The sequence below is a fragment of the Dipodomys spectabilis genome, unplaced genomic scaffold, assembly GCF_019054845.1.
Source record: "Dipodomys spectabilis isolate Male_0828 unplaced genomic scaffold, ASM1905484v1 ptg000481l, whole genome shotgun sequence".
NCBI classification, from domain to species: domain Eukaryota; kingdom Metazoa; phylum Chordata; class Mammalia; order Rodentia; family Heteromyidae; genus Dipodomys; species Dipodomys spectabilis.
In genome coordinates this window covers 1,501,925-1,574,013 of record NW_024871158.1, presented here as the reverse complement: position 1 = coordinate 1,574,013, position 72,089 = coordinate 1,501,925, and positions in this window count along the sequence as shown.

Below are 72,089 nucleotides of genomic sequence, written 5' to 3'. Positions count from 1 at the left end.
CTTGAACTCAGAACATGAGCATTGTACTTAGTTTCTCTTGTAAAAATATAGCCCTTTCCCACTTGAGCCACAGAGCCAATTCAGGCTTTATTCTGGTAATGTAATCAGGCCCAAGGTTTCATATATACAAATCACTCTACGCCTAAGGCACATTCACAGCCCTTTATTTCAGGTTTGTTAGTATGTTTCTGTCTTTTTGTTTTTGTTGTTGTCGGTTGTAGGAGTTGAAGTCTGGGTCCTGGGTGCTGTCCCTGAGTTCGTTAGCACAAGTCTTGTGTGCTAACACTTTAGCCACAGAGGCATTTCAGGTTATCTGAGCCTCAATATTCCTGTCTGCATAATCATCTCAATTGTGGAACTCTTAAAAGGACCAGATGAAAGAATGCACCCTGTGAAGGACACAGCACATGGCACTCTTTGAAGGACTCAGCACACAGCACCCAATGCGTAAATATGAAGCACTGTGGGGGAAGGGGCTGCTCACTGTGCTGGAAGACAAGAAAGTCAGGCCTGTTCCCAGGGGCTGAACTCAAGTCATATATTTTAAGTACATGATTTATATTTACATACACAATACTGCATATTGTGGTTAGTGTAGTTATTCATTTTGTGTTTTATTTATTTATTATGTATATTAGTGAGTATGATTACTAATATAACACTTTTTACATCCTATTCCATAGGACATAGATTTGCCTGTGTATTAGGCATCATTCCTGAGACCCTGGATTTTCACCAATTAGGAAAACAAGTGGGACAATTGGCTTCTTCCACCAGGATTAAGTTTTTGGCAGTTCTGTGATTTGAACTCTGCACCTAGAAGGCCCACTTCATGAATGGGTCAGTGTTAGCACACCAGTCTGATGCAAGTGAAATTGTTGGGCAAACTTGAGGACCTGAGATCAAGCCCTAGGATTGGCCAATATATAAACACATAGATGTGTAGATGCAGTGTGTGTGTATTTACATATCTATATGCAGCTATACATGTATACAGAGACAGACATTTATGTAGATTCTAGTTCATAACTATATAAATTGATGTCTATATCTAATTTTATATATTCTATTACTACCAATTATTTGGTCTAAAATAATGTCTCCATTAATTAATCACAATAGAAGACTTAAAAGTACTAAATTAATCAGTGACTTGAATTTATTGCATACAATCTTATACTAGAATGACTAGCTAATTAGTAATTCAATTAGTACATTTCAAACATTCTATTAGTGTTCCTATACATAGGAACATAGGCTCTTCAGCAGTGTGTAGGTGCCAGTCCCAGGATCCAACTCAGGGCCTAGGTGTGTGGGTTAGGCTCAGGCTTCACTGACAGCCCACCAGCCTTCAGCCATGCTAGGTCACATTCAATTTTCAAGCAGACCCAGGATGGTCAAGTGCAAAGGAAACAAAGGTAAAACGGTTGTGTAAACTTCCTGTTTTTCACCCTCCTCCATTTGCGTTGGTTTGATTTTTTTTTTTTATTTTTATTTTTTGCCAGTGCTAGGAGTTGAATTTGGTCCTAGGATCCCTGGATCATCTGTGGGTGTAAAAGCTGCACCCCAGCCTAGGGTAATCATGGTTTAAGACACAATAAAATGCTTCCTTGAGCAAAAAGGGCTCAGGGAAAATGTCTAGGCTAACAGTTCAAGCCTCAGGACCTGCCACACAAAAAAGAGCCAGTAACTACATGTGTCTGTGTATGTATGCATGTATTTCTACCGGTGAACATCAAGAGTTGCTATGTTGAAAGGCACCCAGATAGGAAATTTGCTTTGAATAGAATTATTTCATTGCACAGATAATTCATTCAAGACAGTGCTGGATCTGAGGCTCCCCCTCACTGTTCCCAGTGTAGCCTCAGCATTTCTCCACACCCCAGGCTGCTGGAGGAAGTCTGCCTCATTGTTGGAACAGGCAGACAAAAAGCCTCACTCCAGTACAGCCCTGTAACAAACAATTTATGCGGGGCAATTAGTGAGGATAAGTGTGGGCAGACTCTGAAGGCCAGGAGAGAAAGGCGACTTCGTTCCACAAGCTCTTTCCCCAGTGCTCTTTTTTGACAAGAAGCCTTCATTTGTGCTGCCTCTCAGGTCAGGCTAAGTTCCCTGTACTTATCCTGTCTTTGTTAGACTATATCCCAGTGTTGAAACAAACTGCTACCACTAATTCAAGAGTCCTTCTGGCAGACAACTGGGAGCTGAACCTAATGAAATGATTCATTATTGGCAAGGGTACCTCCCTGGGTTTCTGGAAGCTTGCTAAATCTAAGCTTATGTGTAATATCACAGTGTTTCCTGTCATCTAGGGCTGGTGAAGCTCATCAGGTTTTGAAACCTTTGACCTCTCCTAGTTAGGCCCTGGGTGGCTAGGTTTCGTGGTTGAAAACAGGACCAGGGTGCTGACCATGATCTCAGACCAGAAGCTCTTTGCTTTACTTTACTTTACTTCTGGTCTCTCTGTGTGTGTGTGTGTGTGTGTGTGTGTGTGTGTGTGTGTGCGCGCGCGTGTGTGCACAGGACGCATGCATGTGCACATGCACCAGTCCTGGAGCTTGAACTCAGGACCTCAGCACTCTTCCTGAGTTTCACCTATACAAGGATAACACTCTACCACTTGAGTCACAGAACCACTTCAGGCTTTTTTTCTAGTGATGTGATACTGAGGATTCAAACCCAGGGTTTCATATATATAAAGCACTCTTCCCCTAAGACCCATTCCCAGCATTCTACTTCAGGTTTCTTTTCTTGTAAGTTGGAGGAATTGAAGTCTGAGCCTGGGTGCTGCTCTTAGCATTTTAGCTCAAGCTCTACCACTTGAGCTACAGCGCCCCTTCAGGCTTTCTGGTCTTCACTGGAGAAAACCATCTCAAGGAATTTCCTGCCCAGGCTAGCTTTGGACCATGATCCCCAGCTCTCAGGCTCTTGAGTAGCTAGGATAACAGGCCCGAGTCAGTGGCAACCTGCTTCCACTTCAAGTTGCTAAGTGGTGAGTAGGATATAAGAGTCTCATGGGATCTTTTGTGTCTGGGATAGTTTTGAGCCAAGATCGTCAGATCTCAGCTTCCTGAGTAGGCAGGTTGAAAGACCTCAGCTACAGACGCCTAGGGTCCTTGGCTACACCTGATAGGGCACTAGCCATGAGCCTAACAGGGAAGGGTCTGTGCCTAGGCCCTAAGTTCAACATTTACGACAGAGAAAAATAAACCAAAACAATTGTCTGCAGGAGACAACTCATTAGAGTTCAGTACATACATAATTATAGTCTTAACATGGGGACATATCTGAGTCTCAACTTTCTCATCTGCATAATCATCTTAGTTTTGGAGCTCTTACAAGGATCAGCTGAAAGAATGCACCTTGTGAAGGACTCAGCACACAACACCTCATGAAGGACTCATCACATAGCTGTATCCCACAAGCTATCACTAGAATTAGGATGTTTTCATCAGTATCACCATTCTTTCAGAAACACGTCACAAACTGCACAAAGTTCACATCTAATTGTTTAGAGTTAGAGAGATGGGTTTTTTATTAGGGAGGGAGTTAGCCACGGTATTGCTCTGAAAGGTTGGGGCTACTGTCCTAAGATCTTTAGCTCAAGGCTAGAGCTCTACCACTTTGAGCCACAGCTCAGAGTTTTGCAGACTTCCTGCCAGGGCTGGGTTTTAAACCCACCAGTGTCAGATCTCAGCCCCCAAGTATCTTGAATGACAAGGATGAGTGAGTCAGCAGCATCTGGTTCCATGGAGTTGGGTTGCAGCGGTTTACTTCTGGCTAAGTCAGGTTAGATGGCAGCTGTCAGCATCAGACTCCCAGCTTGCTCTGTGATGACGTATTTGCAGTCTTATTCTTATATGGTTGCATTCAAAACATTATTTATTTATTTTTGGTGCCAGTCTTCGGTCTTGAGTAAGAGTCTAGACATAAGCTTTTATGCTCAAAGCTAGTGCTCGATTGTATGAGGGACTGCTCAACTTCCAGATTTTTCTGTGCATGTGGTAGTGAGGAATCGAACCCAGGTTTTTGTACATACTAGGGGAACACTCTACCACTGAGCTCCAGGAGTGACAAGTGTATAAACAGATACATGTGTAGATTGGTAGATAGATAGATAAATAAATGTATATGTATAAAACAAGAGAGATGTCTGTATACTATGAAATTGCATATATATACGATATTATTACCAATTATTAGCAACTAAATTATTCCTTCCTTTATAAGTATCCTGACTGAATAAATAATAAAGTATTAATTGAAAATTAGTCAACGAATTATAATTGTGTACAATTTTATAATATGAAAATCATACACTACTAATTTAATTGTTACTTTTATAACATTCCATTTGTACGGATGTAATATCGGAATGCATTTCTTAGACCATCCCACCATTCATTAGTGGCAGTCCCAGGATTCGACCTCCAGGTTTAAGTTGCCAGTTTTGGCTATGTCTTCCCTAATAGCCCACCAAACATCAGCAATGCAAGTTCATGTGTACTTTCTAGGCCTTGTCACTTAGACCCAGGATGGTCACAATTCAAAGGAAAAAAATAAAGTAAAACCACCTTCTTGAACTTCTCAATTTTATCCTTTTCCTTATTATTTTTACCAGCCCTGAGATTTGAACTCGGGTCCTAGGAAACCAGGGTTGGCTGTGGCAGAGGTGCCAAGACCTAAGTTCAAGCCCCGTGCTTGGCAAATAAGTAAATAAGTAAGTAAGTAAGTAAATAAATAAATAAATAAGGCCCTGACATGCAATTTGCATCATTGTTCTGGCAGGCCTGGTATTGAACTCAGAGTCTGGGTAACTCTATAGCATTGTGGGTGAAGGGGAAGCTCACTGACCTTAAAGACAAGAAATTCAGACCAGTTCCCAGCATCTGAATTAAAGCCTCAGCATAATATTCATATATGAGATCTATTTACATACATGGGTTTAATGCATATATGGTTTATTACCCTTATTTATTTAGTATTATACATATAACACTTCATTTATTACATCGTATCATCTAGATTATATTTACATATGGATTATACATCGTACTGAGACCCAGGACTTTCACAGAAAAGACAAAAATTTGTCAAATTGGCTTCTAACTTCATGAATAAATTTTTGGCCTTGTTAGGATTTTAACTCACAGCCTAGAATGCCCAATTCATAAATGGGGTCTCAGTCTTAGCACACCAGCCTCTAGCAAACTGAGCTGGGAGGAAACTCTGAGGACCTTAGATCAAGCCACCGTAGTGCCCAATATATATATTGATAGATATGTATGTGTATATACAAAAATATATAATATACAGAAAAATAGGGAATGTGAGGATATTCAATTATGTATATTATTACCAATAATTAGTCATTACATTATGCCACTATTTAATGAAGTATCATGGTAGAATACTTATAAAAGCATTAATTAAAAATTAGTCAATATCCTTCCATAGAATGGAAAACATAAATCCAATAATATTTGTGTGGCATTCTAAAATAGAATCATGAATTAACTGCAAATTTAATTATTTCTTTTATAACATTCCATTAGCATTCACAAAAATAGGAATGAGTTTGTCAGGATCTCCCTCCATTTGTGGGTAGCAGTCCTAGCATTTGAACTCCAGGACTGGGTAGTTTACTTCGAATGCAAACCATTAGAATGACACCTTGAAAATTTCAGATTGTCATGATTAAAAAAAGAACAACAAGAAGAAAAGAAACCCAGGTGTCAGTGGCTCCTGCCGGTAATTCTAGCTCCTCAGAAGGCTGAGATGTAGAGAATGCCAATTTAAATTCAGCCAGGGCAGCAAAGTCGGCAACACTCTTATTTCTAAGAGATCACAGGAAAAAAAAAAACACCATGAGTGGGGCTGTAGCTCAAGTTGCAGAGTGCTTCCCCTGAGCAAAAGGAGCTAAGGGACAAGGCCTAGGCTCATAGTTAAACCCCACACCTGCACCCTCCCCCCCAAAAAAGGGAGCAGTAACTGCATGTCTCTGTGTAGGGATGGATGATGTATGGATGATGGGCATTCAGCAGGTTGCCCATGCCCAGCCGCCCCAACCTGGGCCAGCTGGGACAAGCCCTCAGAGAATACTAACTCTGAGCCAGCAGCTTGAATAAAGCATCACTCTGCCATTTAATAACTGAAGCCCTGAAGGCTTTTCTTGGGCTGGTGTGTGCAATGGATGCATTATGTTCTAGCTGAGGTGTCCCCTTGGTACACCTAGCAGCCAGCCACTGCCTCCAGGAGTGGTCGAAGTTTCTGGATCTATATTCTCTATCCCTCTGTAGGATGTGAGCCTAGGCCTCTGGGGCCTGGTGGCTCTCACTCATTCATCATTCCTCATTGCCGAGTCATAGACTGGTCCCAAATCTTGGCAAAGTTATGAAATAGTCAGCAATTTCTATGCCAGAGGGTAAGTCAATAAATCCCACCCTCATAACTCCTGTTACAAGTCAGCTTTGGGCTTCGAATGTGGCTTAGCGGTAGAGTGGTTACCTAGTCCACAAGAAGCCCTGGGTTTAATTCCTCAGTACCACAGAAACAGAAAAAGCCAAAAGTGGCACTGTGACTAGCCTTGAGCAAAAGAAGCTAAGGAACATGCCCAGACCCTGAATTCATGCCCCAACACTGGCAAAAAATAAAAGGGAGCCTGATGAGACATATTCTTCTGGGACTCAGGAGGGTCGAGGTTAGAGGAAAGAGATAGAGGGCAGGTGCTTGTGGCTCACCCCAGTAATCTCAGCTACTCAGGAGGCTGAGTTCTGAGGATCACAATTACAAGCAGGAAAGTCTATATGAAACACTTTTGTCCAATTAAACACCCAAAAAGCCAGAAGTAGAGTTGGGATTCAAGGAGTAGAGTGCTAGCTTTGAGCACAAAAGCTCAGGGATAGTGTCCAGGCCATGAATTCAAACCCCAGTACTGGCACACACACACACACACACACACACACACACACACACACACACACACACACACACACCAAGATAGAGTATTTGCCATTTAGCCTGCACAATTTCCATCTCTAGAGGGAAAAAGGAAGGAAAGACTTGCTCCAGCAGGTGATATAACCAGTGCCAAAATTCCACAGGAGTTCTAAGATGTGAAACAGGATAGAGAGCCTCAGGCAGAAAGTACAACATGGGCAAAGGTCCTGAGGTGTGGTGTAGAGCAGGTGGTGTTCAGACAAATCTGGCAGGACATTTGAGTCTGGGTCAAGGTTTGTATTTGAGTCACTGGTACGGAAGAGCCTGGGGTCCCAGAATGAGGCCCAGGGGGAAGATTAGCTTAAGTTTTTACCATGGACCCCAGCCATTTCTTGTGGCTGAAAGCCTATTTTTCACAGCTCCTGACACTCAGGCATCCTTTGCATTGAGGAGTCAGGGCAAACGCAGGGAAGAACTCTTGCTTAAGAAAAGCTTCTAGCCCAATGCTAACAGTGGCTCAACTCCTGTAAATCCTAGCTTCTCAGGAGACTGGGTTCAGAGATCATGGGTCAAAGCCAGCTGAGAGGAGGAAACTTAGTGAGACTCTTCTTGCCAGTGAACTACCTAAAGCCAGAAATTGCGCTATGGCTCAAGTGGTAAAGTGCCAACCTTGAGGGAAAAAATTAGGAGACCAGAGCCCAGCCCTGAGTTCAAGGCCAGTACTGGCACAGAAAAAATAAAGAAAAGCTTTCAGGAGCTCCTAGTCCACTGGGGTGAAAGGCCAGATCAGCCAGGCACTGGTGGCTCATGCCTGTCCTCCTAGCTCCTCAGGAGGCTGAGATGTGAGGATCGCGGTTCAAAACTAGCCCAGGCAGGAAAGTCCAGGGACTCTGAAACTCCAGAAAACTGGAAGTGGCCCTCTGGCTCAAGTGGTAAGCTGCAGCTAGGTGACAGCACCCCATGACCAACACCTGGCCTGCTTGGATCTCACTTTGTGGCTCTAAGCATAGTATTTTCCAGTGGGCCCCTGAGTTTCTCCCAATGTCTAGGTATCCTACAAGTCTTGAGAGCAGCCCATTTGGAGGCCTTTGCCTACAGATCGAGCCACATTATCAGAGAAGTGTCCAGCCTTGGGGCATGGAGGTCATCGTCTGGCTCATCAGAATGAAATCTGTCATGGGTGCAGTGTGGGTCTGAGCAGTAAATCAATGTCTCAGACCACGGTTCTGGGTCAGGAGGGGCAGAAGGTGGCATGGCAGGTAAAGCCTACTCACGTAGGTATCACAAGAGTGCAAATCTGTCAGGCACACCTCCGGTGGGTGTTGAGTTGGGCGTGAAAGACTTGTGCATTCAGGAATCCACAGGCAGCTGGCTGGTGCTTGTAGCATTCGCTATCCCTGGAGTTCCAGGGCACACCAGTGCTTGAGGTCCAATGAAGGTCTTCAGTCGTGGGCCAACTACAAAAGAGCATCCATAGTGACATTTCCATTGGTCCTGTGGCCCTGTGCACGGATGGAGGGGCAGGTTCCATGGAACTTACTGCCATGGCCCAGACACAGTCAGTGGCTGCTGGGAGCTGATGTGTACTGTAGTTCAAGTGGTAGAGCACCAACCTTGTGCAAACAAGCTAAAGGATATCACATAGGCTCTGAGTTCAGGCCTCGGTAAACACACGAACACACACATACACACACACAAACACACACACAAATACACACACACACACACACACACACTCATGCACAAAAAAGCACACACAATAACATCCTTAGCAGGTCCCAATGGTTCATACCAGCAATCCTAACTACTTAAGATGTTGAGCTCTTAGGATGGCAGCTTGAAGCCAGCCCAGGCAAGAAAGTATGTGAGACTCTTCTCTCCAGTAAACTACTAAAAAAGATGAAAGGTGAGCTGTGGTTCAAGTGGCACAGTGTTAGCTTTGAGCAAAGGAAGCTCAGGGAAAGTGCCTAGGCCCTGAGTTTCAGCTCTAAGATTTTTTGTACAGACACCCTTTGCCTCCACCCCACCCCCAATCAGGCCATAAATCCAGATTTTGGTCACCCTGGATCTCACTTCCACTCCTGCCACTTTCATAGCACTGCCACAAGTGCCCGGTGTTTGGCCAGCACTGGATTAAGGGAACTTTGAACAAGAGGCACATAGCCAGGTCAAGGCTAATGCCCCAGAACATTGAGGTATTGGCCATACCAGTTTCTCATGCCTCAGTTCCCTGGACCTAGAATCTAAAGTCTGTGCCTCTGTATTCTGGGCATCCAGAATTGTCTATAACGACCTGATAGGCCAAGCTGGGGCAGGAAGATAGCCTTGCCTGCGACAAGTTACGTTGACATTTCCTAGACACCAACGAATACTTCCAAGCCACTTTGGCCTCACCTCCCATGTAGCCATGGACCCTCCTTGTATGGGCAACCTTCAGTCAGCTATCAAGCTCAAGTTGGCCAGAGCCACCAGAAAACCTGTTTCCTCCACTCCACTGCCAGCCTGAAGAGAGGGACACGCAGCCAGAGGCCCAGCTGAGGAAAAGAACAGGACATCGCATAACTAAGGACCCCCAGAGGCAAGGGAGACCCTATGCCATCCGGCCCTGCTGGCCCAGAATCCCCTGGAGGTGCCCAAAAATTTGCACAGGCCAGACTTGGGTCCCAAAGTAAAGCTAAAATGCAGGCCTCTGGCAATTTAGGACTCATTGTTGAACTTGATAGGGGGCTAAAGGACAAGGTCGGCATGGAGGAGGGGCACCATCTGAGGCAGAAAGAGTCAAACAGGCACCCAGGAAGTGGACAGAGAAAAAAGAGGGAAAAATACACACACACACACACACACACACACACACACACACACACAAGTAGCCCAAGGCCAAGGCCTCAGAAGTCACTGAGCACCCTGAACATCACACCCCCAAGAAGATGGCACTACTATCCTCAGACCAACTGTAGACAAAACTCATGGCCTCTCACACATCTGGAATGGCTTATAACACAGTTTGGAATTTACTTAATGTACACACCACTATGCAGAAATCTCAGCTACCTTATTTTTGGTTGTCTGTCATGGAGTTTGAACTCTGGGCCTGTGCACAATCCCTCAGCTCTTCAGCTAAAGATGGGAGCTCTACCACTGGAGCCACAGTGCCACTGCTGGCTTTCTGGTGGTTCACTGGAGATAATGTGTCACAGATTTTCCTGCCCAAGCTGGCTTTGAACCGCGTTCATCAGATCTCAGCCTCCTGAGTATCTAGGATGACACAGTGTGAGCCACCAGTGGCGCCTGGCTTCAGCCAACTTCTTAGACCCAGAGGAAACCCAACTCATCAGGCCACAAGCCACATGCAACCCTTCACTTCAGACTTTGACACCAGCATCCAAAACCATTGTTCCATGGATGGAGAGCATATAATTGACACTAACATCCCACCCCTGCTCCAATTCACCCACTCCCTGCCTGCCACAGGCCACGACCTATGGAATTCCTGGTAAGGCACCTCCAACCCTACTGTGGTTTCACACTGGGGCACACCTGGGGAGTTCTTAGAAATGTCTGTACAGTGAGGCCAGCACCTGGTCTCCCAACCACAGCACCCCCACTACTTCAACATCTCTTGCAAGCAAGGAAGGGGTGTCTTTCTTTCTTCCTTCCTTTCGTTGATTTTTGGTTGAGGAGCTTGAACTCAGGGCTTGGGTACTGTCCCTGAATTCTAATTTTCCTTAAGGCCAGTGCTCTACAACTTGAGCCACACTACCACTGCCAGTTGCAGATTGGAGCTGAGGCTCTCGTGGGACTTTCCTGCCTGGTCTGGGAAATGAGAACCTCTGGATCTCAGCCTCCTGAGTGCCCAGGATGACAGGCGTGGGATGACAGGTGTGAGCCACCTGCACATGGCTTAAGATGTGTCGTCCTTCAGAATTTCCAGCTAGTCCTCCTCTAGATGCTATCACCTAGACACCCCTCTACCTCCCTCAGGAACAGCAAAGGGAGGCTCAGAATCTGGGTGGGGCCATGGGCATTAAAGGGCCCCTCCACATCACTAGCCCTCTCTAAACTCCCATTTGCCTCCTATGGATGGCCTGGTCTTCCAGAGCAGATCAGACCCACTAGGAGTTCTGGGGCCTTCCCTGTATCCCCCTGCCTCACCCAACCAGTACCTGAGAATTTCTGGGGCCAGCTGTTCCATGTCCCAGTGGAAGACGTTGGGATGGTTGCTGATAACGGTTCCAGGGATGTCCAGGGCAGAAGGAATGTCCAGCTCCCTTCTGTCAAAGAAGGAAACACAAAGCATGGATGATCTATTAAGAGCTACAGGGCATAGCCATCCACCGGTCACCAAGGTCCCTTGGAGAGCTGTTTTATGTTGACAGCCCTTGGGCTTGGCCTTGGGGCCTGGGTGGTATCCCCGAGTTTCTTTGGCTCCAGGCGAGCACTTCCACCTGCGCCACAGTGCCACATTTGACATTTTCTGTGTATGCAGGACCTAGGAATCGAACCTGGGGTTTCCTCCATGCTAGGCAAGCCATCTACCTCTAAGACACAATCCCAGCCCTGCATAGCTGTTCTTCTGTGACCCATCGGGCCTGTCTCCAGACAGTCTTGCACATCTGTACCGAGTTTCTCACCAACAGCCCTGGCTGGAAATGCACATGCTCTGCTATGTTGTCCGTCATCTGTGGCAACTTTGCTCTCTGTGCTTCCTGTCAGCTCCTCCTTGTTAAGCGAGACCCCCTTCTCAAGGGATGCCTCTAAGAAGCCCATTCTGATCACCTTGGCAGACCTGGAACCTCTCTGCTCTGCAGGCTTCCGGCCTTATCACACCCTGCCTTCCGTCCAGTGTGGGTTAAGAACGCACAAAGTGGAAGGCCTGGCTTCCACCACCGGATTTCTGAAGGCACTGATACACCACCCAGGGACAGGTGTTGTACCACACTCCGAGATAGGGCCCTCGAAGCTCGGGCAGTCTGTGGGCAACAAGACAGGGCCATTTCTTCGTGTGGGGTTGAACTCCGGATCTGGGAGCTGTCTCTGAATTTTCATGGCCAAGGCTGGTGCTCTACCACTTGAGCCACAGCTCCACTTCAGGCTTTTTGGTGGTTCCATGGAGAGTAGAGTCTCACAGGCTTTCCAGTTTATGGCTGGCTTCAAACTGTGATCCTCACATCTCAGCCTCCTGAGTAGCTAGGATGACAGGTGTGAGCCTTAGCCCCAGGTGATGGGCACCAAAGCCTTTTTTTTTTTTTGCTCCCGTTTCAACTAGCAAGCCCAAGTTAAAATAATCAGTTACAGGGGATCAAGATCCTCTCCTAGGTCAGTTAATCCAAGGAGATAAAGTGTCTTTGGAAAAGGCTAGTCTGAGTAGGCCTAGTGGTATGTGTGGGGATGTGGGTGGGGGTGTGTGGAAGTGTGTCGGGGATCCCCATCCCATCTCTCTGGAATCTTATCTTTCCAGCAGGGAGTGCAGCCAGGATAGTCACCCCAAGGAAGGAGAATGGGGGAGGGTACCTAAGGTCACATCCAGGGGGATGATCCGAATTATGTCCTGCAACCGAACCTGGACAGATAAAGGAGAGAAAGAGAAGTTTTGGGGAACATCAAGGGAAGCCCCTTACCTTTGGCTACAAGTACTAGCAAGAAGACTGAATCCGTCTTTCTTAGTCGTCAGATAAAAGGTGTACACTGTTCATTTATTATATTATTATTTTGTGAGTCCTAGGGCTTGGATTCAGGTTATCTCTGAGCTTCTTTTGTTCAAGGCTGAGGCTCTACCATTTGAGCCACAGCACCAAATCTGGCTTTTGTGTGTGTGGGTTTTGAGGGGGAGGTGGTTCATGGGAGATAAGAATCTCACAAACTCACCTGCCTGGGCTGGCTCTGAGTCACGATCATCAGACCTCAACTTCCCAAATAGCCAGGATGATGGGCAGGAGCCACCAGCTCCTGACTGCCACCATCCATTTATAATCCCTTAGTCCCAGGACTGAGCCACCCACACTGCACCCCATTGTTGGGAGTGGGAAGCAGATATGAGTGAGTTTGATAATTTAACAGCCTACCTATCTTTGAGCATTGTTCCGGGTCAGACTGATGGCGGCTTCCTCCTTGTCCACAGCAATGACTTGGCTCTGTCACAAGAACAAACGTCCTCGGGAGGTGTCAGGTGTAGGGCCTTTCCTCTGCACTCTGCCCCACTAACTGAAATGACACACCCTAGCAAAGGATAGTAGACACTGAGTGATTTCATTGTCTTATAGCCAGGGCCTGGCCAGATAGGTGAGGGTGAGGGTCAGAGGCCCGGGATTGTGCAGGGCAGGGGGACAATGCCTCCTCATCCAATTTCCTTCAACCGTATAGCAGAGGGATTTGGGGAAGGACTCATGGAATGGACAATGAATAACCATCATGGTCTAGCCAGGGCACAGAGGGGCTTACCTCATGAAGCTGGTTCAACAGGCTGACCGACACATCTCCTGACCCACAGCCCACATCCAGAATGAGAAGGCCACCTTGGGTTCCAGCCAGATAGGGATGCTGGGCCACCTCTTCCAGCACCCATTCAACCAGTTCCTGTGTGAGAGAGAGACAGAGAGAGAAAAAAGGCCAAAATTACACTTTTGCCGGGTGCCAGTGGCTCAGGCCTATAATCCTAACTACACAGGAGGCTGAGATATGAAGATCATGGTTCATAGCTGGCCCAGGCAAGAATGTCTGTGAGTCTCTTATCCTCAAAGAACTACCAGAAAACCAGAAGTGATGCTGTGGCTCATGTGGCAGAGTGCTAGCCTTGATCTGAGGAGCTTGGGTACAGTGCCCTGGCCCAGAGTTCAAGCCCCACGATGGACAAGCAGTGGACTTCCCACCATAAGAAGTGGACTACATAGCACCCACTGTCCTACGGAGCATGGCAGAGAAGTCAGGCCAAGCTTCCTGTGCACTGGGAGTCATGGGTAGATCACCCGGCTTCTCCATGCCTCATTTTCCCCAGCTACAAAACGAATAGAGTGAAGGATCCCCTTCATCATGGAGATAGGGCAATGTTGAAAGAGAGCCATGTTTGTTTTCATTATCCCACACCTATTGCATGATTAAGAGCAGACCCCCTCTGCCATATCACCTCCTGCTGAGTCTCCCTGAGAGATCATGCCAGGCAAAGCATAAGCTTCATGGAAGCATGCCTGCAGGAAGGGGGTGTTGGTTCAAGGCTTCCTATACACTTGGCTGCACCTTTATTACCTCTACCTTTATTCTTACTATATTCTTCTTGACTGTACATTTGTTGCCTTTATTCTTGTTTTGGCTATTTTTCTATTGATCCGCGAACAGAGCATGTCGATTCTTTCCATTCCAATAGAGATGGCTTCTCTAAATAATAAAGACTAGGACCAAAGATTAGATGTGGACAATTCCCCAATCAATATATCATCTGATGAGACGCTGCCTCCAGAAACTCCTGCAACTTCAAAAGCAGTTTTGCGGCTCACTCATAGTAAATATAGAAATTTAAAATTTCCAGATATGATACAATAGGCAGAATTAATGAATTAAACTAAACCAGAAGGAGTTATCCCAAAAGCACAGAGTTATAGAAAAAGGGACCTCTGATAATAAAAGGAAAATAAAGATTCCCACAACAGTTATGACTAAGTTTGATCCAGCTTATGTTATAGGGAATAGATGGTGGTTTCCCACAAAATATAAAGTTAGTGACATAACATTTCCTGAGCTGACTGATGAACCATTGCCTTATACAGGAGTTTACAAAGATGCAAATAGATGGATTAATGTAAAAGGAAAAAGAGTATCTTGGTACTCATTAGATTTTATGCAAATATTAGGCAGCTCTAGACCATTATGGTGTTTATTATCAAAATAACAAGATGTTTTAAAATAACGATTAGAAATTTTTGTGAACAAATATTGGGATTAAAATCATAGGAAACGGAGAATGCCTGACTCAACCTGGAAGTGGTTTTAAGGATGGTTTCAAAGGGTCTTGAAAATATATGGAAAAAATAAAAAGAGTACAATATAAGTACAGCCCTGTCTTAGGTTTGTTAATTATTAAACATAAAAAGGCTAAATAGATGATGCATTGTATTAAACAATATGCTAGACTTGTCTCGCACCACTTAGCTTAAAGAGTTGATGGGATAGTCATCAATTTTCATGTAGCCCATTAATGCTTTGCTTTTCTTAGAAATTGATTATATGCTGAAATAAAGAATCTATGTCACAATCACCCACTGTATAAAAATGTTAATTCTCCTCAATAAAGATACACTCAGCTGCAATTCTTTTGAGTCTGTGTCCTTTTGTCACTTTGCTGACTCCTTGCCCATCTATCCCAAAATCCCTGTCCCATCGGTCCTAGTACTCTGGCCGAGCTGGTCTGTTGCAAGTGGCGCCCAACGTGGGGCTCGAAAGCACATGCAGCTTGAAGCTGTACAGACAATTCTTGGGAAGGTGAGCTGTCTCTTCTCTTTCTCTCATTATTTTCAGGCAAAGGATAGAACCTCATCAGAGCACTGCAGGCTCCCTGATAAAGGCTGATCAGCATAAGACGATGAGCAGGTATTTAAAATCATTGGGCATTCTCAATCTAGAAATAAGGAATTATTTCTCTCTGTGTTAAACCACATGTTGGAAAGTAAAGGTAATCATGTTTCTAAGAAAACTTTTGTGGAGTTTGTTTTAAGGGTTTCACCCTGGTTTCCTGAGGAGGAAAGCTTATCTCTGCAAAACTTGAAGAAGAGTGGTATGAAATGAGAAGCTTAGCTGGCATTCAGCAAAAACAAGATGAGCCTTATAAAGAATTTGTGGCTAGATTAGAAGAGGCCTTGCAGTGAATGCTTCCCTCCCTGAAGGAATAGAGCTATTGCTCAAACAGTTGGTGTGGGAAAATGCAAATTCACAATGTAAAGAACTCATAAGACCAATTCACTAAATATTATTTGCCATTTTTTTCTATCATGCTTTTTACTTTCCTAGCGAGTCCATTAAACTTCCCCCTTGAATTTGGTTGTCATGAACACCCAACTTCTATGTTAATGAGGACAAACTCTAATGTAAAACTTTGTCTCCAAAAACCAGTCCAAGAAGCTGTGATCACAAATATTTGGCTATACTTTTTTCTTTTTCTTTTACCTGAAATCTTCTGGTGTCTAAATTGCCCACAAAAATAAGTACTACACCACTTTTTGGTTCAATCGCTTCTAACCTCAAATATATATTTTGCTAACAAGATGCTTAGAGGAAACCAAAGTATACTCCACTTTTTTTTCTTTTCTCTTAAGTCTCTCTTTAGATACAATATCAGGAAAAGTGAAGTTATTCTTTGCAAAATTATTTCAATTGAATATTTTTCTCTTGGTCTTGCATTTGCTCAACAAGATGTATGGAGGAGAATAGAGTGAAATCATCTATACCTTGGATGACAGTGTCTGTTACAAAGGACAATGCTGCTATGTCCTACTTCTATGTCCTCCTCTTAGCTCTTTCCTGATTTCCAATTAATCACAGCTTCTTGGCTTCAAGTTTAATGAAGCTAAAGAACTATAAGGCCTCCCCCATTGTTCCATCTTCATGGTTTCTCAATTAAAACTCTTTTAAGTTGCCTCATTCGATGTGGAATTTATTTTCATATCTTCATTCAATCTGTTCTGCATCGTAGTGAGCCAAATAGGCTCTGTAAAATCACTTTAGGTAGCTAAAATATTAAGAGAATCTATATCAAAAAGTTTTGGCCTCTCTCCACTGTTGAAGCCAATATGATTAGCTAGGGCTTCTAAGAACAGTTTTCTTACCTTTTCCATTTCCTCAATTCTTTTCTGTTCCCAAAATTTTTTGGCTTATGTAATAAGAGAAGTGTTCACTATCTCATCTTAATAAGGATATTATTTTTTGTGAGCCATTTAGAAATGTGAAATCATTGGTTTGAATTATCCTATCAGATTTTTTTTCTGTGTTTCAGTGCTTCATGTGCAAAGACATTGTGGAAAAAATTACAAACAGAAAAATGTAAACCCAATACATTCTTTCATTGTGCAGGGCACTTTCTCTCTAAATATTTTGACTCAAAATATCTTTTTCAGAGAATTACAGTTTGTTAATTAAAGGTCAATTCACAAATTTTGATGTCTTTTTTTTTAAAGAACTTTGAATTTAAATTCCACTACAGCCTTGTTTCACAAACTGAAAGTATATTTCCTGGGTAAGGACATTCTCAAGGGAACTTACAGGATTTCCAGCAAGATTTCTGAGGTTTGTTGGTTTGTTTGTTTGTTTGTTTAATAAGCCATCTTCACCCATATTGCTCTCTCTCCACTAAGTCTCCATGGATTTCTTTGCTTGAAAGCCTCTTTTACCAGGCAATTTTAAATTTTCTTAATAGGCTAAGTTGTTAAAAATTTTGAAGAATTAAAATTTACCTGTCATAATTATAAAACTCTTTTGAAATTCCTTTATCAGAATCGCGAATTCACCAATCCTAATTCCACCTTTACCATCAAAAACAGTTAGCGTTGTTTTCATGATATAGTGTCCATGCAACTATTCTTTTCCAGTGGCTTTGTTATGCATATATATTACCATATAAGCTGATGCAGAGCAAAATGAACGCCAAGTTATGGAAACAGAGGCTTTTTTTGTGGTTGCTGTTTTTAATATAGTATGTGATTTCTATTTTCTTTTGGGTTTTCTCCCTCTGGTTTATCCCTTGCTGTATTTGATTTTGGTACCCTGTATTTTGTATATACATTTACCTTAATTAGGTAATGGAAGAGGAAAAACAAAATGGTGAGAAAAAGGACAAAGGGCAAACCAATGCAATAGCAATGCTCACAAGACAATATATGGAAATGTACATAACAACTTGTGAGAGGTATTGAGGAGAAGGAAAACTGTGAGAAAAATGAGGGAGGAGGTAACAAGTATGAAAAGTTATGTATTAACTACTTTACAATTACTGACGGGATCATTGCAAGATAATGTTAAAGCATGCATAGATGCCTCACCAGCAGTCATTCAAGGAATGGCATATGCTGCAGCAATGAAAAGAGAACCATTCAGGGCTTATGTACAAAAATTACATGAGACACGACCTCAGGCCAGAAATGGGGTCTGTTTCTCATGTGGCCAGTCAGGACACATGAGTAAAGATTGTCAACAAAAGCATAATAAACCTAGTAACAATAAAAAGGGTAAAGCGCCTGGACTTTGTCCACAATGAAAGAAAGGCAATCATTGGAAAAATGAGTGTAGATCAAAATATCATAAGGATAGAATTCTCCTAACAGCAGAAGAAAAGGAGACCAAAAAACAAGAAGAGGGGTGCTCCCTCAGCCGCGTAAACGAAAGAGGGGAAACACCTACTGTTACACAATAATCACCTAAGGGGTCAGTTCCATTAAATCCCTTGTCTCCTCCATTAACAGTAGGGGATTTTCCAAGAGCTACTCCAGGAAGTGCAGGGTTAGATCTGGCAGCAAAAAGAGATTACTTTATCATGTATGGTGTTCAGCTTATAGACACTCAATTTTATGGTCCTGTAATTGATGGAACTGTGGGCTTAATAATTGGTAGAAGCTCAAATTATAACAAAACTTTGAGGTATTACCGAGAGTAGTTAATGCAGATTATCAAAGGGAAATTAAAGTAATGGTAAGGTCTTTAAAAGAAAATATGCAAGTACATATGGATCAAAGAATAGCTCAAATCTTAATTTTAAATTAAGTCCATCTTCTAAATCAAATCATAAAACAAGATCGAGGTACAGGAGGTTTCAGTTCCACAGAACTGTGGCCTGGGTACAATCTATTTCTAAGGATCGACCCATGAAAACTATGAAAGTGGATAGAAAGCCTATTAAAGGTCTCTTGGACACAAGGGCAGACCCAACATGTATTGCACGAAAAGACTGGCCCTCATTCTGGCCAATTATGAAGACAGAATCTCCATTAATGGGATTGGGTATGGCTAACAATGTTGCTAAAAGTTCAAAAATTTTAAAGTGGGAGTGTGAAAATAGATTTGGAAACTTTCAACCTGATATTATATCTTCTTTGCCCTTACATTATGGGGCAAAGACATTATGCAAAACAAGGAACTAAAATTAGGTACTTTAGATTTCTTTAGTGTACAAAATTTTTCATAGGGGCCGCTGATGAGAAGTTTGCTGATGCAATATCATAGAAAAATGATCAGCCTGTGTGGGTTGATCAGTGGTCCCTAACTCAAGAGAAGATACAGGATGTAGAACAATTGATAATTGAGCCATTACAGAAAGGACATTTAGAGGAATCCAATAGCCCTTGGAATACTCCAATTTTTGTAATTAAAAAGAAATCTGGGAAATGGAGGTTGTTACAAGACCTCAGAGCCATTAATAACACGATGTATGACATCGGGGCTCTTCAGCCAAGACTTCCATCTCCTGTGGCTGTTCCTAAAGGACGTTATATAATAATCATTCATTTTCAGGATTTTTTAACAATAAAATTGGATCCTAATGATTTTCAAGGATTTGCATTTCGTGTGCCTTCATGTAATTTGAAAAGGCTCTGGCAGAGATATCAGTGGAAGATCTTGCCACAAGGCATGAAAAATTCTCCTACATTGTGTCAAAAATTTGTGGATAAAGCTTTACAAAATCTAGGGAAGAGTTTTCTAATGCTTATATTATTCATTATATGGACAATATTTTAATAGCTGCTGAAAGTAAACATTTAACAGAACAAATTTTAACAATTAATCATTGAACAATTAACCAACTTTGGTTTGCTTATTATTCCAGATAAAATTCAACATAATAAACCTTTAAATTATTTAGGAAAAATAATACATTAAGTCACAAAAATGAGTATTAGGCTAGATAAATTAAAAACATTAAATGATTTTCAAAAATTACTAGGAAACATAAATTGGGTTAGACCCTAATTGAAAATTACCACAGGAGATTTACACTCATTGTTTGAAGCCCTAAATAGGGATTCTAATCCTAAATCTAAGAGACAATTCATTCCAATAATGTTAGAAAAAATTTCATTGCTGGAAGAAAAGTTACAAGAAAAAGTGGTCCAATTGGACTATAATAAAGACTGGGCTTTTATAATATTAAAGACATCTTATATTCATACAAGATGTTTATGACAAGATGGAGTCCTGGAATGGCTTCACTTGCCTCACAGTCAGACAAGAATGATAGCTTCTTATGTATATTTGTGCAGCCATATCATTGTCAAGGCAAGGAGTAGGTCCGAGAGTTATTTGAGAATAATATAATTATACCTTATAATAAACAACAATTAAAAATATTATTACAGAATGATGAGAATTGGAGATTAGCATTATTAAATTATACAGGACAAATAAAATTTCATGTCCCTCAACATCCTTTATTAAAATTTGTGGAAGAGGTAAAAACCATTTTTCCATTAGTGGTAACAACACTTTTAGAAGGAGCTCTAAAAGTTTTTACTGATGGGTCCTCTAATGGAACTTCGGTGATATACATTCCAGACCACTCCCCTATTATTAAAAGGGCATCTGACATTTCAGAGCAACAGGCAGAAATTATTGCTGTAATTTTAGCTTTAACCATATTTTCACAGCAGCATAACATTTACACAGACTCTAAGCATGTGGTTAACTTATTTGCCGCCATAGGGATAGCTCTTTTATCAGGACAATCAAAAATTATAGACTTGTTACAACAGTTACAAAAAAATTAATTCAACTTAGAAAAGAAAAATTATTTATTGAACACATAAGAGACATACAAATTTACCAGGTCCTCTTTCATTTGGAAATATGATGGCTGACTTATTAACTAGAGAAACCATCATGCTTTATTTGTAATTAATCACCTTAATACTAATGAACAAAATCTTACACTTATGCAAAAACTTTGGAGCGAAATTGGAGTTAAAGTTTAGCCAAAAGTTAAAAGGAAAGATTTGCTCACAGCACCTGGAAAGGGCCTGATGTATTAATCACCTCGGGAAGAGGGTATACATGTGTGTTTCCACAGGATGCCGAGTCACCCATCTGGAATCTCAACCGACTCGTGTGTCCCTACAAAAATAAGAGAAACCCAGGAAAAAATAAAAGAAGATGCAAATGAAGAAAGCGATGCAAAAGCTCAAAAATCTTCACCTTTCTCCTCAACAGGCGAAGACAACAAAAGAAGCCCAACCACCAATCTGGGAACAAATTAAGAAGCTCACCAGTTCTGCAGAGGAGATTGTGGAAAGACTATCACTGTTGAAAATATGTTTTTTGCTATGCTTGCCATTATTGCTGTGCAGGCAGTGTCTGTTTCAGAAGAACAATACTGGGCATATGTTCCTACTCCTCCTCTTCTACATCCCATGGGATGGGGGCGGGGAATGAGGATCTAATACAAGTAATGACAAATAATAGTGACCTGTTTGGGGGTTTGGAGGACTATTCTAATTCTCATATGACTTCTCAAACAATTAATTATGAAGGAATGACAGATACCACTCCAATTTGCATAACGCTATCAGGAGAAAATCTCCCCGGGTGTTTGCCTCTAAACTATAGAACTTTTTGACTGATGCCCTTGATCAATCCAATGATAAAAATAGTTCAAAAAAAGATTGATGTGGGAAATGGCATGATGACATTAGGCTTTCATACTTATAATGAATCCTTTTTCATTCCCAAGAGGAATATACATTTAGGTAACTGCCTACAAAAATATCATGACAAAGATCAGTTTGGGGATGCATTAATTACCTCACCAAAATGGTGGGAATTTGAATTTCAAAAGGCCTCTTTTTTACAATCCTATGGGGCACCAGATAGTATTTTTGATTTTTCCATTGCTAACCCCGATTATGATTATGCCACCTACTTAAAACATAATTCATGGAAGTTTAATGGCTATACTCTTGATATGCACGGGGAACCCCTAAAAAGATGGCTCACTGCAGGGTGGGTGGCTTCTATTTTGGTGAGTCACTCTTCCTTTCACAATAAAACGTGCATTCAGCTGGATTGGTTCAGACTTTTTGCAGCAACAAACATGATTTTACTGAAAAAGCCCAAAGAAACTAAGAGTACTGCAATTGGGGTAAAAGCATGTGTGGGTTAGCCTATGGGAATTTTAGCTGGAAAACTAGATAACTTAATCATTATTAATCAAGGAAAATCTTATTATATTAGCTGTAAGGATTGTATTTTTACTAATTGTCTTACTTCTTCTCTGGATAAAACATATTCTGTAATTTTTATTTTAAAAAGACCTTCATATGTAATGTTATGTGGAGATCTATAAAATGACCCTTGGTTTAAAAATTTTGCTTTACAAATGCTGAAAACTCTGGATATTATGTTGCAGCCAAAACGCTTTGTTGCAGCCTTGATTTTAGGAATAAGTGCTTTAATAACAATAATTAACTCTTTAGCGATTTCTACAGCAGCCTTAGTAAAGGAAGTAAACACTGCTCATTTTGTTACTGATTTAAGCAAAAATGTTTCATTAGCCCTAGCAGAACAACAAATTATAGATAAAAAGTTAGATATGAAAATAAATGTTCTGGAGGAAGTGGTTCTGGCTATAGGTCAGGAAGTTCAAAATTTAAAAACACAACTCTCAGTTAAATGTCATGCTAGTTTTAAATATATCTGTGTTACTCCTCTAAAATATAACTTTTCTCTTAATTGGAATGCCACAAAAATCATTTGTTAGGAGTTTGGAGAGATAAAGATATCTCTCATGTTATGGAGGCTTTATAGGGCAAAATTAGAGCAGTTAGTACAGCTCATTTTGATGTAAAAAAATTACAATCTTTAGCAGCATTATTTAAGCATAACTTAGAGGCCCTCAATTCTCTGGATTGGATTCATGTAATAATTATAATTACCATTGTCAGATCAATTCTCCCAATTCTTATTCTTATATTTCCAGTCATTTTCCGGATGATCTTTAGATTTGTCTCTTCTGTGCACCGAGACATTCATGAGCTTCAATTAAAAAGTAAAAAAAGGGAGAAATGCCATGATACCTCCTGCTGAATCTGCATGAAAGATCGTGCCAGACAAAGCATAAGCTTCATGGAAGCATGCCTGCAGGAAGGGAGTGTTGGTTCAAGACTTCCTATACACTTGGCTGCACCTTTATTGCCTCTACCTTTATTCTAACTATATTCTTGGCTGTATATTTGTTGCCGTTATTCTCGTTTTGGCTATTTTTCTATTGATCCACGAACAGAGCATGTGAAGCCACTTCCCCTCGTGCCTGTCCTTGCTCCTCTCTGCTCTCTCTCTCTACCTCTACTCCTCTCGTGGACCGCGTCACACCCTCTGCGCATGCACACCTGCCCCTGCAAGACCCTGGCCACTGATGCCTCCATAGTGAGGCCCCTGGGTGCTGCCTCCTCCCCTCGGCCAAGTCTCCTTTTCATTTGGCTCCGCCCCCTACCCTTGCCCACAAGAGCAGCCCTGACTGGGCCCTAAGGCTTCCAGGCCATGGGAATTATAGCCACCTCAGCTCAGCACTCCCCACAAACCCTATCACTTGCTCAGGGGATCGAATCTCCCCTCAGCCCCACCACTAGAAGAGACTCTCTTCCAAACCTCTCCACTCCACATATCAAGCACGTGCACAGTGACCCAGTGAGAGAGAGAGAGACTGAGAGACTGAGAGACAGAGAGATTGTTGGGGAAAACTACCTCTCAAGGACTCAGAACATAGCACCCTTTGGGATGACTCAGCAAACAGCATACGTCAAAAAACAGCTCAAAGCACCCTGAGTAAAAGACTCAGCACAATGTGCCCTTTGAAGGACTTAGCATATAGTAGCCTTTGGGATGACTCAGCACACAGCACCTTTTGAAGGAGGGAGTCCATAGCACGCAGTGTATAGGACACAATGCATGGCATGCTTTGAAAAACTAAGCACGTAGAATTCTTTCCCAGGACTCAGCACATAGCACCCTGTGTTAAGATTCCATACACACCACCCTTTGAAGGGTTGAGTATGTAGCACCCTTGGTAAAACACTCAGTGCACAGCACCCTTTGAAAAACTCAGCACATAGCACAGTTTTGAAGGACTCAGCACATACAACCTTGTGGAAGAACTCAGCACAAAGTACCATTTGAAAGACAGTACAGAGCACACTGTTTATAGGACTCGGCACACAGCGCTCACCTCATCCCTCTCTTCTCAAAGATGCAGCACATTGCACCCATTGGGATAACTCAGCAAACAGCTCTCTTTGAAGCACTCAGCAAAAGTGTCCTCTGTAAAGGACTGGTCCCACAGCACCCATTGAAAAACTCACCTGTCCCTCCCTTCTCAAGGCTTCAGCACATAGCACCATTTGGGATGAATTAGCACACTGCACTTTTGAAGGATTCAGCATAAAGTACATTGTGTAATGGACTCAGAACCCAGCATACTTTGTAAAACCCAGCACAGCCCACCTTCTCAAGGATTCAGAACATAGCACCCTTTCGGATGACTCAGCACAGAACATGGTTTTTGAAGACTCAGAAAAAACACCCTATGTGGGAAGGACTCAGAAAACAGCACCCTGTGAAGGACTCAGCACATACCTGTATGTCACAAGTTCAGCTGTCATTTGAATTAGAGTGCTTTCTTCAGTATCATCATTCTTCAGAAACACTTCACAAATCCTACTAGTTCTCATTTAGCTAAAATATTTTTTATGGGAGAAGGTCAGCTGGGGGTCTTGAACTCAAAGCTTGGGGCCCCTGTCCCTGAGCTCTTTGTTTCAATGCTAGAGCTCTACCACTTTGATTCACAGCTCCAATTTTTGTTTGTTTTTGGGATTGTTCTTTGACAGGCCTTATGGTGATCAGGAAGGCCAAGTTGGGGTGTCCATGGGCAAAGGCTCTTAGCTGGGCCTGGAGCTGACTTCTCATTTCCTTGTGCCCCTGGGAGCAAGGCCTTCTGGAGCTCTCTTGGCCTAGGGTGGAACAGATCTGCTCTGGAATCAGCACTCAGGGTGAGTGAAAGTCAGGTTGGCCCTGGTCACTTCCCCAAATTGAACTCTAGAGGACAATAGTCCCTCAAGATGGCACAGGGACACATGTTCCACGTCTGGCCACCAGGAGGCAGGAGTTGTCCACCATAGGGATTGTATTCAGTTGTGTTTACTCTTGTTTCCCTGGGGCTCCCATCATGCTTTGAAGCCACCCTGGACAGGAAAGTCCTTGAGACTTACCTACAATTAACCATCCAAAAGCAAGTGGGATTGTGGCTCAAGTGGCAGAGCACTAGCCTTGAGCAAGAAAACTCAGGGATAGAGCCTAGGCCCTGAGTTCACACACACACACACACACACACACACACACACACACACACACACACACACACACACACACACACACACCACATGCATGCAAAATCAAAGAGTTCTACACTGCAATCTTTGGGTATTCTCTACCTTTTCCCCACTGAGTCTGGTGGCTGTTGGCCTAGGTGTTTGATGCATCCAACACCACCCGGCATCTTTAATTTTGGGGAACAGAATGGCTAGAAGGTCAGCCTTCCTCCATCCCAGCTCCTTGATTGGGTCAGGGTCTATCCAGGACCTTTGGGTCTCCTTTTACAGACTTGCCAAGATGCCTTCAAAAGGTATTAAATGCTGGGCACTGGTGGCTCATGCCTGTCATCTTAGCTACTCTGGAAGTTGAGATCTGGAGGATCACGGTTCAAAGCCAGCCTGGGCAGGAAACTGTGTGAGACTCTTATCATCGATGAACCATCAGAAAAAAAGAAGTGGCCCTGTGGCTCAAGTGGCAGAGTGCTAGCCATGAGAGAAAGATCTCAGGGACAGTGACCAGGACCTGAGTTCAAGCCCCAGGACTGGAAGAACAAATCTTTATTGGAAGCTTGTTTTCCCTTTGAAAACAATTTATTCTTTGTGATAAGCATCACATGGGCCTCTTCCCTGGCCACCAATAGGCAATTAGATGTCCCTTGAATATGGGCCATGTCCCAGCAGCCCTTGCCCTACCCAACCCGCAGTTTACCCTTCCCATGACCCAGAAGATGGAGGCCTGAGAGAAGGCCACCTGGCCACCTACTTATAGTGGCTGCTGAGGCTTTGGAGAGTAATTATGTCATATAGTCATCATCTGCATCAGTCTACAGAAGAAAGGGAGGGAGCACTCCTCACCTGAACCCATGAGCTCTGGGTGGCTCTGTATGTGGGGCAGCTGCGGCAGGATGTGCTATGTTGGGAATCCTCTATGGGGTTGGGAACCTCGATCTTTCCTCTGGCAGTTTCCACACTGCGTTGAAGTGGCAATTCTTCTAAACCTTTCTGCTCCTCCCTCATTTCCCTGGAGCCTGGAGGCATCCAAAGCTGCAGCAGTGACAGGAGGCTCAGCCTGTGCTGGCATCGGGAGCCTGTTGTCCATGTCTTCCCCTGTGAGGAGTGACAGCGGCTCCCGCTCCTAGGACAGCTGGTACACACGTTCACGTTTCTTCTGACACAGCTCAGCCAGAATGAACATCTGCTCTTTACATGCCATGAGGGACTCCTCAACAGTGCAATGTGTGCCGACAGCTGCCTGTATCTACGTTGAAGATCACCTGCTGGACTATGGAAATCCATCTCATCAGGCAGGTCATGGACAAAGTAGATTTTCTTCTCGGATGCCCACGTGTCCCGCTTCCCATCCCCACACAGGCTGTGGTGCCAGCTCATGGAATGGAGGGCCTGTGGCTCGAGCTTTCTCTGGCACTGAGCTGCCAGGTGAACCAGGTGCCCACAGCGGGCCTGCCACTCCTGCTGCAGGAGTTTCTCCCTATAGATTTCAGCCACTAAGAGTGCTCACAAATCCACATCCCTCTCGGTTTGGAGAATGTGTCCATCCTCTGCAATGGTCATGTGTGTGGGGGGGGGGGGGAGTCACTTTTTACTTCTCCAGGGTTTTCAACTTACCCTTCCCCAGGGAAAGCCAGGAAGCTCAGCTGGGCCTGCAGCCACTCCTCTTGTGCTCTGGTTGCTTTCAGGCACTTGAGAGGGTCCTGTCACTTTGGGGGCACCACCTGGTCTCCCCAGTTGGTCAGGCCGTGCACTTGCTTCAGCTGCTCCAGGAGTTGGGTCTGCCTCTCTAGGTGCTGCTGCATGGCCTCCTTCTCGGAGCTCAGCCGCTAATTGGAGGTGATGTGCTGCTCACAGGTGGCTCTGAGCTCCTGCAGTTGGGCCAGGGATTGCTCCTGCTGGTTCTGAGATGCTTGGCTTTCTTTCTCTCTCAGCCACTACGTTACATTCCTCTATCTTCTCCTCTGTGTGGACCAGTTGTTCCAGCAGATGTTTCTTCACCTGCTGCTCTGTGTCCAGGATGCTGGCGAGCTCTTCCTTCTCACCGCTCACCCTGTGGAGAGCGTCCCACAGCAGGGCCAGCTGTTCCTCCAGCTGTCCGTCACACATATATGCACATCATGGGGTCACGGGGATCTCCTGCCAATCCTTGGCCTTCTCCTCCAGTCTCCACAATTGCTCCTGCTGCTCCGCTTTCTGGAGATGGAGCCTCTGGTTTTCCTGGACCTGGATGTGAAGTTATTCCTCCAGGTTTTTAAACTCCATCTGCATGCAGTAGGCCTGGGCCTGCAACTGCCACTCGGCCTGAGATGGGCCATGGTTCCTCTAGCCTGTTCTCTAGGCCGAACACCTGCCTCGACCCTCGTTCCTTCTCCTCTGTCAGTTGGTTCACCCGCTGGGTCAGCTGCCGGGCCTCCTCCTTCCACGTGGACCTCTCAATGCTCAGGTCTTCTGTGAAGGTGTCTCTCTCTAGATTCACTGTGCTCACCAGTCAGCTCACATTGTCCAGTAGTCTCTTCAGTACCTCATGCCCCACCAGTGCTTGTTGGAACTTGCAGATTCCTTTCTTCCTATTGTCCAGAGCACTTCCAGCTTCTCCTGTAACTTTGGGTTTACTTGGTCCAGGTCATTGAAGCTTCTGCCCTTTTCCTTGAGCAGAAGGGTCACATCATACAGCTGTTCAAAGAACCTTTCAATCTCATTCTGTGATCAGTGACCACAGAAGTTGACATCTCCAGCTCTGGCATGCACTGCTCTGTGGCCTGCAGGCAGCTGGTGAGAGCTTTGTGCTCCCTTTCTGTGTCATCAGCGGCCTGATGCACACAGGCGGGTGCACATTGTAAATTGCTTTCTGCTAAAACCAACCTCTGTATGGGTGCCTTGTGGATCCCTAGTTCCATTTTAGGTACTGCATGCACCTGAGCTATCTTCTACCTCTCTTTCTCCCGTTGATCCTGCAGGTCTGTCTTTTCCTGCTTCAGTGGTTGGATCTTGGCATAGAGTGCCTGGTTTCTTCTTTTGTTGGGGTCCAGGGTGGGCACCAAGTGTCGGTAGCATCTCTGCAGATCCTTGGTGGTATCAGGACCATTGATACTCTGGAACCTCGTGGCTGTGACTGTGTCTAAAGGCACAGGAGGCCCATGGTGGCTATCACCTTTGGCCAGACCCTCCATTGAATCACACTCCCCGGTGGTGTTTGTTTGGGGATCCTTCCCTTTTTCATGTTCTTTGTTTTCTTGAATGTTGCAGATCTTTCGGGAGGATTCTTCTACCTGTGTTCTGGTGGCAGTTTCATGCCCGCAGCTTTCTCATGGAGTCTTGTTGTTTCAGACATCGGAGAGCTGGGATGGGAAAGATGGGCTAGCCACGTTCCCAAGCTCTGGAAAATCCTCTCTTCTCCCACTCACTGATTAGGATGTCAATTTCATACTCTACTCCAAAGTCACCTGGAGTCTCTTGCTCACAACTTAGCCACCTCTACCTTCCTCAACTGCTGGTATTGGTGTCAACCAACAGAGGGAATCCTGGTGCTTCCAGGGCAGCATGGAATGTGGGTGTGGCCATCATTCTTGTACCCCATTGGTCAGAAAGAACCATGAAAGAATGGGGGTGTGACCAGAATACTGTGATGCAGGCAGAATGGGCGGAGTCAAGATGAGAGCAGCTGCTTTCCCAGGAAATTTGGTCCAATTCCGTTGGGGACAAGATGGTGATCTGATTTAGCTGGATGGCTGCACAGATTGTTCTGTATGTCTGTTTGTTGCCAGTCCTGGACTTATAACTCAAGATCTGGGCACAGTCCATGAGCTGCTTTTGCTCAAGACTAGCCCTCAACCTCTGGAGCCACACGGCTCTACTTCTGGCTTTTTTGACATTGAAGTTGGAAAGGGGTCTGAAGGACTTTCCTGCCTAGGGTGACTTTGACCATGATCCTCCTATCACAGACTTGTATGTATTAAGGAGGACTGCTGTGAGCCACGGGTGCCTGCCTAATCATTGATCTTGCTGTTGTTCTTGGACAGACCTGTGAGTTCTCTATCCTGGGGATTAAATGGTAGAAGCTGGAGCCCACAGTTTGAATCCTGTTCCTGCTACCTCCAAATAGCAGGAGATCCTAAGAAACTCATTCCTATCCATATGAATACCAATGGAATGTGATGTATGTCATGATTGAATGGGCAGTTCTTGAACGATTCTAGAATAAAATTATACACAATTATATCTTAGGACTCTGATCAATTTTAACTAACACTTTATGAAGCATTTAAACAATCATATTCATTAAATGGAGGCATAATGAAATATCTAAGAATTGGGTGTCACATAGTATGAAGGTGCCATTTTTTCTACCAGGACAGGGATTGGAACTTATGGTCTGGGTAACTCTGTTGCACTGTGTGGGAAGGGGAAGCTCACCTCCATGAAGTCAAGAAATTCAAGTCTGTTCCTTAGTCCTGAAATTGATCCCCAGCACTAGAAAACATCTTTTTCATGTATATTTTACATACATGATTGTATTTACGTACATATGTTGACTCTTTATTGCGTTCAGTGTAGTTATTCATTTTAATTTTGTTTTATTCATGTATTGGCCATTTATTTTATTGAGTATTATGGCACATAGAACATTGATTACATTGATTACATAGGATATAGGTCTGCATATGTATTCCACTTCATACCTGACACCCAGGACTTTTACAGAAAAAGAAAAAGTGTCACCATCAGCTTCTTACTCCATGATTCATTGTTTGGGAGTGCTGGCGTCTGAACTCAAAGCCTACAAGGCCAAATTCATGAATGAGTGAGTGTCAGCATGCCATCCTGGGGCAAATTGAGCTGACAGGCAGTTCCCAGGATCTTAGATCCAATCCCTAGGGTTGACAAAATAGGAACAGATTGACATGTAGATGGTATTATGCTAATAAATATATATCTTTATAGATTGCCAGAGATGTCTACACATTATTCAGTTATATAGACTACATTTCTACCAATTCTTGGGTATTTATTATGCCTCCATGTAATTAATGTTATTGTTTTAATCCTTAATAAATAAATAAGTAAATAAAATAAATCCTTTATCCCTGTAAGAAATAGTATTCTTTTCATGCTTTATATTAAATAAAATCAGTCTATTGAAATTATGATGTCTAATTTTATACGGGTAGCATTCATGATTAGCTCATTCATCTGTGACATTGATAACATTCCATCGTTATTCCTACGGATGGGAATGAGTCTCTTAAGATCGTCCACTATCTGGAAGTGGCATGACTGGGATTCGAACTCTAGACCTATGTTCCTGTGTGGGACTATGGCTTCCCCAATAGCCCGCCAGCCTTCAGCAATACAAGATGAAGTACCCTTTGGAACCCTGTCATTCAGACCCAGATGGTCATGGTGCAAAGGAAGAAAATGTAAAAATGCAATCATGCAACCTTTTTTTTTTTGGTCGGTCATAGGGCTTGAACTCTGGGCCTGGGTACTGTCCCTGTGCTCTTCAGCTCAAGACGAACACTCTACCGCTTGAGTCACAGCGCTACTTCCGAGTTTCTAGTGGTTTATTGGAGATAAGATTCTCATGGACTTTCCCGCCTGGGCTGGCTTTGAACTGTGATCCTCAGATCTCAGCCTCCTGTGTAGCTTGGATTACAGTTGTGAGCCACTGGCGCCAAGCTCTGCCACTTTTTTTTCTGTGCATATTTTTTCCACTTGCAAGGCTTGGAGATCTAGCATCCCAGGATCAGCTGTAGCTCCAGTGGCTGCACCCCAACCTAGGATGATGGAAGCTGAGAGAGAGTTGCCATGACCTGAGTTCAAGACCTTGCTTCGCAAAAAAAAAAAAAAAAAAAAAAAAATAGCTCCCTGGCTTGTAATTCACACTGTTTTTTTCCTACCAGGCTTTGGATTAGAACTCAGGGTCTGGGTAACTCTGTAGCACTGTGGAGGAAGGGGAAGCTCAACATGCTTGAAGACAAGAAAGTCAAGCCTGGTCCCTAGGCCTGAATTCAAGCCCCAGCCCTGGAAAACATACTATTTATATACATTGTAAACATAGAATGTGTATATACCTATAGATGTTCAGTCCATGTCCTGTTTTTGTGGTTATTGATTGTATTTTTGTTTTATTCAATTATTTACAGCTTATTGACTGTGATGATATGCATTCCATTTATACTGACATCCCATCACATAGTATCTAAATTTGTAGACGTGTTCTCCATCATGTCTGACACCTAGGACTCTCAGAGAAAAGGAAAACAGGTGTCACACTTGGCTTTTTGTTCCACAATCCAATTGTTTGCAGTTCTGGGATCTGAACTCAGGGCCTAGCAGATCCAATTCAACATGGCAACCTCTAGCCAAGCAAGCTGCCAGGCAGTTCCCAGACCCTGAGATTGAGCCACAGGGGTGGACAAAATAGCCATACATGGATAGGCAGGTGGCAGTATACCAATAAATATATATTTGTATAGAATTCCAGAGACATCTACTTAGGATTCAATGACATCAACTACATTCCTACCAACTCTTAGGTATTTATTATGCTGCCATTGAAGGAATAGTATTGTTTTCATGCTTAATAAACCATTCATTAAGATCAATCAGCATCCTAGGATCATTGCGTCCCATTTTAGATTAGACGGATGCCCGCAGAAACTTATTCAATCATGAGTTTCCAAACATCCCATCGTTATTCCCGTGCATAAGAACAAGTCTCTTGGGAAGTCTCCCTACTGGTAGGTGTCAGAACCAGGATCCAATAGCAGGGCCTTTGATGACATATGGGCCTGTCACTTCTGCAATAGCCCGCTAGCCTTGGCCAATGCAAAGTGAAGTAAACTTGTAGCCTTGTCATTCAGACCCAGGTGGGTCATCATGCAAAGGAATAAAATGTAAAAAATCCATCCTGTGGCTGTTTTCCACAACCCTGCAAGGCTTCAGGGCCTAGGATCACAGGATTGGCTATGCGCCCATGGCAGCCCACCAGCCTAAAGTGATCGAAGCTGAGGCAGAGTTGCCATGAACTGCGTTCAAATCGCTTGGTTGGCAAATAAAATAAAATAAAATAAACCACTCTAGCTCAGAATTCGCACCATTTTTTCTGCCACAGCTGGGATTCCAACTCAGATCTGGGTAACCCTACAGCATGGTGGTTGAAGGGGAACCTCACCATCCTTGAAGACTACAAGATCAGGTCTGCTCCCAGGGCCTGAATTGAAGCCCCCGCACTGGCAAAAAATCATATGCCCACCTATTTCAAACATAGGATCTCTATTTACATACATGTGGAATGCATGATACGTTCAATGTATTATTCTTTTTATTGTGTGTCTTAGTCAGGGATGCATTTTGTATTTTATTGATTATGATGACAGGTATAACTGTGCTGGCAGGGATGAGAACTAATTCCCATGTCTATAGCATTGCTTAAGCCTTCTCCATCCTAGCTGAGACCCAGAACTTTCACAGGGCAGGAAAACAAGTGGAAGGATTGGATTCTCACATCTGCATTCCTCTTTTGGCAGTGTTGGGGTTGGAACTTAGAGCTTAGCAAACCCAATAGGAGAAAGGGTCAAGTTGAGGGCAACATGCTGAGAGCTAATAAGGAACTAAGCTGTTCCCAGGACCTGAGATCGAGCCCCGGGAGTGGGAGGGGGAGAGCACAATACTCATCCATTCCTAAGCTGAAGGTAGTATGCATATTTGTATACAGTAGGAGAGATGGCGACCTGTGATGGAATCCAATATACCACATGACTACCGATTCTTGGATCTTTCCCGATGCCTCCATTTCATGACTGTGATGATTATGTTCACGCATCATCAACTCTTCACTAAAAATAATTGATACACAATGAGTCTTGCCTATCATTTTCTACGTGCATCCTGAAGAAATTACACATTCAAAGATGAGATTAATCGAATTCCATGACCTTTCCAAGTGCCAGAAACGAGTATCTCAGGATCTCCCTCCATTCCCTCAATGGAGGGGGGCTGACCTGGATTCGACCTTGAGGTCTCCGATACCCCGTTGCCCTTGGGCTTCCCCAAGAGCCAGCAGACCTTCAGTCACTCCAGGTCACCTTCACTCTGCAGGCCACCGTGTTCGGACCCAGCATGGTCACCAGGCAAAGGAAAATGAACATAAAAGCGCCAGGTGGAACTTCCTGCCACATTTTTTTTCCCTTCGCGGTTTTTTTTTCCTGCAAGCCCTGGGGTCCTAGGATCCAATGATGGGTTGTAGGTCCAGAGGCTGCAGCCTAGGATGATCGGAACTGAAGCAGAGTTGCCATGAATTGAGTTCAAGCTCTGAGTCTGTTAAAAAAAATTATGAAGGAAGCATCCTAGCTTCGAATTCGCCCCATTTAACTGCCAGAGCTGGGATTTGAACTCAGGTCTGGGTAACTCTGTTGCACTGTGGGGGAAGGGGAAGATCACCATCCTTGAAGACTACAAGTTCAGGCCTGCTCCCAGTGCCTCAATTGAAGTGCAACACTGGCAAAAATAATATGCCCACCTATTTTACACATAGGATTTCTATTTACATACATGTGTGGAATGCATCATGCTTTCAGTGTAGTTATTTATTTTATTGTGTGTCTTAGTCAGAGATGCATTTTGTATTTTATTGAGTATGATGACAGATATAAATGTGCTGACATGCATGAAAACCTATTCCCATGTCTACAGAGTTGCCTATGCCTTGTCTATCCTAGATGAGACCCAGGACTTTCACAGGACTGGAAAGCAGGTGAACTGATGTATTGCTCACATCAGGATTCATGTTTCGGCAGTGTTGTGATTTGAACTCAGAACCTAGCAGGCCCAATTGGCAAAAGGGTCAAGGTGAGCACACTGGCCTGTGAGCAACTGAGGAGCTAGACCATTTCCAGGACCTGACATTGAGCACCAGGGAGGGCCAGGATAGGCATAAATTCATAATTTAAACATCGGAATTTTATTGATATACATGTGTGGACAGCATCTTGCTTTCGGTGAACTTCTCCTTAATTTGTGTCTAATTCATGGAGGTATTGTGTATTTTACTGAGTATGTTGACAGCTACAACTGTGCTGACATAGATGTCAACCTGTTCCCAAGGCTATAGAGTTGCCTATATAGCATGCCCCATTCCTATCTGAGAAGCAGGACTTTCACAACACAGGAAAAGAGGAGGATTACTTGGCTTCTCACATCAGTAATCATCTTTTGACAGTGCTGGGATTTGAACTCAAGGCCTAGCAAACCCAAGTGGTAAATGGGTCATGGTGAGTACAACAGCCTGTTAGCAAATAGAGGGTTAGGTCCATTCCGGGACCTGAGATCGAGCCCTGGTGGGCGCCATTATTGATATAAATTCATACTTTACAGAGATGACCTCTATTTACTTACATGTGTGGAATGCATCAGGCATTCTGTGTAGTTATTCTTTTTATTTTGTGTGTTAATCAGAGATCCATTTTGTATTTTACTGCATATGATGACAGATATAACTGTGCTGACATGGATGGAAACCTATTCCAATGAGTATAGAGTTGCCTATATAGCATACTGTGTCCTAGCTGAGACCCAGGACTTCACAGCACAGGAAAACAGGTGCAACAATGGGCTTCTGAAGCATTCAAGTTTTGGCAGAGTTGGGATTTGAACTCAAAGCCTAGCTGGCCCAATTGGTGAAAGGGTCAAGAGGAGGACACTGTCCTGTGAACAACTGAGGATTTAGCCCGTTCCCAGGACCTGACATCGAGCTCCAGGGAGGGCCAAGATCGGCATAAATTCATAATTGAAACAGGATCTGTATTGACATATTTGTGTAGACAGCATCTTGCGTTCGGTGCACTTCTCCTTAACTTGTGTCTAATTCATTGTGTATTTTAGTGAGTATGGTGACAGATATAACTGTGCTGACATGGATGGCAACCGGTTCCCATGGTTATAGATTTGCCTATGCATTCATTCTCCATCCTAGCTGAGACCCAGGACTTCCACATGAGAGGAAAACAGGTGCAACGTCTGGTTTCTGACCTCACGATGAAACTTTTGTCAGTGCTGGGATTTGAACTCAAATCTGGGCAACTCCATTGCACTGTGTGGGAAGGGGAAGCTCATCATCCTTGAAGACTAGAATGTCAGACCTGGTCCAGGGCCTGATTTGAAGTCCCAGCACTGGACAAAATAACAAGCCCACCTCTTTTAAACATAGGATCACTACTTCCATACTGGGGTGATATGCATCTTGCATTCAATGTAGTTTTTTTTATTTGGAGTCTTATTCATGGATGTATTGTGTATTTATTGAGTATGGTAACAGGTATATCTGTGCTGCCCTGGATGACAACTGATTCCCATGAGTAGAGAGATGCCTATAAAGCATTCTCCATCCTAGCTGAGAACCAAGATTTTCACAGCACAGGAAAACAGGTGCAACGATGGGCTTCTCACATCAGGATGAATCTTTTGGTAGGTCTGGGATTTGAACTCAAGGCCTAGGAGGCCCAAGTGGTGGATGGGTCATGATGAGCACACCAGCCTGTGAGCCACTAAGTTGATATGCGATTCCTGGACCAGAGATTGAGCCCCAGTGGGGGCCTTAATAGTCATCAATTCATAATTAAAACGGTGAATCTCTATTTGCACACATCGGTGGGCAGCAACTTGTTTTCGGTGTAGTCATTGTCTTTACATGGTGTCTTATTCACGATGTATTCTGTATTTTCCTGAGTATAGGATGACAGATATAACTGTGGTGACCTGGATGACCACCTATTCCCATGAGTATAGAATTGCCTATGCATTCTCCATCTTAGCTGAGACCCAGAATTTGCACAGCACAGAAGAACAGGTGTAACGACTGGTTTCTCATATCAGGGTGAATTTTTGTCAGTGTCCATGTGAGCACACCAGCCTTTGAGCCAGTATGAATCTGGGCCCTTACCAAGAACTGAGATCTAGCCCTAGGGAGGCCACAATAATCCTCAATGCATCATTGAAACATGGGTTGTCTATTCATATGCATGTGTGGACTGCCTCCTGCAATGACTGTAGTTATCCTCTCTATTTTGTGTGCTATTCGTGGATGGATTGAGTATGTTCTTGAGTATATGATGACAGGTATAACTGGAATAACATGGATGACAACCTATTCCTATGGCCACAGCGTGGCCCATGCAGTCTCCATCCTAGCTGAGACCAAAGACTCCCACAAGAAAGGAAAATAGGTGTAAACACTGGCTTGTGACATTAGGATGTATCTTTTGGCACTGCTAGGATCAGAAATTAGGGCCTAGCTGGCCCAATAGGCGAATGGGTCCACGTGAGCACACTAGCCTGTGAGCCACTAAGGAGCTAGGATGGTCCTAGGATGTGAGATCGAGCCCCAGGGCGGGGGTTCTGGGGAGCTCAATATTCATCCATTTATAAGCTCAAGATATTATGCAAATAAGTACATATTTGTACAGAGTAGAAGAGATGGCAAAATGTGATGAAATCCAATCTACACTGTGACTACCAATTGTTGGATCTTCCACTATGCCTCCATTTCATGACTGTGATGATTATGGTCATGCTTCATCAACTCTTCATGAAAAATAATTGATACCCGATGAGTCTTGCCTATCATTTTCAACTCGCATCCTGCAGGAACTACTCATTCAACCACATTCCATGACTCTTCCTAGGTCCAGAAACTAGTATTTCAGGATCTCCCACCATCCCCTCAATGTAGGGGGGCTTTCCAGGATTCGAAATTGGGGCCTCCGTTGCCTGATCAGCCTGGGGCTCCTCCAATATCCAGCAGGCCTTCAGCCATGCCAAGTCACCTTCAATCTGCAGGCCACCAGGTTCAGACCCAGCAAGGTCACCATGCAAAGGAAAATAAACAAAAAAGCATCAGGTGGAACTTCCTGCCACTTTTTTCTTCTCATGGCTGTTTTGTTTGTTTGTTTGTTTGTTTTTCCTGCAAGCCCTGGGGTCCTAGGATCTGAGGATGGGCTGTGGGTCCCGAGGCTGCAGTCTAGGATGATCACAGCTGAGACAGAATTGCCACAAGTTGAGTTCAAGCCCTGGGTATGGAAAAAAAATAAAAAATTAAAAAATTATGAATGAAGCACTCTCGCTCAGAATTCGTGCCATTTTACTGCCAGATCTGGGATTTGAATTCAGGTCTGCGTAACTCTGTTGCACTGTGGGGGCAGCTCACCATCCTTGAAGACTACAAGGTCAGGCCTGCTCCCAGTGCCAGAATTTGAAGCCCCAACACTGGCAAAAATCATATGCCCACCTATTTTATACATAGGATCTCTATTTACATACATGTGTGGAATGTATCATGATTTCAGTGTAGTTATTCATTTTATTCTGAGTCTTAGTCAGGAAAGCATTTTGTATTTTATTGAGTATGAGAACAGGTATAACTTTGCTAACATGGATGACAACCTATTTCCATGTCCTATGCCTTGTCCATCCTAGATGAGACCCAGGACTTTCACAGAACAGGAAAGCAGGTGGACTGATGTACTGCTCACATCAGGATTCATGTTTTGGCAGTGCTGTGATTTGAACTCAGAACCTAGCAGGCCCAATTGGTGTAAGGGTCAAGGTGAGGACACTGAGGAGATAGACCATTCCTAGAACCTGACATTGAGCACCAGGATAGTCATAAAATCATAATTTATACATAGGACCTCTATTGATATACATGTGTGGACAGCATCTTGCATTCGGTGCACTTCTCCTTAACTTGTGTCTAATTCATGGAGGTATTGTGTATTTTACTGAGTATGCTGACAGCTACAACTGTGCTGACATGGATGTCAACCTGTTCGGATGGCTATAGAATTGCCTATATAGCATGCTCCATCCTAGTTGAGTCCCAGGACTTTCACAGAACAGGAAAAGAGGAGGATCGATTGGATTCGGACATCAGTATTCATCTTTTGCAGTGCTGGTGTTTTAACTCAATATCTAACAGGCCCAAATGGTGAATGGGACATGGTGAGTACACCGCCCGTGAGCCACTTGGGGGTTAGGTTGTTCCTGGGATCTGAGATCGAGCCCTGGTGGGGGCCATTATTGATATAAATTCATAATTTACACAGATGATCTCAATTTACATACATGTGTGGCATGCATCATGGGTTCAGTGTAGTTATTTTATTGTGTGGCATAGTCAACGATGCATTTTGTATTTTATTGGGTATGATTACAGATATAACTATTCTGACATGGCTGGCAACCATAAGTATAGAGTTCCCTATATAGCATATTCCATCCTAGGTGAGACACAGGACTTTCACAGCACAGGAAATCAGGTGCAACAATGGGATTCTCACATCAGGATGAATCTTTTGGTAGGTCTGGGATTTGAACTCAAGGCCTAGCAGGCCCAAGTGGTGGATGGGTCATGGTGAGCACACCAGCCTCTGAGCCACTAAGTTGATATGCTGTTCCTGGGACCTGAGATTGAGCCCCAGTGGGTCCTTAATAGTCATCAATTCATAATTAAAACAGAGGATCTCTATTTCCATACATGGGTGGGCAGCATCGTGTAGTCACTGTCTTTACATGGAGTCTTATTCATGATGTATTCTGTATTTTCCTGAGTATAGAATGACAGATATAACTGTGGTGACCTGGATGACAACCTATTCCCATGAGTATAGAGTTGCCTATGCATTCTCCATCCTACCTGAGACCCAGAACTTGAACAGCACAGAAGAACAGGTGCAATGACTGGTTTCTCACATCAGGGTGAATTTTTGGCAGTGCTGGGATTTGAACTTGGGGCCTAGGAGGCCAAACTGCCCAATGGGTCCATGTGAGCACACCAGCCTGTGAACCACTAAGGAGCTGGGCCTTTCCCAGGAACTGAGATCTAGCCCTAGGGAGGCCACAATAATCCTCAATGCATCACTGAAACATGGGATGTCTATTCACATCCATGTGTGGACTTCCTCCTGCATTGAGATTAGTTATCCTCTCTATTTTGTGTGCTATTCATGGATGTATTGTGTATGTTCTTGAGTATATGATGATAGGTATAACTGGGCTGACATGGATGACAATCTATTCCTATGGCCACAGGGTGGCCCATGCATTTTCCATCTTACAGGAGACCCAGGACTCGCACAGGAAAGGAAAGCAGGTGCAATGACTGGCTTCAGACATCAGGATGAATCTTTTGGCACTGCTGGTATCTGAACTTGGCGCCTAGCAGGCCCAATAGGCAAATGGGTCCACGTGAGCACACCAGCCTGTGAGCTTCTAAGTATCTAAGCAATTCCCAGGACCTGAGATCGAGGACCGGAGTGAGGGGGAGCACAATCTTCGTCCATTTTTATGCTGAAGGTAGTATACAAATAAGTACATATTTGTATAGAGTAGGAGAGATGGCGACCTGTGATGGAATCCAATTTACCCTGTGACTACCAATTCTCAGATCTTCCCCAATGCCTTCATCTCATGACTGTGATGATTATTGTCACGCTTCATCAACTTCATAAAAAATAATGGATACCCCATGAGTTTTGCCTATCATTTCCTACTCGCATCCTGCAGGAACTACTCATTCAAGGATGAGATGATCACATTCCACACTTCCTAGGTCTGGAAACGAGTTTTTCAGGATCTTCCACCATTCCCACAATGTAGGGGGCCTGACCAGGATTCCAACCCGTGGCCTCCGTTGAATGGTTGGCTGTGACTTCCCCAATAGCCAGCAGGCCTTCAGCCATGCCAGGTCTCTTTCACTCTGTAGGCCGCCGGGTTCAGACCAACATGGTCACTATGTAAAGGAAAATAAACGTAAAAGCAAGAGGTGGAAATTCCTGCTGCTTTGTTCCCCATCTGGCCTTTTTTTTTTTTCATGCATGCTCCGGGGTCCTAGGATCTGAGGATGGGCTGTGGGTCTAGAGGCCGCAGCCTAAGATGATTGCAGCAAAAACAGTGTTGCCTCGACTTGAGTTCAAGGCCCGGGTTTGGCAATAAATAAATAAATAAATAAATAAATAAATATGAATGAAGCACCCTCTCTCAGAATTCACGCCATTTTACTGACAGAGCTGGGATTTGAATTCAGGTCTGGTTAACTCTGTTGCACTGTGGGGGAAGGGGAAGATCACCATCCTTGAAGACTACAAGGTCAGGCCTGCCCCAACACTGGCAAAAATCATATGCCCACCTATTTTACACATGGGATCTCTATTTACATACATGTGTGGAATGCCTCATGCTTTCAGTGTGTGTCTTAGTCAAGGATGCATTTTGTATTTTATTGAGTATTATGACAGATATAACTATACTGACATGGATGGCACCCGATTCCCATGTCCCATGTCCATGTTGCCTGTGCTTTCTCCATCCTAGCTGAGACCTAGGACTTTCACAGGACAGGAAAGCAGGTGGATCGATGGGCTTCTCATATCACCATTCATGTTTTGGTACTGTTGTGATTTGAACTCAGAACCCACAGGCCAATTGGCGAAAGGGTCAAGGAGAGGACACCGGCCTGTGAGCAACTGAGGACCTAACATCGAGCCCCAGGGAGGGCCAGGATAGGCATAGATTCATCCTTGAAACATAGGATCTATATTGACATATATGTGTGGACAGCATCTTGCATTCAGTGCACTCCTTCTCCTTATTTTGTGTCTAATTCATGGAGGTATTGTGTATTTTACTGAGTATGGTGACAGATATAACTGTGCTGACATGGATGATGACCTATTCCCATGGTTATAGGGTTGCCTATGCATTCATTCTCCATCCTAGCTGAGACCCAGGACTTCCACATGAGAGGAAAATAGGTGCAACGACTGACTTCTGACGTCAGGATGAAACTTTTTTCAGTGCTGTCATTTGAACTCAGGTCTGGTTAACTCCATTGCACTGTGTGGGAAGGGGAAGCTCACCATCCTTGAAGACTAGAATGTCAGGCCTGGTCCAGGGCCTGATTTGAAGCCCCAGCACTGGACAAAATAACAAGCACATCTCTTTTAAACATAAGATCTCTATTTGCATACAGTTGTGTTTGCATCTTCCATTCAATGTAGTTTTTTTTTTTATTATTTTGAGTCTTATTCATGGATGTATTGTGTATTTTATTGAGTATGGTGACAGGTATATTTGTGCTGCCATGGATGACAACCTATGCCCATGGCTATAGAATTGCCTATATAGCATTCTCCATCCTCACCTAGGTGCAGGACTTTCACAGGACAAGAAAACTGGTACATTGATGGGCTTCTCACATCAGGATGAATCTTTTGGCAGTATTGAGATTTGAACTCAGGGCCTAGCAGGCAAAATTGATGAATGGGTCAAGGTGAGCACATCAGCCTGTGAGCCACTAAGGTGCTAGGCCATTCCCCTAACTTGAGCTTGAGCCGCCGAATGGGGTGGTGTACTATATCCATCCATTCATATGCTGAAACTTGTGTGCTAATAAATACCTATTTGTACAGAGTAGGAGATGTGGCGAACTGTGTTAGAATCCTATCTACCATGTGAGTACCGATTCTTGGATCTTTCCCAAGGCCTCGATTTCCTAAATGTAAGTATTATTGTCACACTTCATGAAGTCTTAATTAAAAATAATCATTGTGCCAAAGGTCTTGCCTATCATTTCCTATGCGAATCATGCATTAACTTCTCAACTCTTCCCTAGACCTGAATTCAAGCACCAGCCTGAAAAACGTAACATTTATAGATATTTTAAATATATGATTTATACTTACATCTATATATTCAGTCTATATGGTGTTTGTTGGAGTGATTCATATTTCATTATTGATAGATTGATTTAGCATTTATTTTATGGACTGTGAGTGCACCTATAACATTTATTACATTTATTCCAATCTATTCCATAGCATGTAGCTTTGCAGATATATTATATACATCATACCTGACACCCAGTACTTGCACAGAAAAGGAAAACAGTTGTCACACATGGAATCTTACACCAGGAAGAAACTTTTGGCAATGATAGGACCTAGACTAAGGGCCAAGGAGGCCCAATTCATGAATGGATGAGTGTCATCATGGCAGCCGCTAGCCCATTCAACTGCCAAGTGGTTCCCAGTATCTGGGATCAAGCCCCAAGTTTGGCCAAATACCAATAACTATCTATGCAGATGATGGTATATAAATAAATATAAATTTAGATATTTAGATACTGTCAGAAATGTGTATCTGGTATTCAATGTTATATACCACATTCCTACGGATTCTCAGTTCTTTAGTGAGGATTCCATTTAATCAATAGTATCCTTTTAATGCAAAATAAACTATGAATTTTAATCAATCTGTGTCCTGTGATTATTGGGTCTAATTTTATGCTAGACTGATTCATGAGCTACTCATCCAACCATGACATTGACCACATTCCTCTGGTGTTCCGAGGGACAGGCAATAATTTTGTAGGCTCTCCAGCCCTTTGTAAGTGGCATAACTGGGATTCAAACTCAGGGCCTAGGGGTCCAGCGTGGCCTATGGCTTTGCTGACAGCCCAACAGCCTTCAGCAATGCCAGGTGAACTACAGGTTGCAGCCATGCACTTGGTCATGGGAATGGACACCATGAAAGGAAAGGAAACCCGAGAAACTACTGACCATCCGCAGTTCACAGCTTTTTTTCGATGCCATTTTCATTTGATTTCTTGTCAGCCCCCGAGGCCTAGGATCCCAGGATGGGCTGTGGGTCCAAGGTTGCACCATCCCAGCCTAGGGTGATGTTAGCTGAAGCAGAGTTTCCACGAACTGAGTTCAAGCCCTGTGATTGGCAAGTAAATAAATAAATGAATGAATGAATGAATAATTAGAACCTAAAAATATTGAAAGGACTAATGAAGCTCCCTGGCTTGGAATTTGTGCCCTTTTTTTTTTTTTTTGCTAGGCCTAAGGTTTGAACTCGGAGTCTGAGTAAATCTGGTGTACTGTGGGGAAAGGGGAAGTTTACCCTCCTGGAAGATAAGAAATTCAGGACAATTTCCTAGGCCTGAATTCTAGCCCCAATCCTGGAGAACATAACATTTATAGTAATTTTTAGTATATGATTTATACTAACATCCATATGTTCAGTCCATATCATGTTTGTTGGAGTGTTTAATTATATTTTAGTATTTATTTATGTATTTACCAATTATTTTATTGATCCTGAGTACACCTATAATATTCATTACATTTATTCCAATCTATTCCATAGCACGTAGCTTTGCAGACATACTATATACATCATACCTGACACCCAGCATTTGCATAGAAAAGGAAAATAGGTGTCACATTTGGAATCTTACTGCAAGATGAAATTTTTGGCAATGCTGGGACCTGAACTGAGGGCCAAGGAGGCTCAATTCATGAATGGGTGAGTGTCAGCACAGCAGCCTCTAAGCCTCTAGCCCATTAAGCTGCCAAGTGGATCCCAGGACCTGGGATGGAGCCACAGGTTTGGCCAAAACAGCAATACCTTTCTATGCAGACAGTGGTATACAGATAAATATATATTTAGGTATTTAAATACTGCCAGTGATGTCTATCTGGTATTAAATGACATATATTGTGTTCCTACGGATTCTCAGGTCTTTAGTGAGGACTCCATTTAATGAATAGTATTCTTTTAATGCATAATAAACTATGAATTAAAATCATTTGTGTCCTGTGATTATTAAGTCTAATTTTATGCTAGACTGATTGATGAACTACTCATCCAATGATAACATTGATCACATTCCTCTGGTGTTCCTAGGGACAGACAATAGTTTCTTAGGCTCTCCAGCCCTTTATACTGGCATGACCGGGATACAAACTTAGGGCCTAGGTGTCCAGGTTGGCCTATGACTTCGCTACCAGCCTGCCAGCCTTCAGCAATGCTAGGTGACCTACAGGTTGCAGCCTTGTCATTTGGATCCAGGATGGTCACCATGTAAGTAAGGAAAACCAAGAAACCGCTATCCATCCACAGTTTGTGATGTTTTTTCAGTGCCGTTTTCATTTTGTTTTCCTGTCAGCTCCGGAGGCCTGGGATCCCAGGATGGGCTATGGGTCCAGAGACTGCACCATCCCAGCCTAGGGTGATATTAACTGAGGCAGAGTTGCCACGACCTGAGTTCAATCCCCGTGCATGGCAATAAGGAAATAAATAATAAATAAAAATAATTTTGAAATATTAAAAATAGTCGGGCACCAAAGGCTCATGCCTGTTTTCTTAGCTATTTAGGACGCAGAGATCTGAAAATTACGGTTCAAAGCCAGCCCGAGCAGGAAAGTCTTTGAGACTCTTATCTCCACTAAACCACTAGAAAACCAGAAGTAGCGAAGTAGTGCTGTGTTTCAAGTGGTAGGGTGCTCGCCTTGAGCTGAAGAGCCCAAGGACAGCTCCCAAGGCCAGAGTTCAAATCCCACGACCAATATATATATATATATATATATATATATATATATATATATATATATTACTAATGAAGCTCTGTGGCTTGGAATTTGTGCCTCTTTTTTTTTTTTTTTCTTTGTTTTTCTGCCAGGCCTGGGAATTGGATTCGGAGACTGGGTAACTCCAATGCACTGTTGTGGACAGAGAAACTTACCCGCTTTGAAGACAAGCAATTCAGGCCTGCTCCCTAGGCCTGAATTCAGTCTCCATCCCTGTTAATATAATATTCATCCACATTTGAAATAATGATTAATATCTACATACTTCTGTTTATTGCATATTACTTTGAGCGTATTTATTTTATTTTTTGTATTCTTCATTCATTCATTATATTATTGACTATTATTATACTTATGTATTAAATTGATTATATCTTCTGAGAACTATACAGATTTGCATATGCATTATATATCTTACTTCAGACCCAGGACATTCACAGAAATACTATAGTAGATCATCCCATGCGTAGAAAAACAGAATGAATGCACCAGCCAAAATCTAATTTATCCCTAGGAACCCCAGTGGCTCACATCTGTAATCCCAGCTAATCAGAGGTGAGAAGTGGAAGATTAAGTTTCAAAGCCAATCCAAGCAGAAAACCCTGAGAGATTTCATCTCCAATTAACTGGCCAAAATTCAGGCTACAGGGATGGCTGAATTGGTAGAAAATCAGCTATGAAAAACCAAGCCAAGATAGAGCAAGCTGAGTTCAAGTTCAGGGAGAGGGGGTTTGGGGCATAAAGGGGAGAGAACACCTCCAAAAACAGAGAACAAACAACAGTACACAAATCCCACCTAATTTAGGGTACCAACCAAAGTGAAAAAAAAATCAAGCTTGTGCAGTTGTATAACTTTACATGAGCACATATGTTCTTAGGTACATTTCAAAGCTATGTTTTTAGTAATATATATATGTATATATATTAATAATGTATATATATATATATATATATATATATATGAATAAACTAAGAAACCAGCCAATGAATAAATACTTCTGAATTAGTGCCTTAACCATGGCATTTTAAATTATTTGTACTAAAAGTATATTCCAAGTTTCTTTCTTTAGGATCAATCTTTAAGATGTTTGTTCATGTGCCAGGCGTTGGAGGTCCATGCCTATGATCCTAGTTACTCAGGAGGCAGAGATCTGAGGATGGTAGTTCAAGGCCTGCTCTGGCAGGAAAGGCCGTTAAACTGGAATTGGCACTGTGGCTCAAGCGGTAGAGTGCACACCTTGATCTGAAGAGCACAGGGATAACATCCAAGCCCAGAGTTCAAGTCCCACCACCAAAGAAGTTTGTTCATACAAAATTCTAACATTCTAAGCTTTAGGAAACTTTACTTCCAGGGTCTTATGCTCTTTAGGCAACTACTCCACTGCTGGGCTACATCCCAGTCCCAATGTTTTTGTTTTTAATTTTACAATCCAGCTTATTCCCAAAATGCTTACAAGTACCTACTCTCCTCACAGAAGTGAGTTTTTATTCACAAACCCAACCTTTTTGATATGAGGACACCCCTAGTGTATTTCTTGGTAGGCACTGAGGAAAACTCACACAACATAATTGCAGACAGTTTATAATTAAACCACTATTTGAAAAACTCTCATGTTTTAAAATCAAAATGTATCAAATAAAGGCAAAGTGAACTTTAAAAAAATATTAAAAATGCTAATGAAGCTCCCTGGCTTGGAATGTGTGACATTTTTTGTCTACAAGGCCTGGGATTTGAACTTGGGGTCTGGGTAACTCTGTTGCACTGTGGAGGAAAGGGGAATCTCACTGTGCTTGAAGACCAGAAAGTCAGGCGTGTTCCCTAGGCCTGAATTCAGGCCCCAGCCATGGAAAACGTACTCCTTATATACATTTTAAAGATAGGATTGAACTTCCATACAGATGTTCATTCTATATTATGTTTGATGTGGTTATTCATTGTATTTTTTGTTTTATTCATTTATTTACCATTTATTTTATTGACTGTGATGATACCTAACCATGTATTACATCCTATCACATAGCATCTAGATTTGTAGACACCCAGCACTCTCACAGAAAAGAAAAACAGATGTCACACTTGGCTTCTAACTCCAGGATGAAATTTTTGTCAGGAGCTGAGATCGAGCCTCAGGGGTGACCAAAATAGCCATAGATGGATAGGCAGGTGGTAGTATACTAATAAATGTGTATTAGTACAGAGTGCCATAGCCATGTATCTAGTAAATTCCTACCAAGTCTTTGGTATTTGTTATGCCTCAATTGAAGGAATATTATTCTTTTTTTGCCTAATTAACCATTAATTAAATTCACTATGAGTCCTAGGATTATTGAGTCTAATTTGAGACTAGACTGCTGCACGGACTATTCATTCAATCATGACTTGGATACCATTCCATCTGAACTTCTATGAATGGGCAGGAGTCTCTTGGGATCTTTTGCCATTGGTAGGTGTCAGGACTGGGATTTGAACTCAGACACGCTGTTGTGTGGTTGGCCTATGGCTTTTATGTCAGCCAGCCTTCAGCAATGACAGATCACCTGTGTTTTGCAGCCATGTCATTCAGACCTATGATGAACACCATGCAAGGAACCAAAGCCAAGAAACCGCCTACCATGTGTGGCTCGCGGCTATTTTTTGGTGCCATTTTCATTTTGTTTTCCTGTCAGACCTTGGGACTTAGGATTCCAGGATTGGCTTTGGTTCTGAGGGCTGCACCCCAGCATAGTGTGATGGAAGCTTATGCAGAGCTGCCACGATCTGAGTTCAAGCCAAATGCATAGCCAAAAAAAAAAAAAAAAAAGAAAAGAAAAGAAAAGAAAGAAGAAAAAAAATTAAGACAACTAAAAAAAGTAAAAGAAAAACAAAAAACAATTACGTAACTCCCTGGTTTGCAGTTTGTGGTATTTTTTCTGCCAGGCCTGAAATTTGAACTCAAGGTCTGGGTAAATATGCAGCACTGTGGGGGAAGGGGAATCTCACCATGCTTGAAGACAGAAAGTCAGGCCTGTGTCCTAGGCCTGAATTCAAGCCTCAGTCCTGGAACACATAATCCTTATATATATTTTAAAGATAGGATTTATACTTCCATACAGATATTCAGTCCATATCATGTTTAATGTCATTATTCATTTTATTTCTTGTTTTATTCATTTATTTATTTACCATACATTTTATTGACTCTGATGACACCTATGCCATTTATTACCTTGTTTACATTCTATCACATAGCTTCTAGATTTGCAGATGTGGTCTCCATCATGGCTGACACCCAGGAATCTCCCAGAAAAGGAAAACATGTGTCACACTCAGCTTCTTACTCCAATATTAAATTTTTGGCAGTTCTGGGATCTGAAGTCAGGGCCTAGCAGGCCCAATTCATGAATGGGTGAGTGTGAGCACGGCAGCCTCTAGAAAATGAAGCTGTCAGGTAGTTCCCACATACTGAGATCGAGTCCCAGGTTGGCCAAAACAGAGATACATGGATATCCAGACGGTGGTACACAAATAAATATATATTGATAAAGAGTGCCAGAGCTGTCTATCTATGACTGAATGACCTCTACTACATTCTGACCAACTCTTAGGTATTTATTAACCGCCATTGAAGGAATATTATTCTTTCCATGCTTAATAAACTATTAATTAAGATCAATCGGGGGCTGGGAAGGTGGCTCATTGGTAGAGCACTCGCCTTGCATGCATGAGGCCTGAGTTTGATTCCTCATCACCACATAAGCAGAAAAAAGAAAAAAAGCAGGAAGTGGTGCTGTGGCTCAAGTGGTAGAGTGCTAGCCTTGAGCTGAAGAGCTGAAGGACATGCCTAGGCCCAGATTTCAGGCCCCATGACTGGACGCCTCCCCCCAAAGAAAATGATCCATCAGTATCCTAGGATTATTGCATCCAATTTTAGACTTGACTGATGCACAAACTACTCTTTCAATCGAGTCTCTTGTGATCTCCTGCCATTGGTAGGTGTCGGGACCGGGATTTGAAGATGAGGCTATGTTGACAGGTCGGACTATACCTTTCCTGATAGTTCACAAGCCTTTAGCAATAGCAGGTCAGATACACTTTGCAACAGAGTCGTTGCAGACCCAGGATTGTCATCGTGCAAGGAAAAAAAATGTAAAACCCCCAGCCCTCTGCAGCTTGCGACTTTTTGTGCTGTCCCACTTTTTTTTCATCCTGCAAGCCCTCTGGGCCTAGGATCCCAGGATCGACTATGGGTCTGGAAGCTGCACTCCAGCCTAGGGTGATTAAAGCTGAGAGAGTGTTTCCATGACCCGAGTTCAAGCCCCATGGCTGGCAAAAATAAAAAGAATAAATACACATAATTAAATATTTAACTAAATAACAAATCTCCCTGGTTTGAAATATCTGCTAGTTTTCTTTCCTAGCCTGGGATTTGAACTCAGGGTCTTGGTATATCTGTAGCAATGTGACGGAAGGTTCAGAGTTGCCAATACTTGAGTTCAAACCCCATGCCAAACCAAAAATAAAAAAAAATTAAGTCACTGACCTTGGCAGGGGGAGCAGTTGTGGAGATTGGAGGGAAGGGATGGTAGGCGGAAAACAAAGGAGGAAGCAACAATGCTCAATAGGAAATGTACTCGTTACCTTGTTCATGTAACTGTAACTCTCAGTACAACATTTTTACAATTAAAAACGTGCAAACAAAAAAAGAAACAATGTAATGCTCAGAGAAGCATTTGGGGTAAGGGAAGGATGTCTAAATAGCCGTACAAAATTCTACACTGCTTTGCTTTTAATGCTCAGTATGGAACTGAATAAACATAACTGCTTCCATTAAAAAAATCAAGTCACTGCCTTGGAACTGGGCCAGTATTTCTGCCATTGGTGGGATTTGATTGCATAGCCCAGTAACTCTTTTGCAACAAGGGTGAAGGTGAAGCTCACTGTACTTGAGGAAATGAAATTCAGGCTACAGTTCCCAGGAACTAAATGAAGGCCCTGCAATAGAAAAAAATATTTCCATACATGTGTAATATATGATATATACTTACATGTGTATGTTTATTACCTATTATTATTTTCATTATTGATTTTGTATTTATTATTTGATTCATTTATTGTTTATTGTATTTAGTGTTATTATACACATATTTTTACATGTTGTAATGTATTATAAAAATATACAAAATAAATTAGGAGATTGACTCATTTTTCATTAATACTATATTAAGTGTTGAAACATAATACATAATTAAATGGAGGTATTTGTCACAGTCTTAACATGTTTAGAATCTCTTCCCAGTATGAGCCTTGTCTTATTTATCTATGGACATCTTCCTATAGGGATTTCTTTACATGATTTATACTCAGAAGCCTTTTCTTGAGGATAGGCAAATTGAGGGATAAAATTGCAAGGGTGGGGTTAAAATGTGGCTTACTGGTAAAGAGCTCCTTCAGCATGCATGAATGCCAAGGTTTGACTTCTCAGAGCCACATACTCAGAAAAAGCCAGAAGCTGTGGAGTGGCTCAAGTGGTACAGCACTAGGCTTGAGAAAAAGAAGCTCAGAGACAGTACCCAGGCCCTAAGTTCAAGCCCCAGGACTGTCAAAAACAATAGGCCAGATGCCGATGGCTCACTCCTGGAAACCTAGCTTCTCAGGAGGCTGAGATTTGAACACCACAGTTCAAAGACAGCCTATGCAAGGAAAGCCTGTTAGACTTTTATCTCCAATGAACCACCAAAAGACCTCACATGGCGCTGTGCCTCAAGTGTTAGAGTGTTCACCTTGAACTGAAGGGCTCAGGGACAGTGCCCAGGCTTGATACAAGACACACAACTGGAAAAAAAGTGAGGATTAATGAAAATACTTTTCCTATTTGCTAATTATGAGAACATTCTGTGGAAAATGAACACAAATGCGCACCAGAATTAGAGTCAGAGCACAAGGTCCAATTGTCCACATCCATATACCCAGCCTCTCTGACTCTAGCATTATAAATTTATGTCCTACAGGTCTGAAAGGTCCAATGTTGGAGGGATTAATATGATCCCCAAGCCCTTTGTGATAAGCAGTTGACTTGTATTGTCAATTTCATTACAGTTCTGAAGGTAGCAGAACACCAGTAGCTCATGCCCATCACCCTAGCACAGGAGGCTGAGGTCTCAGTATCACAGGCTGAAGCCAGCCAGGGCAGGAACGTCTATGACACTCTGACTTCTACTTCCGAAAGGTCAAATGTTCAAGAACTTCCTGTGTTTCACTTGGTGATGAGAAGTTACTCGCACTCTAAATGTTCTTAGAATTCTTGAGCTATAGAAGCAGGAAAGAAACATCATTGACCCATCCTGGGTTCAATTGAAGTTCTCAGGATCCAAGCCTTAATCCTGTTGGCAGGAAAAACTCCAATGAAACACTATATTTGAAGGACAGAAAACAGTTTCAAAAGCCGAGCTAGGTGAAGAGACCTAGGCCTGCAGGATTAGGAGGCAGAATGTACACACTCAACAGGGAAGTGAGCTGCAAAACCACTTCATTCATTCCAGGCACAGCCATAAATGGTGGGGGGGAACCTGAAATATTTGTTAGACTTACACCAGGGTCAGGCTTTTCTCAGCCTCTTCAAACAATGACTAATTAACCTTCCTCCCTCAGGTGAACCGAGCTTCAAGCTATCATTAAGTTCATAATAGTGAGCCAGTTTAGTGGGGGAGAGGGCAGGAACAGAGTAGAAAAAACTATGCTCTCTGGTCTTAGGGAGTGGATTTTCGTCTCTCCATCTGTCATATTTGAAGGCCCTTCTTCTACCTCTTCCAGTCCATTCTCCTTCCTTCATTCTGCACATCATTAAAGCAAATCCCCAGGCCAAGGAGAGGCAGGGCCCTTTCTCTACTGTCTCCAAGCACCTGAGTTAGAACCTGGCTGTGCCCTCTTGGCTCTGGGGCCTTTGGCTGCCAGAGAAGTGGGACAGAGACAGTCTTCTTGCTCTGTGGTTGTGTGAAGGCGATGCTGGTGTCCTGGCACACTGTAGAAGGCCTCATGACACCATTGTTTCCTTCTTTCCTTCTAATGAAAAAGACCAGCTTCATTTATCATCTATCTATCTATCTATCTATCTATCTATCTATCTATCTATCTATCTATCTATCTATCTATCTATCTATCTATCTATCTATCTATCAATCAATCAATCTATCTATCTATCTATCTATCTATCTATCTATCATCTATCTATGTAGCTATGTATGTATGTATGTATGTATGTATGTATGTATGTATGTATGTATGTATCTATCTATCTATCTATCTATCTATCTATCTATCTATCTATCATCAATCTACCTACCTACCTACCTAGCTAGCCAGCTAGGTATCATTTTGCCAGTTCTTGGGTTGAACTCAAGGCCTGGACACTGTCTATAGCACTCTACTACTTGAGTCACAGCATCAATTCTGGCTTTTTCTGTGTATGTGCTATTGAGAAATAAAACCCAGGGCTTCTTGCATGCTAGGCACTCTCTCAGTAATCCACATTCCCAGTCCCCTCATCTTTTCTTAATGGTAGTTTTTACTTAAGCATGCTTCCATTTCACGTTTAATTTTACGTTAAATTTTCTGAATACCGGTTACTACTATGAAACCTGATCTTCTCTTTCCCTGCCTCATTTGTGGCCATTCCTGCATTGGCCTCATAATAAAATGTAAATAAAGGCTGCTAAAAGCTTAATTGTGCATCATATAAAGACACAGGCCAGGAACCCTAGAAGAGAAAAGCGATGGGCCTGAAGTGAAGAGAATGATGTAGCATGCACAATGAACATATCTGAAAAATCAATCAGTAAATAAAAGCAGAAGCATTACATGTGCTCTGTTTGCATTCAGGGAGGTAATTTACATACATAAGTAGGTAGGGCACTGATTCATAAACTTGGCCTCCTCTTTTTGAATTTTCTTTTTGGCCATCCCAGGGCTTCAACTCGGGGCACGATGCATTCCTGAGCTGTTTTGCTCAAGGCTGAGACTCTACAACTGCCACAGCTCCAGACATCTGGTTGTTAATCGGACATAAGCACCTCCCAGGCTTTCCTGCTTGGTCTGGACTGTATCTCTCACTCAGCTTGTTCTCTCAAAGCTGGAGCTCTACCCTCTGGGCCACTGCTCCACTTCTGGTTTTCTGGTGGTTTATTGGAGATAAGAGTCTCACAGACTTTCCTGGTCGGGCTGGCTTTGGAGGTTTGGAGACACAAAACACTCATAATTTTTAGATAATTTTATAGGCAAAAGGAGCAATGCAGACAGTATGAGGATTGCTCCAGCTTCGGTCCTCTCATCCTGAGACAGTAAATTCACTTCAGCTCAATGGTAAGTGACAGAACTGGCATGTCCTGTAGACATATGCTCCCAAATCCTGTGACACTCATTTCTCAATTTTGGCTTCAAATCTGTGACCAGAGAAGATAAGGAGAGAAAATCCTTCTCAGAGAAAGCAGCTATAAAGAATATTGGTGTAGTTTACTTATAAATTCAAACTATTGGAATGATCCTGTTAAGAAGTCAGATTGTCCAGATTAAAAAAAATGAAGAAGAAAAGTAAGGCAGGTGTTAGTGTAATCCCAGCTTCTTAGGAGGCTGAGACGTAAAGAATCTTAGTTTGAATCCAGCCATCATAGGAAAAGACATGTCATTTTTATTTCTAAGAGATCCCAGAAGAACCCAGAAGTGAGGCTGTGACTCAAGGTTAATGCACTACCCTTGAGTAAAAGGAGCTCAGTGGACAACGTCTAGGCTCAATGTTCAACCCCTGGACCTGCCCACCCCCAGTAGAGCCTATACCTCCATGTCTTTGTGTATGTATGGATGTATTCCTATAGGCAAAGCTCCAGAGTAGATATGATAAATGGCACCAAGCTAGGAAATTTGTTTTCAATACAATGATTTCATAACACAGAGACTACTTTTATGTCAATGTGTGTTCCAGGGCTCCGTTCACTGTTCCCAGTGTAGCCTGAGGGTTTCTCTGCATCCCATGCCTGCTGGAAGAAGTCTCTCTCATTGTCTGTACAGGCAGACAAAAGGCCTCAGTCCTGTACAGCTTTGTAACAACAACTCCATCTGGGCCAATTAGTGAGGATGAGTATGGGTGGGGTCTGAAGGCCAGGAGAAAAAGGCCTCTTTGTACTCCAAGCTATCTCTCTTCCCAGTGCTCTGTTTTGACAAGAAGCCTTCATTTGTGCCACCTCGTGTGGCAGGCCAAGTTCCCTGCACTTATCCTACTTTTGTGAGACTATATTCCGGTGCTCAGATACAGTGCTCAATATAATTCAGAAGTCCTTCTGGCAGACAACTAGGGCACTGAACCTAATGAAATGTTTCATTGCCGGCGATGATGGGCCTATGATACCTCTCCTTGGTTTTCTGGAAGCTTGAGAAATCCAAGAACATGTCTGATATCACAAAGCTTCCTGTCAGCTAGGGCTGGTGAAGATCATCAGGTTCTGAAATCTTTGACCTCTCTTAATTGGGCCTTGGGTGGCTAGGTTTGGGGGTTAAACACAGGGCCTGGGTGCTGACCATAAGTTCAGTGGAGAAGTCCAGTGCTTTGCCTTTTTGTGTCACAGCTTCACTTCTGGTCTATGTGTGTGTGTCTGGGTGTGTCTGTGTGTCTGTGTGTCTGTGTGTGTCTGTCCATGTGTGCGCACACATACAGTTGTGGAACTTGAACTCAGCACTGCACCTAATTTCTCTTGTACAAGGATAACCTTCTCTCACTTGAGCCACAGAACCACTTCATGCTTTTTCTAGTGATGTGGTCCTGAGTAATCAAGCCTAGGGTTTCATATATGAAAAGCACTCTACCCCTAAGGCACATTCCCATCCCTGTACTTCAGGTTTGTTAGATTGTTTCTGTTTTTGTTTTTTGTTTTTTTTCTGATGTTGTCGGTTGTAGGAGTTGAAGTCTGGGCCTGGGTGCTGTACCTGAGCTCTTCAGCTCAAGTCTTTTGCTCTATCACTTGAGCAACAGCTCCACTTCAGGTTTTCTGGTGGTCCATTGGAGCTAAGTGTTTCAGGGACATTCCTGCCCAGGCTAGCTTTGAACCAGGATCCTTAGTTCTCATCCTCCTGAGAATCTAGGATGATAGTCATGAGCCACAAGCACCAAGCTTCCACTTAATGTTTCTTAGTGGTGAATTGGAGATAATAGTCTCATGGGACTTTTTGTGTCTGGGATAGTTTAGAACACAGATCCTCAGATCTCAGCTTGCTGAGAAGGCAGGATGACAGACCTCAGCTATCGACCCCTAGGCCATGGCACTCTGCTGCAAGGGGATCCTTGTCTCCACGTGGTGGAGTTCTAGCCTTGAGCCCAAGAGGTAAGGCTCAGAATCTAGGTCCTGAGATCAAGGTTCATGACTGAGAAAAAAAAAAACAAAGCAAAACAATGGTCTGTAGGAGACAACTCACTAGTCTTCAGTAATACTTAAGTTTGTCCCTTCCATGGAGATATATCTGAGCCTCAATATTCTTATCTGCGTAAGCATTTCAGTTGTGGAGCTCTTACAAGGACCAGATGAAAGAATGCCCCCTGTGAAGGACACAGCACTTGACACTGTTTGAAGGACTCAGCACACAGCATCATGTAAAAGACTCAGCACCCAGAACCCAATGCAGGACTCACCACACTGCAACTTGTGAAGGACTCAACACATAGCCCCATGTGCTGTACTCAGCACAGAGCACCCTATGAAGGACTCAACACATAGCTCCCTTCCACAAGCTGTCATCAGAATCACCATGCTTTCTTCAGTATCACCATTCTTTGAGGAACATTTCACAAACCACACGAGTTCACATCTAATGGTTTAGTGGGGTGTTTTTTTTCAGGGGGTGGTTACCCAAGGGGCTTGAACTCAAATATAGGGATACTGTTCTAATAACATTTGCTCAAGGGTACAGCTCTACCACTTGGAACCACATTTTGAAGAGTCTCACAGACTTCCTGCCAGGGCTGGGTTTTAAAGCCCACGAGCAGCTAGAATGACTGAGGTAAGCCAGCAGTGTCTGGTTCGGTGGAGCTGGTTGCAATGATTTACATCTGGGTAAGTCAGATTAGGTGGCAGCTGTCAGCACCAGAATCCTAGCTTGCTCTGTGATGAGGTATTTGAAGTCTTGACCTTCTATAGTTGCACTTAAAACAGTCTACCTTTTTTGGCGGCAGTCCTGGGCCTTTAGTAAGGGCTTATACACTCTCCCCAAGCGTTTGTGCTCCAGGCTAGTACACAATTGATTGAAAGAAAAGAGAACTTCTGATTTTTCTTTTTATGTGGTACTGAGGAATGGAAGCCAGGGCTTCCTGCTTACTAGGCGAACACTCAACCACCGAGTCCCAGGAGTGTATGAGGTATAAATAGAGATTGGTGTATATAAATATTATATATACAAAAAGAGAGATGTGGTCTGGGAATGTGGCTCAGTGATAGAGCACTTGCCTTGCAAGCATGAGGCCCTGAGTTTGATTCCTCAGCACCACATAAGCAGAAAAAAAAGCCGGAAGTGGTGCTATGGCTCAAGTGGTAGAGTGCTAGCCTTGAGATGAAGAGCTGAGGGACAGCGCCCAGGCCCAGACTTCAGGCCCACGACTCAAACCCCCCAAAAAAATAAAGAGAGAGAGATGTATGCATATTATTAAATTATAGCTAATAGTACTACCAATGACTAGGTATTAAATGATGTCTCCATTTAATGATGTATCTCAGTTGGACAATTAATAAAACATTAATTAACTCTTATTGTTTAACATATATGTACATACATCCATACATATAATTACATATTTTATACAATGAGATGTCTATTTATAATTAATTTATGCATCATTTGTTTCTACCAATTATTAGGTATTTAACTATGTCTCCATTTACTTTTCATTCTGTTAATTCTTAATAATATATTAATTAAACTTAATCCACGTCCTATAATTATTTTGTCTAATATTATCCTAGAATGATTCACTACTAACTCAATCTGTTTTTCATTTATTGTAGTGACAATTCTTCCACCTATGACATTTTTACCTTTATGACATCCTATTACATAGCATATAGATTTGCATACGAATTATACATCCTACCGGACACCGAGCAATTTCATAGAAAAGGAAAATATGTGTCACTCTCAGCTTCTTAGTCCAAGATTGAATTTTTGGCAGGGCTGGGATCTAAACTCAGGGCCTAGAAGGCTCAGTTCATGAATGGGTGACTGTCAGCACAGCAGCCTCTAGCCAATTCAGCTGCCAGGCAGTTCCCAGGCCATAAGACTGAGCCCCCTGTGTTGACCCCATATTGCGCTTAGTGTAGTTATGCATTTTATTTGTTGTTTTATTCATTTATTTACCATTTATTTTATTGACTGGTATTACACATAGAATATTTATTACATTTATTACATGGGATATAGGTTTGCCTATGTATGAAACTTCACACCTGACACCCAGATGCTCACAGAAAAGGAAAACTTCTGTCACCAGTGCTTCTTACTCCACGATTCAATGTTTGTGAGTGCTGGCATCTGAACTCAAAGCCTACAAGGCTCAATTCATGAATGGGTGAGTGTCAGCACGGCCAGCCTGGGCCATATGGAGCTAACAAGCAGTTCCCAGCACCTGAGATCGAGCCCCAGGGGTTGACAAAATAAGATAGATTGACATGCGAATGGTAGTACACAAATAAATATAGATCTTTATAGAGTGCCAGAGATGTTTATACATTCTTCAGTTATATAGACTACATTTTTAACAATTCTTGGGTATTTATTATGCCCCCATGTAATTAATATTATTGTGTACATCCTTAATGAATTATTAATTTAATCAACCACTGTCACAAAACTATTGCATCCATGTAATTAATTGTATTATTTTAATGTGTCAAAATATTCATTAAAATCCATCAGCCTCCTAAAATCACTAATTTTATAGTAGTATCATTCAGGAACAACTAATTTAATCTTGACATTCATAATCTTCCATCAGTATTCCTATGAATAGGAATGAGACTCTTAGGATCTCCCACTATTGGTAGGGGTCAGGACCGGGGTCTCGACCACAGGGCCTATGTTGCCGTGTTGACCTGTGGCTTGCCTGGTAGCCCACCAGCCTTCAGCAATGTCAGGTTACAAAACTTTTCAGCAATGTCATTCAGACCTAAGATGGTCACCTTGCAAAAAAAACAAATTTAAAACAGACAGCCATGTGCAAGTTTTCAGATTTTTATCTGTGTCGTTTTATTTATATTTTTCCTGTAAATCTTTGGGGCCCAGGAACCCAGGTTTGGCTGTGGGTCTAGTGGTTGCACCCCAGCCTAGAGCGATCGAAGCTGAGGCAGAGTTGCAACAACCTGAGTTCTTGACAAACTAAAAATAAAAAAATAAATAAATTCATTAAAAATATTTTAAAAATTATGAGGCTCCTTGGCTTGGAATTCATGCCATTTTTTCTGCCAGGCCTGGGAATTGAATTCAGAGTCTGGGTAAATCTGCAACATTGTCGGGGAAGGGGAAGCTCACCATGCTGGAAGACAAGAAAGTCAGGCCTGTTCCCAGGGCCTGAATTCAAGTCTTAACACTCAAAAAATAATATTCATATACATTTTAAATACATGATTTATATTTGCATACACATGTTTAGTTATATTGCAGTTAGTGTAGTTATTCATTTTATTTTATTTTTATGTATTTCTTATGTATTTTAGTGAGTATGATTACACATATAACATTTTTTACATCCTATTACATAGGACATAAATTTGCCTATGTATTAAACATCATTCCTGAGATGCAGGAATTTTGACACCCATAAGGAAAACAAGTGGGACAATTGGCTTCTTCCACCAGGATTAAGTTTTTGACAGTTCTGTGATTTGAACTCTGGCCCTAGAAGGCCAACTTCATGAATGGGACAATGTTAGCACAACAGTCTGATGCAAATGAAGTTGTTGGGCAAATTTGAGGACCTGAGATCAAGCCCTAGGAGTGGCCAATATATAAAATGATAGATATATAGATTGCAGTGTATGTATTTACATATGAATATGCATCTATAAATAAATGTATACAGAGAGAGACAGACATTTATGTAGATTCTAGTGTATAACTCTATATAAAGTGATGTCTATATCTTATTTTTATATATTATATTACTACCAATTATATATTCTATTACTACCAATTATTTGGTCTAAAATTATGCCTCCATTAATTAATCACGGTAGAAGACTTAATAAGTTATTAATTAAATTAATCAATGACATATATTTATGCATACAATATTATACTAGAAAGATTAGCTAAATAGTAATTCAATTTGTACATGTCAAACATTCTATTAATGTTCCTATAGATAGGAACGAGTTTCCTAGGATCTTCAGCTGTGTGTAGGTGGCATTCCGAGGATCGAACTCACAGCCTAGGTATCTGGGTGGGGTTCAGGCTTCACCAACAACCCGTGAGCCTTTGGCCATGGAAGGTCACATACAATTTTCAAGCCGAGTCATTGAGACCCATCGTGGTCACAGTGCAAAGGAAACAAAAGTAAAACGGTTGTGTAAAACTTGTTTGTTTTTTCCTCCTCCATTTTTTTTGGTTGATGTATTTTTGCCAGTGCTGGGAGTTGAACTGGGGTCCTAGGATGACTGGATCATCTGTGGCTGTAAATGCTGCAAACCAGCCTAGGGTAATCATGGGTTAAGACACAATACGGTGCTTCCTTGAGAAAAAGGAACTCAGGGACAGTGCCGAGGGTCACAGTTCAAGCCTCAGGACCTGCCTCAAAAATAGAGCCAGTAACTCCATGTGTCTGTGTATGTATGCATGTATTTCTATCACTGAACATCTAGAGTTGCTATGAAAAAAGGTTTGAATAGAATGATTTCATAGCACAGAGAGTGCTTTCAAGACAGTGCATGTTCTGGGTCTCCCCTCACTGTTCCCAGAGTAACCTGAGGGCTTCTGTGCACCCCATGCTGCTGGAGGAAGTCTGCCTCATTGTTGGAACAGGCAGACAAAAGGCCTCACTCTTGAACAGCTATGTAACAAACAATTCATCCGGAGCAATTAGTGAGGATGAGCAATGAGTGAGGATGAGGCAGACTCTGAAGGCCAGGAGGAAAAGGCCTCTTTGTACCCCAAGCTATCTTTCTCCCCAGTGCTCTGTTTTGACAGGAATCCTTCATTTGCGCTGCTTCTCGGGGCCGTCCAGGGTCCCTGCACTCATCCTGTCTTTGTTAGACTATGTTCCAGTGTCGAAACAAACTACTACAATTAATTCAAGTGTCCTTCTGGCAGAAAACAAGCCAGATAAACCTAATGAAAAGATTCCTAATTGGCAAAGGTGCCTCCCTAGTTTTCTGGATGCTTGCTAAATCTAAGCACTTGTGCAAAATCACAATGCTTTCTGTCATCTAGTACTGGTGAATCTCATCAGGTTTTGAAACCTTTGCCCTCTCTTAGTTGGGCTCTGGGTGTTTCTATTTTGGGGTTGAACACAGGGCCAGGGTGCTGACCATAAGCTGAGAGCAGAATCTCTTTTCTTTACCATTTAGTGTCACAGCTTCACTTATGGTATCTGTGTGTGTGTGTGTGTGTGTGTGTGTGTGTGTGTGTGTGTGTGTGTGTATGTGCGTGTGTGTGCAAAAACCAGTCCTGGAGCTTGAACTCAGTACCTCAGCTCTGTACCTGAGTTTCTCCTGTACAAGCATAGTGCATTACCACTTGAGCCACAGAACCACTTTAGGCTTTTTTTTCCTAGGGATGTAGTACTGAGGATTCAAACCCAGGGTTTCATACATGCAAAACACTATACCCCTAAGACACATTCCCAGCACTTCACTTCAGGTTTCTTTCTTTCTCTTCTTGTAGTTGGAGGAGTTGAAGTCTGGGACTGGTTGCTCAAGTCTAGCACTCTACGACTTGAGCTACAGCACACCTTCAGGCTTTCTGGTGGTTCACTGGAGATAAACATCTCAAGGAATCTCCTGCCCAGGCTGGCTTTGGACTGTGATCCTCAGCTCTCAGGATCCTGAGTAGCTAGGATGACAGGCATGAGTCACCGGTGCCCAGCTTCCACTTCAAGTTTCTAAGTGGTGAATAGGAGATAATATTCTCATGCGACCTTTGGTGTCTAGGATAGTTTGGAACCCAGATCCTCAGCTTCATGAGAAGGCAGGATGACAGACCTCAGCTAAAGACACACTTTGCTGCAAGGGGGTACTTAGCTCTGCAGTAGAGTGCTAGCCATGAGCCCAAGAGGAAAGTCAGTGCCTAGACTCTAAGTTGAATGTTCATGATGGAGAAAACTAAACTGCAAGAGACAAGTCACTAGAGTTCAGTACATACATAAATTTGGCCCTGCCTTGGGGACATATCTGAGCTTCAACTTTCTCATCAGCACAATCATCTTACTTGTGGAGCTCTAACAAGGACCAGATGAAAGAATAAACACCGTGAAGCGCTCATAGCATAGCACCCTGTGAAGGACTCGGCACACAGCAACCCGTGAAGGACTCAGCACCCAGCATGCCAGGAAGGGCTCATCACATAGCTGTATCCCACAAGCTGTCATTAGAATTAGGGTGCTTTCATCAGAATCACATTCTTTCAGAAACACATCACAAACCACACAAGTTCACATCTAACGGTTTAGAGGGGTGATTAATGGGGGGGAGGGTTGTCAGTTTGGGGGATTTCACTCGTAGGTTGGGGGTACTGTCCTAAGACCTTTTCCTCAAGGCTAGAGATCTACAACTTTGAGCCACAGCTCAGAGTCTTGCATACTTCCTACCAGCCCTGAGTTTTCAACCCTCCATTGTCAGATCTCATCCCCCGAGCACCTAGTGGTGAGCCAGCAACATCTGGCTAAATAGAGTTGGTTTGCAGCGTTTCACCTTTGGCTGTCTGTTTAGATGGCAGCCATGAGTTTCAGTCCCTCGGTTTGCTCTGTTATGAGGTATTTGAAGTCCTGGCCTTCTATCGTTGCAGTTAGAACGTTCTAACTTGTTTTTTTTTTTTTTTTTTTTTTTTTGGTGCTTGAGTGAAAGCACCACTTCTGGCTTTTCTGTGCATGTGATAGTGTGGAAACGAACACAGGGCTTCATACATACTAGGCGAGCACTCTACCACTGAGCCCCAGGAGTGACAAGTGTAGACTTAGATAGGTAGATTGTTTTATATATACATATATATGCATAAAACAAGAGGGAGATATCTGTATATTATTAAATTATATATACCATATTACTACCAATTATCGATAAATTATTTCTTCCTTTAAGTATCATGGTTAAATACATAATAAAGTATTTATTGAAAATTAGTCAATGTACTATGATTATTGTGTATAATTTTAATATAATCATAGACTAAATACTAATGTAATTGTTACTTTTACAACATTCCATTCATATGGATGTCTATCGGAATGTGTTTCTTAAGATCTCCTGACATTTGTAGGTAGTGGTCCCGGGATCCGAATCCCGGACCTAGGTTGCTGGTTTAGGCAGTGACTTCCCTGATAGCCCACCAAACTTCAACTGTGCAAGGTCATGTACACTTTTCGGGTCCTGTCATTTAGACCCAGGATGGTCACAATGCAAAGGAAAAAAACATGTAAAACTGCCTTCTGGAACTTCCCAGTTTCAGTTTCATACTTCTCCTTTTTTTCCCCATCGTTTTTTTTTTTTTTTTTGTCTGTTGTGGGGCCAGAAGTCTGGGTCTGGGCGCTGTCCCTCAAATCTTCAGCTCAAGGCTATTGTTCTATCACTTGAGCCATAGCACCACTTCTGGCTTATTTCTGCTTATGTGGTACTGTGGAATCAAACCCAGGGCCTTATGCATGCAAGGCAAGCACTCTACTATTGAGCCACCTTCCTAGCCCTTCACCTTTTTTTTTTTTTTTTTGTGCCTGTCCCGAGATTTTAACTTGGGTCCTGGTAGATCAGGATGGGCTGTGAGTTCAGAGGTTGCACCCCGGCCTAGGATGATCAAAGCTGAGGCAGAGTTGCTATGAGCTGAGTTCAAGCCCCGGGCCTGGCCAAAAAAAAAAAATAAGGCCCTGTGTTGGAATTTGCACCATTTTTCTGACAGGCCTGGGATTTGAACTCAGGGTCTGGATAACTCTGTGGCACTGTGTGGGAAAGGAAGCTCACCATCATTGAAACAAGAAATTCAGACAAATTTCCAGGGCCGAATTCAAGCCACAGCACTGGAAAAATAATATTCATGTATGAGATCTTTTTACGTACATGGGTTTACCCCATATGACATTTATTACCCTTATTTATTTATTCTTTATTTTATTATTTTTACATATATAATATTTATTTCATTTATTACATCTTATTACATGGATATATTTGCACATGGATTTTACATCATACTGAGACTTAGAACTTTTACAGAGAAGGAAAAAAATATGTCAAAATTGGCTTCTTACTCCACCTTTAAACTTTTAGCCATGCTGGGATATGAACTCACAGCCCACAATGCTAAATTTATGAAAGTGTCAGGAAGCTTTCATTTGTGTCACCTCCTGTGGCAGGCCAAGTTCCCTGCACTTATCCTGTCTTTGTTAGATTACGTTCCAGTGTTGAAATAACCTGCTACAATTAATTCATGGGTCTTTCTGTCAGACAATAAGGGAGCTGAAACTAATGAAAAGATTCCTAATTGGCAATGGTGCCTCCCTAGGTTTCTAGAAGCTTGCTAAATCTAAGCACTTGTGCAAAATCCCAAAGTTTCCTGTCATCTAGGGCTGATGAAGTGCATCCGATTTTGAAACTTTTGACCTATCCTTTTTGAGCCCTGGATGGCTAAGTTTTGGAGTTGAACACAGGGCTAGGGGGCTGACCATGAGCTCAGAAAAGAAGTTAATTGCTTTACCACCATTTGGTGTCACAGCTTTACTTCTGGTATCTGTGTGTGTGTGTGTGTGTGTGTGTGTGCATACACTTGTCCTGGAACTTGACCTCAGGACCTGAGCATGGTTCCTGAGTTTCTCCTGTACAAGGATAGCACTCTACAACTTGAGCCACAGGGCCTCTTTAGGCTTTTTTTCTAGCGATGTGGTACTGAGGATTCAAATCCAGGGATTCATACATGCAAACACTCTAACCCTTCCTCTTTAGGTTTCTTTGTTTCTTTTCTTTTCTTGGAAGTTGGAAGAGTTGAAGTCTAGGCCTGGGTGCTGTCTATCCTGGAGCTCTTCAGCTAAAACCAAACGCTCTACCACTTGAGCTACAGCACCCCTTCAGGTTTTTGGTGGGTCACCGAAGAGAATTGTCCATAACAAGGAATTTCCTGCCCAGGCTGGCTTTGGACCATGATCCTCAGCTCTCAGGCTCCTGAGTAGTTAGGATGACAGGCATTAGTAACTGGTGCCCAGCTTCCATTTCAAGTTTCTAAGTGGTGAATAGGAGATTATAGTCTCATGGGAACTTTTGTATCTGGGATAGTTTGGAACCCACATCCTCACATCTCAGTTTCTTGAGTAGGCAGGGTGACAGACCTCAGCTACAGACACCTAGATTGTAACTCTCTGTTGCAAGGAGCCACGGGGGATGCACTGAAAATTTGGGGGTACTGTTCTAAGATCTTTTGCTCAAGGCTAGAGCTCTACTACTGTGAACCACAGCTCAGAGTTTCACAGATCAGCCCCGGAGTATCTTGGATGACAGTGGTGAGTGAACCAGCAGCTTCTGGTTCTGTGGAGCTGGGTTGCAGTGGTTTGCCTCTGGATAAGTCAGGTAAGATGGCAGCTGCAAGCACCAGACTCCATGCTTGTTCTGTGATGAGGTATTTGTTTTAGTACTATGCTTATATTGTTGCAGTCAGAACATTCTATTTTATTTTAATTTGGTGCCAGTCCTGGGTCTTGGGAAAGGGTCTAGACACAGTCTTGAAGATTTTATGCTCAAAGTGAGTGCTCGACTGCTTAAGCGACAGCACGACTTCTAGATTTTTCTGTGCACAAGGTAGTGAGGAATCGAACCCAGGGCTTTGTACTTAGTAGGCGAGCAATCCACAAATGAGCCCAATGACTGACAAGTGTATGAACACATAAATATGTAGATGGGTAGATAGATAAATAGATTTATATGTATAAAACAAGAGAGAGGTGTCTGTATACTAGGAAATTGCATATAAAATATTACTACCGATTATTGGCATTTAAATTATTCCTTCCTTTTTTAGTAACATGAGTGAATAAATAATAAAGTGTTAATTGAAAATTAGTCAATGTAGTATAATTGTTGTGTATAATTTTATATAATCATACACTAACTCCTAATTTAATTGTTACTTTTTTTCTTTTATTTTAAATTGTGAAAATTCTGTACAGAGGGGATACAATTATATGGGCAAGACAATGAGTACATTTCTTATCAGGCATCGTAGCCTCTTCCTTTTTTGTTTCCCCTTCCTATCCTTTCCCATTCTCTCCCCGCCCTCTACCACCCCCCCCCCCCCGCCACAGTAAAGATCATATTTTGACATAACGAATTGTATATCTTATTGTTGCAATGGGTCCACCTGTATCCCTATTTAAATGATTTTTTTCCCTTCCCCTCCACAAATTATACTAACATCAAGTACAGTGAAAGCAGGGGTTATACCGTGGGGGAGCAACAAAGAAATAATCTTATAAATGTGTTAGAAACAATAGCATGAAAAAAAAAACCATTTGAATACATATCTTAGTGTTCATTTCCCTGAAATCAACTTATCTGACCTTTTGTGCTTGACTCATACATATACTAGTTATTGCAAATAAGGGAAACCATGGGACCTATGTTTCTTTGGATATGGATTACTTCACTTAATATAATTTTTCCAAGTCTTTCCATTTCCTAACAAACGTGGCAATGTCATTCTTTCTGATGGAGGCATAGAATTCCATTGTGTATATATGCCACATTTTCTTGATCCATTCATCTACTGAGGGGCATCTGGGTTGGTTCCATATCTTATCTATGGTAAATAATGCTGCAATAAACATAGTCATGCTGGTAGCTTTAGTGTGGTCTTGTTTGTGAACATTTGGGTAAATGCCCAAAAGTGGAATTGCTGGGTCATAGGGGAGCTCTATGTGGAGTCTTTCGAGGAACCTGAATACTGCTTTCCAAAGTGGTTGAAGAAGTATCCACATCCCCTCCAGCACCTGTTGCTATTATTGTTCTTGATTATAGCCTTTCTATCTGGGGTGAGGTGTTATCTCATGTTGTTTTGATTTGCATTTTTTAATGGCTAGGGAGGTTGAGCATTTCTTCATGTGTCTATTGGCCATCCTCTTTCCTCTTCAGAGAAGTTTCTCTTAAAGTCTTTAGCCCACTTATTTATTGGGCAGTTGTTTCTTTGAAGATTTGTTTTTGGAGGATTTAATTTTTTGAGTTCCAGGTATATTTTAGATATGAGACCCTTGTCCATTGTATGGCTAGTGAAGATTTTCTCCCAATCTGTGGACTTTTGATTGATCTTACTAGCTATGTGCTTTGCCATGCAGAAGCTCTGCAATTTCATGCAGTCCCATTTGTCCAACCATTCTTTGATTTGTTGCGTTTCTAGGTCTCTATTAAGAAAATTTCTGCCTTTGCCAAGGAGACCAAGGTTTCTCCTATTACACCCTGTAATGTTTTCAGAGTGTCTGCTTTGATTCTGAGGTCTTTGATCTTTTTGGAGTTGTTCTGGTGCAAGGAGATATATAAGGATCTAGCTTTAGTTTTCTAAAAGTAGTTAACCAATTTTGCCAGCACCATTTACTGAAGAAGCTGTCTTTCTTCCATTATATTTTTTTAGCTCTCTCCTCGAAGATTAGATGGCTATAGGTCTGTAAGTTCATTTCTGCGTTTTCAATTCTATTCCATTGGTCCTGAGGTCTGTTCTTGTGCTAGTACCAAGCTGTTTTGATTACTATGGCTTTGTAGTAGAGTTTGAAATTTGGTATTGATATTCCTCTAGCACTGTTCTTGCTGTTGAGGAACGTTTTTGCTATTCGGGGTCTTTTATTGTTGCATATGAATTTTTGGATTGCTTCTTCTATTTCCTTGAAGAATGAGGTTGGAATATTGATAGGTATCGCATTGAATTTATAGATAGCCTTGGGAAGTGTTGCCATTTTCATGATGTTGATCTTTACAATCCAGGAGCGTGGGATTTTTTTTGCCACTTTCTACGTTCTGTTTTGATTTCCATTCTCAAGTTTTTAAGGTTTTCTTCATAGAGGTCCTTCACTTCTTTGGTTAATTCCTAGGTATTTTATTTTTTGTGGGGCTATTACGAATGGAGTTGCTTTCCTAATTTCAGCCACACTTTTCTCATTGTTGGCATACAGAAAAGCCAATGATTTTTGAGGGTTAATTTTATACCCTGCTTCTTTGCCAAAGTTTTGAATCAGCTTGAGTAATTTGGGAGTGGAGTCTGTGGGATTCTTTAAATACAATATCATGTCATCTGTAAAGAGGGAGAGTTTTACTTCTTTCCCTATTTGGATCCCCTTTATGTTTACATCTTGTCTTATTCCTGTAGAAAGGTAATCTAATACTAGATTCAAAAGAAGTGGAGAGAGTGGACAGCCTTGTCTCGTTACTGAATTAAGAGAAAATGGTTTTAGTTTTTCACCATTATATATAATGCTGGCTGTTGGTTTGTCATACACAGCCTTTCTTGTATTGAGGAATGTTCCATGGATTCCTAATTTTTCCACAACCTTCGTCATAAAGGGGTGTTAGATCTTGGCAAATGCTTTATCTGTATCGATTGAGATAACAATGTGGTTCTTATCCTTGCTCCTGTTGATGTGATGAATTATATTAATTGATTTGCATATATTGAACCAGCTTTGCATCCCAGAAATGAATCCTGTTTGATCGTGGTGTATGATTTTTTGGATGAATTGTTGAAGTCGATTGACCAAAATTTTGCAGAAATATGATATTTATTACCCTTACTTATTTAGCATTATTACACATATAACATTTCTTTTATTACATCATATCACATAGTATATATGTACTTATGGATTATATATCATACTAAGACCATGGACTTTCCCAGAAAAGGAAAACAATATGCTAATATTGGCTCCTTACTCCATGAATTAATTTTTGGCTATGCTGGGTTTTCAACTCACAGCCTAGAATGCCCAATCCATAAATGGGGTCACAGTCATAGCAGACCAGCCTATTGCAATCTAAGCTGCCAGGAAGTTCTGAGGACCTGTGATCAAGCCACAGGAGTGCCCGATAATTAGATAGATAGACAGACAGACAGACAGACAGACAGACAGACAGACAGACAGACAGACAGACAGACAGACAGATAGATAGATAGATAGATAGATAGATAGATAGATAGATAGATAGATAGATAGATATAGAGCAAGTGTAAATTGATATACACATATATATATATATTTATATATACAAAGAGAGAGAATGTGAGGTAATTAAATTATATATATATATAAAATTACCAATTATTAGTTATTAAATTATGCCTCCATTTAATGAAATATCACTGTTGAATACTTATAAAAGTATTAATTAAAAATTATTCAATATCCTTAATCATACCATGGTGCTAGAATGGAAGACATAAATCCAATATTTTTTGTGTGGCATTCTAAAATAGAATCATGAATCAACGTCACATTTATTACTTTTATAACATTCTGTTAGCATTCACATGAACAGGAATGAGTTTGTCAGGATCTCCTTCCATTTGTGGGTGGCAGTCCTAGCATTCGAACTCCAGGCCTGGGTAGTGTACTTTGAATGCAAACCATTGGAATGACATGGTGAAAATTTCAGACTGTTACGATTGAAAAAAAGAACAACAAGAAGAAAGTAAAGTAAGGTGCCAGTGGCTCCAGCCTATAACCCTAGCTCCTCAGGAGGCTGAGATGTAGAAAATGTCAATTTAAATTCAGCTGGGGAAGGAAAGTCTAGGACACTCTTCTTTCTAAGAGATCACTGGAAAAATAAACATGAATGGGGCTGTGACACAAGGGCAGAGTGCAACCCTTGTGCAAAAGGAGCTCAAGAACAGGGCCTAGGATTATGTACAACAGTGTATCTGCCCTCCCCAAAAAAGGAGGCAATAACTCCATGGATGTGTGTATGGATGATGGGCATTCATCAGGTTGCCCATGCCCAGCTGCCCCAACCGGGGCAAACTGGGACAAGCCCTCATAGAGTACTAAGTGTGACCCAGCAGCTTGAACAAAGCACCCTCTGCCATTTAATAACTGAAACCCTGAAGGCTTTGCCTGGGCTAGTGTTTGCAACGGGTGCATAATGTTCTGGCTGAGGCATCCCATTGGGACACTTTGCAGCCAGCCACTGCCTCCAGATAGTCCACAGTCCCTAGGCTGTAGGAGTTGTCCAAGATTCTCTCTCCATAGTCTCTATCCCTCTGTAGGATGTGAGCCTAGACCTCTGGGGCCTGGTGGCTATCACTCATCTATCATTCCTCATTGCCAAGTCAAAGGCTAGTCCCAAATCTTGGCATAGACATGAAATAATCAGCGATTTATAAGCCCAAGGGGTAAGTCAATAAATCCCACCTTCATAACTTCCGTTAGAAGTGAGCATTGGGCTGCGAATGTGGCTTAGTGGTAGAGTGTTTACATAACATGCACAAAGCCATGAGTTCCATTCCTCAGTACCACAGAAATAGAAAAAGCCTAAAGTGGCGCTGTGGCTTAAGTGAGAGAGTGCTAGCCTTGAGCAAAAGAAGCTCAGGAACATACCCAGATCCTGAGTTCAATCCCCAAGACTGGCATAAAGAAAAAAAATGTGAGTCTGGTGAGACATATTCTTCTGAGACACAAAGAAGGGCCAAGGTTATAGGTAAGAGGTGGGGTAGAAGGCAGGTGCTGCTGGCTCACCCCTGTAATCTTAGCTACTCAGGAGGCTGAGATCTAAAGATTCCAATTACAAACAGAAAAGTCTATATGAGACATTTTTCTCCAATTAAACACCCAAAAAGAGAGAAGTAGAGCAGTGGTTCTAGTAGTAGAGTGCTAGACATGAGCACAAAAGCTCAGGGATAGGACAACTTCCAGGCCATAAATTCAAACATCAGGATTGGCACACACACACATGCGCATGCTCGTGCGTGTGCACGCACACACACTCACACAACACACCAAGATAGAGCATTTGCCAGTCACCCTGCACAAAGTTCCTTCTATAGCAACTCAATATTTTAAAAAAGGGAGAAGGGAAGGAAAGACTTGCTCCAGGAGGTGATATAACCAGTGCCAAAATTCCACAGGAGTTCTAAGGCATGGAATGGGACAGAGAGCCTCAGACAGAAGGTCCATTATGGGCAAAGGTCCTTAGGTGTCATATAGAGCAAGTGGTGTAGGTGGAATGAAGGTTCTGTGGCTTCAGACATTCTGGCAGAACATTCAAGGCTAGGTCAAGGTTTGTTGAGTCACAGGTAGGGCAAATAGTGGGGTTCCAGAATGGGGCCCAGGGGGAAGATTAGCTTGGCTTTTCACCATGGACTCCAGCCATTTCTTGTTGGTGGAAGCCTATTTTTCACACCTCCTGACCCTCAGGCCTCCTTTGCATGGAGGATTCAAGGCAAACACAGGGAAGAATGCTTGCTTAAGAAAAGCTTCTAGCACAATGCCAGAGGGGCTCAAACCCTGTAAATCCTAGCTACTCAGAAGACTGAGATCAGAGATCATTGGTCAAGCCAGTTCCAGTTATTTCTTGGAAAGCAGGGGATGGCGCTGCACAACAGGAAGTCATGCTGGGAACAGGCTGGGAAGCAGGAAGGTAAGACATGGGTGATCCATAGTGCTATTGTCCTGCAGGGCCTCTGAATTCCATGGGCTTTCCTATCCAGACCCAGTGAGAACTGGTACAGAGCCCTTGACAGAGGAATGAGTATCTGAGCCAGCCAAGTGGGCTTTTGAACCCTCGGGGAGTGGGACCCTCAGAAGAGATTTGGGGGTTGGGAGTAGAAGGGGGAATGGGGGCCTGCACCTGGGAACTTTGCCCCAGGAAAGGCCACTTTGGAAGGAGCAGGCCCTGAAGGGATGAGGTTGGAGCAAGATCCAGGACTGGGAACTGACACTTGATGGCCCATGGAGCCTTTGCCATTTTGAGAGGGCCGGGCTGCCCAGGAGGGGTGGGGATAAGTGGAAGGGGGACGAAACTTAGGACAGGGGCAGGCCAGGAATGGAGGTGGTGGGACCGATGGGGGAAATGGAGGAGCAAGGAGGGAGCAGATCGGGAGGGGGTCTTGGTGTTGTGCCTGCTGGGTCCCTAGGCCTCTATGGTTAGGAGAAGCAGGAGAGGGACTGGCGGGGCAGGAGAGGCAGGAACAGTCAGTGGGAAAGGGCCGGCCAAGCGGGCAAGAGGAAGGCAGGAGTTCTGGGCTTTCTCAATGGGAACCAACCCAGGCTGCCAGGGAGGTGCAGCAAATGAGGAGCAGGCCAACCCAGCAGTGTGGGTGGACTCAGTAGGCAGAGCCCTCAGAGGGCAGTAGGGGAGAAGGGATGGGCCTCCATCTGGGAAATCTTGAAGTTGGACTTCAGGGAAGGGAGAAAGTAGGAAGGGGCAACACAGGGCTGCTGCCATCTGCCTGTGGGGGGATGGGGGCTAGGCCTCCTGCGGGCTTTGCTACAGCACATCCTACCATACCAGTGGGGCCACGGGGCACCAGCACCTCCTCCCAGCATAACATTCTGGGAAGGGGGAATTTAGGAGATAGGAAAGGCTGCCCTCAACCTGTGGGTCCTCTCTGGCTCCTGAGGCCTCTCTAATTCAGACCCACTGTGGCTGACATGGCCCAGGAGCCAACAGAAAGCCTTGGCTCTGTGTGTACCTGTGGCATTGAAGGTTATTTCCTGAGGAAATAGGTGAGCTTGGGGGAGGGAACTCAAGAAATATCTGGGAGCAGTGGAGGGGGGAGCCTCCCACGGGATGCAGGCCAGCTTCTGGATTTCCCACACATATCAGACTTGGTTGCATAGGTCTGGGAAGCCAGGAGGGAGCCAAGAAGGAGCTGGGGATGAGGGTGCTGTGGGGGGTGAGGAATCAGCTGGTGACCTCCCCAGGTGGGGTGAGGAAAGGCATCTCCAGAGAAAAGGGGTTGGGGGAGGCCGCGTGCACCTGCAGAGCCCACAGCAGAAACAGGCCAGGAAGGAAGAGGGGGAAATATGAGCCAGGTGCTTGGGCTTACCCCTGCCCCACCAGGGAGCCCATCTCTCCCAGTCAGCTGTCTCCCTGGAGTGGGGCAAGGGGTGAGATTGCGCCTTTGGCTCCCTAGGAGGGGGAGGGGGCAGGGGCATGTCCCACAAGCCTTATCCAGCCATGGAGAGGTCCTTCCTGCATGGGGAAGGTGGAGAGGGAG